We start from the raw sequence: 72,089 nt of genomic DNA, 5'->3' as shown, positions 1-72,089 counted from the left end.
CATTGACATAAAGGTTTAGTGAACATATTCGCAAGTTGCTCGGTGGTCCCTGTTGGAGAAATCTTTCTAGAATATTTTGAAGCTGACAAAACGTTTCTATCGATGCAGTGCGGAGCTTTGCGAGACCCTTCTACTTAGAGTCGAAGACCTTCGAGATCACCAGACTCAAGACTCAAGACTATTCTCATTGAGTTTCTAATCCAGTGACGAAGGCTATCCAGAGCTAAAGTGTTTGGTTGAGGATTCGGTCTTATCAACTGGAGAAGATCTCTTGGCTGGATATGATATAACGGATTCTTTTATTCGAAATCAAGATCGTTTGAAGATCCGATGATTGATGAGATATTCTTGGAAGGTTCTATTCTTGGAAACCAAGATCCTGATTGTATGGGCGAACATGATTGATGGGCTATCGACATGTTCCTTTAATAGCTCGAATGATCTTCTTAATTGATTTTGTCTAACGGGAAGATTGGAAGAACTCCTTTGGTAAGTGCCAACGGGTATGATGGCATAAAGGAGTATAAAAGGAAGTCGTTCCAGTTGTTCTAGTGCGTGCACGATAGAGAAATTCCAGAGTCTGAAGCTCCTTGATTATTAGTCGATTCATATTGAGCGAAATTGTATACACAAAATAGAGTCTATACTTAGTGATACCTTGAGGGAGTGTGGTAGAACTTCTACACCGTGAAATCAATGGAAAGCATTGCTGTAACATCTCTTTGTTTATAGTGGAATCTAGCTAGTAGGCTGTCAGTGCTGAAGAGTGGACGTAGGCTTGAAATAAGCCGAACCACTATAATCCTTGCGTTCATTTTTCTCTTCCCTACTCTCTGTCTTATTTTGATCGTTGTTTGTTGACGAGAAAAATCTTCTCATTTCTATTGTCTGTCTAGTATTGTGCGATTGTCTCGAGAAATTATTTTTTATACCTATTCACCCCCCTCTAGGTACTTATACTAGCCATATCAATTGGTATCAGAGCCTGTGTACTCACTTTATTTGAAGTGTTTTACTTCAGAGTTAAAGATCCATGGCTAGTATGCTAGCTCCAGGGCTGGTGGAAGGTCAAAGCAATACCAGACCTCCTTACTTTGATGGAAATGATTACAACATTTGGAAAAACAAAATGAAAGATCCTCTGGAATTGGACGTTGTAGAAAAAGGAATCACTCCTAAAGCTGCATCTGTCTCAGAAAGAGGGAAAGAAACTGTTGAGACCAGCGGAATGACTCAGGAAGAGATAATCAAGAGACAAGCTCTTGATGCAAAAGCTATTTACTCTTTATATTGTGCCTTGTCACCTACTGAATATAACATGATATCTTCTTGTGTTACAGCAAAAGAAGTCTGGGATAGGTTACATATCACCTATGAAAGAACTGATCGAGTGAAAGAGACCAGAATCAACATCCTTCTCGGTCAATATGAAGCCTTCAAAATGAGACTTGAAGAATCTATAACGATATGTTTAGCCGTTTTACAGAAATTGTAAATGGTCTTGAAAATCAAGGTCAACCAATTTCTGATCCTATGAAGGTAAACAAGCTACTGCGTGGACTCTCCAAGGATTGGAATCCCATAAAGACCTCAATAAGAGAGACACAAAGAATCATGCCACTATATGTCGATGAGCTGGTTGGAACTCTTCAATCTTATGAAGTGGAACGAATAAATGAAGATGAAGATCCAAAAGGTAAGAAATCCATTGCATTAAAATCAAATGATGATTCTGATGTTACAGATTCTGAAGATGATATGGACGAAGAGGAGCTTGCTCTTATGATAAGAAGATTCAGAAAGCTGAACAGAAAATGAAGAAGGTTCAACTCAAAGAAACAAAGCTTTCAAAGACAACAGACCAAGTCTATTGATGATGATGAATCAAACAAAGATGTAGTTTGCTTTGAATGTAAGAAAAAGGGACATATCAGACCCAATTGTCCTCTTCTAAAGAAGAAGAAAGGAAAAGCTGAAAAATCTCGAAAGGCTCTCAAAGCCGAGACCTGGAGTGATACAGAGTGTGAAGAAAGTGATGATGAATATGCCAATTTATGTCTAATGGCGCAATCAGACTCAGACTCAAACTCTGAATTAGACTCAGACAGTGAATTTGAGGTAAGTAATTTTAAAATTCCTGTCAAGGTTTCTAAGTATATTGATGAGCTGTGTTTTAGTCTTAAGACTTCTCTTAAAAGGATTTCCGAAATTAAAAGGAAAACTCTGCTCTAAAACAACGGGAAAACGTTTTGAAAGAAAGAGTTAAATGTTTAGACATGAATGTTTCCACTCTTAAAGAAAGTGAAGATAATCTTTTAAAAGAAAATGCTCTTTTAAAAATTGACCCATCAAATATTTCAAAGAAATTTTCAATAGGGTCCGAGAAACTAGAAAAAATTCTTTCAGCTTAATGACCTTATTTCAATAAGTCGGGTCTAGGTATGACAGCATAAACTATCCCTTTAATTGATTTTCCTTAAGTAAAAGAAAGAATTAAGCAAAGACCCTCAAGAGAGGCTTACAAAAATCATTTCAAGAAGGTTTTTACAAAGCACGTAGGTCGAAATGCTCTTAGATGTTCAAAGTGCAATAGTTCGAATCATTTTGAAAAAGAGTGTCCTATGGTTTGGAAACCTATTAAGAAAGTATGGGCTAATATTGTTTATCTTACTAACACCAATGGACCGAAGAAAATATGGGTACCAAAGAAAGCTTGAGACTCTTTTTTAAATGCAGTCTCCATCAAGAAAAAGGTAAAGTGGTATCGGATAGTGGATGTTCAAGACATATGATAGGAGATTCAAATTGTTTTATAAAGCTCGTTCAAGTAAATGGTGGGAAAGTCTCATTTGAATGAAGCAAAGCAAAGGAAGAATTGTGGGATTTGGGGCTGTGAAAATTGGAAATCTCACAATAAGTAATGTTTCCTAGTGGAAGGACTCAATTATAATTTGCTCGATCGCCAACCAGCTTTGTGTGATCTTGGTTTAAAGATCTACTTTCAAGAGGGAATATGTTCTGGAACCAGTAAAGACTTTACTCAGTCTTTTATGGGTCGAAGACATGGAAATATCTACCTCTTGGATGTGAAACTGGATGAATCGCAATGTTTAATCTCAATTCAAGACGAAGCAAGCTTATGGCACAAAAAGCTTGGTCACATCAATATGAAGCAATTAGCCAAAATCTCAGCAAAGCAGCTTGTTCGTGGTCTACCCAATTTATCATACCAAAAGTTTGATCTATGCACACCATGCATATTGGGAAAGCGGGTAAGAAATTCATTTAAGCCAATAAATCATGTCTCTACTAATCATGTACTGCAGCTGCTGCATATGGATCTCTTCGGACCAACCAGAACCCAGAGCATTGGAGGTAAGAAATATTGTCTAGTAATTGTGGATGACTATTCGATTTACTTGGGTATATTTCCTTGCAAGTAAGTCCGAAACCTTCTCATATTTTGAAAAATTTGCTAAAAAGGTTCAAAATGAAAAGGGATGTGTTATCTCAAGTATAAGAACAGACCATGGAGGTGAATTTGAAAATCAAGATTTTACAAAATTTTGTGATGAATCTGGCTTTCAGCATGTGTTTTCCTCTCCATATACTCCTCAGCAAAATGGAGTTGTGGAAAGAAAGAATAGATCTCTTCAAGAAATGGCTAGAACTCTTTTAATTGAAAGTAAGATCTCTTCACGATTTTGGTGTTTCAATAGCGTGCTATATGATCAATAGAGTCTTTCTAAGACCTATTCTAAAGAAAACCCCTTATGAGTTATTCAAAGGTAAGAAGCCTATTGTTTCATACTTTCATGTATTCGATTGCAAATGCTTTATACTGAAAAATGCAAAAGCTCGAGTTGGTAAATTTGAAGAAAGATCAAACGAAGGCATCTTCCTTGGATATTCTACATCAAGCAAAGCCTACAGTGTCTACAACAAGAATAGTCAATCTGTGGAGGAATCATTGAATGTCAAATTTCAAGACTCTATGCAAAATGAATCCAGTCAAACTCATCATGAAGAATGGAACACCTTGATTCTCCAAAGCTTACAACTCAAGAAGAAACTAAGACTCTGGAAGACCAGCATCAAGTTGTTAGTGAAGATTCAAATAAGAAGGGATAGACTATGATGAGACTTACGCACCAGTAGCAAGGTTAGAAGCAATTCGATTATTACTTGCTTTTGCTTGTTATAAGAATTTCAGGTTATTCCAAATAGACGTCAAAAGTGCCTTCCTAGATGGATTTATCCATGAGGAAGTTTATGTGGAACAACCACCTGGGTTCGAAGACCCAAAGAAGCCAGACTCAGTCTTCAGGCTGAAAAAAGCCTTGTATGTTTTAAAGCAAGCACCTCGAGCTTGGTACGACATACTAAGTAAGTTCTTAATACATAATGGTTTTGTCAAAGGTAAAGTAGATACTACTATATTTATCAAAAAGGAATACAAAAGCTTTTTACTTGTTCAAATATATGTGGATGATATTATTTTTGGATCCTCTAATGAAAGTCTGTGCAAGAAATTCTCTAAGTCTATGCATGATGAGTTTGAAATGAGTATGATGGGAGAGTTAACCTTCTTTCTTGGACTCCAAGTAAAACAATTGAAGGAAGGGACTTTTATTCATCAAGAAAAATATGCTAATGATCTTGTCAAAAGGTTTGGACTGGAAAAGTGCAAAAAGACCGACATACCTATGTCAAGTTCCTTGAAGATAGACAAAGATGAAGAAGGGAAGAAAGTTGATCGGAAGCTGCATACGGGAGTATCATCGGTTCACTTCTTTATCTTCTTGTCTCTAGACCGACATTTTGTTGAGTGTTTGCATCTGTGCTAGGTTTCAAGCAGACCCTAGAGAATCTCATCTAAGTGTTGCGAAGCGTATTATTAAATACGTTGCTTCATCTTCAAGCATCGGTCTTTGGTATCCTAAGAAGGGAGACTTTAATCTTCTTGGATATTCGGACACGAATCTAGCCGGTTGTAGAGTTGATAGAAAGAGCACATCGGGGAACTTGCCGGTTGCTTGGAAGCAGGACAGTGTCTTGGTTTTCAAGGAAACAAAATACCGTGGCTCTCTCTACAACAGAGGCATAGTATGTAGCTCTTGGAAGCTGTTGTTCACAAATTTTGTGGATAAAACAACAGCTACGGGACTTTGGAATTGAAGACTCGTGCACTGAGATTAAATGTGACAACACCAGTGCAATCAATCTCACTAAAAATCCAATCCTTCACTCAAGAGCAAGGCATATAGATATTCGACAACAAGACTCGTGCACTGAGATTATATATATATATATACAGTCAGTTGTTTTATTCGCTTAACTTCAAAACCCTAAAAAGCATTCTCCTCCCAATCTTGTCTCGACTTCTTGTTCATCTTCGAGAAAGTTGTCATTTTTTCTTAGGAAAGCGAGTCAAGGAATCTTTCAACAACAAGCAAAGATGTATTCTTCGAGAAAGTCCTCAAGAATCGCAAGCAGGGGACCACGGAGAATGAGTGAGGGGCCTACTCATTTCGATCTCACCGAGGAAGAGGAGTTACCGAGTCAGCAACAGAGCCCTCATCATTCCCAACCGCATCACTCTCCACCATCTACTCCATAGGGTGTGAGTCAACAACCAGAGGAAGAAATAATTGAGGACATAGACCCTTGAATTCCAACCTAGGATGGGTGTTGCAGCGAAAGTTTGGGGAAAAAGAACGGAGTTGTTCAAATCGAAGGAACATGAGGATCTCTACTTTAAACTGATGAAACGAGGGGTGATAAACCCTAGGAGCGTTGATTTCGACTTTCGGATGCCATAAATGTGAACTTGAGGGAAAAGTTCATCTGCTTCAACTTGAGCAATTTTGCTCCGACACCACAGACGGTTATGCTCAATTGACTGCATATTTCTATTCAAATCTCAGTTTCTTGGATGCGAATAGAATATCTTTCAGTGTTTGAGACCAAGACTTTGTGGTAGATGTGGATACGTTGGGAGATATAATTGGGGTTGAAAGAGGAAGATATGAACCTGTCAAGGTTTCAATTGCTCGTACCACACTGGAGCTCGTTAAAAACAGAAGTACAGAAGGGAGAATTACCTACACAAGGATGCGTGCGATCAACATCTTGCTTCACAAAATTGTGATCAACTGTCTCGAGACCAAAATCAACCTCCAAGGCGCGTGTCTAACTCGAGGCAAAATTGATGTACGCGATCAATTCGGGGAAAAGTTCTCTCTCACTCACACCATTCTCTTCCACATGTACGGAGCAATGGTGAAAGACAAGCCGGTTGCCTTACTCGGGTCTTGTGACAAAGATCTTCAGACACTTGAACATTGAACCTCCACAAATTCTTTGTGTTCGACCGTGCGACAAAATGGTGGTAGGATTGAAAATGGTGACAAAAATGCGTCTGAAAGAACTTGACAAGGCATTGGAGAGGTTTAAAGTGAAAACTCCGATCAAATCTCATCCAGTCTCTTCTGCATCGAAAAGGAAAGGGAAGGAGCCCATGGGTGCTCCATCCAAAAATAAAAGAGCTCTTATCTTAGATGATGAAGAGGATGAACTCACTATTTCTGCTTTGGCGTTGAAAATGCTCGGTCGTTCTGTACCCGAATCACGGAACGACGGGAGAAAGAAAAGAAGCGAGAGGAAAACGAACGAGAGAGAAGAAGAGGGAAAAGAAGAGAACGAGAGAAGAAGAGGAGAAAGAAGAAAAAAAAAGAGGAGAAAGAAGCAAAAGAAAAAGAAGAAGAGGAGAAAGAAGCTGAAGAAGAAGAAGAAGCAGTTAAAGAAAGGTCTGCAGACGAAGCAGGAGAGAAAGGCAATCAAGAAGAAGAAGAGCATGACCAACACTCTTCCCCAACTAAGGCCATAGAAACAGGGGGGAGATGGAGAGCAAGGAAGAACTACACCATATCCTGTCACCAGTGAAGGTGTGAGTCATTCACAAGCAAATCCAGAAGATATTCAGGCTTCTCAAATGCCCGAGGAAGGTCATGATACCTCAACGCCAAAAGCTGCGCGATTATACTGAGATTCCATCGTCTACCTTTACGCCATCCGATAGAGCCAATGCCACTACGCAGACGGACAATACATCAGATTTTCGTCGAATCCTTGATCTTCTTCTAGAAATGCAGGGTCAAATGTATGCTTTGGAGTGCGAACTTCAAGTCTTGAAGAATGCTGGACAAGCTTCTTCTGTTACCCTGTCGGATCAAATGCAAGACCTCGCTCTTCAAATTCAAGCTAATGCTAAAGGGGAAGAGGTGGCTCATCTATGGGAAGACTTAAAGAGGTTGGAAGGCATCGTTCAGTCGATGGGAGATTTTCAGTTTGTGCGCGTTCCCAAGCAGATTTGACTTTTTCTCACCTTTTTTATGATGACAAAAAAGGGGAGAACTGCAAGCTTTGAACTTCTTTGAACTTTGAACTTTGACTTTGAATTGTTTTTTAACTTTAGTTTGTTTGGATATTTGACTTGAGTGTGACTTGGGTGTGGATTTGAATTTGACCGTTGCATTTATATCGCGTGTTATTGTATGGCCTTACTCTCATGAAAGACTAACCTATTTTCTGTGGATGCAGATAAGAGTGCTAGTATGAACAAAATAAAGAAGTTAGGGAAGAGAATAAGAACACAAGATTTATAGTGGTTTGGCTTAATCTAAGCCTACGTCCACTCTCCCACGCTAACAGCCTTCTTGGTTGGATTCCACTATGCAATCAACAAGAGATTACAACTTCGAGTGCAAACACTTAGTAGTAGATCACACTATCTCACTAAGTCACTCTTTTGGTATTTCTCTCACGATTACAAACATTTAAGCTCTCACGAGACAAGTATATGATCGAAAGTCGCTCAGACTTTGGAATTATAAATTCTACGCTCCGTCTCTTACTTGCTCATCGGTCCATGATCTCCTTAAATACTCCTCCACTTCCAAACTACCCGTTGGATAGTATCCCGGAGAATCGTCTTCCAATATACCCATTGGACAACTCTGTATCTAGAAGATTTGGTAGCCGTTGAGTGACAAAGGTAGAATCCCAAATTGATTCCGATCGCCCAATCCAGATAACCGTGCAATTTAAAACAGGTAACTTTTGTATGTTTAGTATTACCACAATGAGTACAGCCTCCTGGATGTTGTGGTTTAGCCTTCAAACCTTTGTTAATCCTCCCTCCACCATACGCGATATTAGGAGGGACCATCTGGAGAGCTTTGGACTCATTGTTGGCCTCGAGAAAATGTGAGATAACATTTTCACCACGCGACACCAGGGCTGCCGCGGTGCTAGATGGTTCAATTGAAGATAACATAACAGCTTGGCGTACATCCTCTCGCCTCACCTTGGCGTACGCTTGCTCCACCGTCGGGAGGGGATGCATCTATAGAACATCAGCCCTGACTTTGTCAAGGCGGTCATCGAGCCCGTCAAGGAAAAGATATACACGGTCTTCTTGCACAAGAACGTTGTAGCGCTCGATATCACGAGGACAAGTCATGGGATTAGGTCGTCGAAAATCAACCTCCCGCCATAAACCCTGAAGATCATTATAATACTTTTCAATCGGGCCGCCTACCTGCTTCAGTCAAGACAAACGTCGCTTTAGATCATACACTTGGGAGACATCGGTGCCATCAAAGAACATAGTAGCCACCGAATCCCATACCGCCTTTGCTGTTGGAAAATAGATAAAATTCCCAATCAACGCCAGGTCCATGGAATTGATGAGCCATCCTTTAACTGTACTGTCGTCAGTCTTCCACTTCCGAAAATTAGGGTCGGTCGGAAGTGGGGGTGGAAAATCCCCATTGATATATCCCAATTTGTCTTTCCCTGAGATATACATCTCGACAACTTGGGACCAAAGGCCATAATTATGGCCATCAAACTTGACTGCAATTGGTGGGGCGGAGTTTTCAGCATGAGAAGGTGAGGTTTGATGGTGAGACAAGATTTGTGTCAACTTGGACGTCAAGGATTCAAGGAGTGCATCAGTAGTGGAAGTACTTCCCAGAGCCTGATGTGGGACTACAGTGCCTTTCGCTGGAGCCGGAGGAACTATCTTGATGGGTGGCTTGTCATCCGCCATGAATCCCAATAAAGGGTGCAGTCAGTGTGGCAATCCGCACGAAACCACCGCGCGACTACGCCACAACAAGGTATTCGGATCGTGATCAGAACACAGAGTCCCTAGATCATTTGCTCTGATACCATGTTGAATAGTAAAACTATTTTTCTCTTACTGTGTTCCATATATTTTACAAGAATATAACCATGCATATATACACCGACGTAACCATCCTAGAATCTCCTACAAATCTGGAGATCTCCTATAAATCACTACAAATAAGGAGATCTCCTACAAATCAAAAGATACATATGTATATATAAAGACCTTAAATAGAAAAACTCTCCTATTGAGGCCCTAATTGACAGCTCATGTTAACAGAAAGGAGTAGTGCAATTTCCATGCTTGCCGTGGTGGCCATTCTGGAGGTGGCGGCGGTGGGTTCTCAAATTTCGGGGACCATGTGTTGGCGCTACACGAGAGCCACGAAGTCCATATGTACCTTATCGAGTTGGACTTCCATGCAAGTGGCTCTATTTGATGGTGGGAGTTATGTCAAATAAATTGGATGACTGGATATGCTTGGCGCTGAAAAAAAGAAGAAGCAAAAATCCATGATGTTGCCCTAGCTGTTGGGAGCATCGCCAGCCCTTCACTTTAGAGTGCTTGAGTCTTTGTTCTTGGGTCTAGTAGCTCTGGTGGAGCTTAAATAGGAAGTTTGTAATATCGAATTTAAGATTCATTTGGAATCGCTTCAAAACTTGTGGATGTTTGATGTTAGTTTAATGGTGTATTTAGTAATTATTCTATTTTAGGAAACAATTTTTGTTAAGAAATGATTTTTGTTTTATTTTTCTTTTTGAATGAATTTCCGAGCATTTAAAGACTTTTGGTAACTATTCACAATTTCTAATCTCGGGCAATCAAAATCAATTTCTTTTAATTTTCAAATAATTTTATTACTTTCTTTTTCTTTTTTTCCTTTTCTCTCATTCTCCTACCTCTAGTCATCTGGTCGGCGACCTCATCAGTGTCGTTGGCCCCCGGCAAGGCCAAGCCACCACGAGGCATGTCGGCTTGAGCCTCATAATGGCTTGACCTCGCCAGGCCAAGGCGAGACCGACCTTGTGTCGATTGGGTAAAGCTTGCCAAACCTACTGATCATCGATGATTGCCGGCGGTAGCGATAGTGGTGGTGGTGGCCAGTGACCTATTGGGAGGAAGAAGAAGAGAGAAGGAAAAGAGTAAAATAAAAAAGGAAAATAGGAAAAAGGAAAAATGAGTTGGCTTGATTACGGAATTACTCCCGAGAACAAAGAAACAACTTTTTTCTACTCATTGATTTGATTCTAAATTTATTCTCAAGAAAATTTGTTGCTAGTCTACAATCTACAAATAATGATTCATTACTCAAAATCTGTCATGCTATTAGAGACTAGTTGGGAAACTCATTTGTCTCACTATGACCAAACCAAACATATGTTATGCAGTCCAATCATGCATAGTCCAAAATAGTCTCATATGAATGCTACCTTGAAAGTTGTGAAAAATTTGAAGAAATGCCTAGGACTAAGGATTCTTTTTTCTTGCAATTGTAACATGGAAATGACAGTTTACTGCAATGTAGATTATGCGATTTGTCCCGTGCATCGACGGTTCATCACTGGTTTTTGCATCAAATTTGTAGAATTGTTGCTTTAGTGGAAGATAAAGAAACAATCCACTATGTCCTTATCATTAGCTGAAGCTGAGTATTGATCCATGGCTAAGACCGTGTGTGAAGTAATTTGGTTACGGGGCCTACTTCTAGATCTCGGAGTGTAGGTCTCAAACTTGTGGCAAATCCCATAGTACATGAGAGGACAAAGCATAGAGGTTATTTGTCGCTTTATTTGAGAAAAGATTCAGGAAGGATTAATCAAGACTAGAGGAATCGGGACTGATATGGCTAGTATAAGTACCTAGAGGGGGGTGAATAGGTATAAAAAATAATTTCTCGAGACAATCGCACAATACTAGACAGACAATAGAAATGAGAAGATTTTTTCGTCAACAAACAACGATCAAAATAAGAGAGAGTAGGGAAGAGAAAATTGAACGCAATGATTATAGTGGTTCGGCTTATTTCAAGCCTACGTCCACTCTTCAACACTGACAGCCCACTGGCTAAATTCCACTATAAACAAAGAGATGTTACAGCAATGCTTTCCCTTGATTTCACGGTGTAGAAGTTCTACCACACTCCCTTAAGGTATCACTAAGTATAGACTCTCTTTTGTGTATACAATTTCGCTCAATATGAATCGACTAATAATCAAGGAGCTTCAGACTCTGGAATTTCTCTATCGTGCACGCACTAGAACAACTGGAACGACTTCCTTTTATACTCCTTTATGCCATCATACCCATTGGCACTTACCAAATGAGTTCTTCCAATCTTCCCGTTGGACAGAATCAATTAAGAAGATCATTTGAGCTATTAAAGGAACATGTTAATAGCCCATCAATCATGTTCGCCCATACAATCAGGATCTTGGTTTCCAAGAATAGAACCTTCCAAGAATATCTCATCAATCATCGGATCTTCAAACGATCTTGATTTCGAATAAAAGAATCCTTTATATCATATCCAGCCAAGAGATCTTCTCCAGTTGATAAGACCGAATCCTCAACCAAACACTTTAGCTCTGGATAGCCTTCGTCACTGGATTAGAAACTGTCAATGAGAATAGTCTTGAGTCTTGAGTCTGGTGATATGAAGGTCTTCAGACTCTAAGTAGAAGGGTCTACAAAGCTCCAGACCAGACTGATAAAAACGTTTTGTTAGCTTCAAAATATTCCATAAAGATTTCTCCAACAATCTCCCCCTTTTTGATGGTGACAAAACTTTCCTCTAGATTTGAACAACTTTGACCTGCAAAACATTACTCAAGGAATATGGATATCTCATAAAGATTAACAACTCAACTAGACTCTGCATCCACTGAAAATAGGTTAGTCTTTCATGAGAGTAAGGCCATACAATAACACTTGATATAAATGCAATAGTCAAATTCAAATCCACACCCAAGTCACACTCAAGTCAAATATCCAAACAAACTAAAGTTAAAAAACAATTCAAAGTCAAAGTTTAAAGTTCAAAGAAGTTCAAAGCTTGCAGTTCTCCCCTTTTTTGTCATCATAAAAGAGGTGAGAAAAAGTCAAATCTGCTTGGGAACGCACACAAGCTGAAAATCTCCCATCGACTGAACAATGCCTTCCAACCTCTTCAAGTCTTCCCGTAGATGAGCCACCTCTTCCCCTTTAGCATTGGCTTGAATTTGAAGAGCGAGGTCTTGCATTTGATCCAACAGGGTAACAGAAGAAGCTTGTCCAGCATTCTTCAAGACTTGAAGTTCGCACTCCAAAGCATACATTTGACCCTACATTTCCAGAAGAAGATCAAGGATTCGACGAAAATCTGATGTATTGTCCGTCTGCGTACTGGCATTGGCTCTATCGGATGGTGTAAAGGCAGACGATGGAATCTCAGTATAATCGCGCAGATTTGGCGTTGAGGTATCATGACCTTCCTAACGCATTTGAGAAGCCTGAATATCTTCTGGATTTGCTAGTGAGTGACTCACACCTTCACTGGTGACAGGATATGGTGTAGTTCTTCCTTGCTCTCCATCTCCCCCTGTTTCTATGGCCTCAATTGGGGAAGAGTGTTGGTCATGCTCTTCTTCTTCTTGATTGCCTTTCTCTCCTGCTTCGTCTGCGGACCTTTCTTTAACTGCTTCTTCTTCTTCTTCAGCTTCTTTCTCTTCTTCTTTTCTTTTGCTTCATTCTCCTCTTTTTCTTTTTCTTCTTTCTCCTCTTCTTCTCTGTTTTCTTCTTTTCCCTCTTCTTCTCTCTGTTCTTTTTCCTCTGCTTCTTTTCCTTTCTCCTGTCGTTCCGTTGATTTGGGTACAGAACGACTGAGCCTTTTCAACGCCAAAGCAGAAATAGTGAGTTCATCCTCTTCATCTTCATCCTCTAAGATAAGAGCTCTTTTATTTTTGGATGGAGCACCCATGGGCTCTTTCCCTTTCCTTTTCGATGCAGAAGAGACTGGATGAGATTTGACCGGAGTTTTCACTTTAAACCTCTCCAATGCCTTGTCAAGTTCTTTCGACGCATTTTTGTCACCATTTTAAATCCTACCACCATTTTGTCGCACGGTCGAACACAAAGAAATTGTGGAGGTTCAATGTTCAAGTGTCTGAAGATCTTTGTCACAAGACCTGAGTAAGGCAACTGGCCCTTGTCTTTCACCATTGCTCGTACATGTGGAAGAGAATGGTGTGAGGGAGAGAGAACTTTTTCCCTGAATTGATCGCGTACATCAATTTTGCCAAAGCAGAAATAGTGAGTTCATCCTCTTCATCTTCATCCTCTAAGATAAGAGCTCTTTTATTTTTGGATGGAGCACCCATGGGCTCCTTCCCTTTCCTTTTCGATGCAGAAGAGACTGGATGAGATTTGACCGGAGTTTTCACTTTAAACCTCTCCAATGCCTTGTCAAGTTCCTTCAGACGCATTTTTGTCACCATTTTCAATCGTACCACCATTTTGTCGCACGGTCGAACACAAAGAATTTGTGGAGGTTCAATGTTCAAGTGTCTGAAGATCTTTGTCACAAGACCTGAGTAAGGCAACTGGCCCTTGTCTTTCACCATTGCTCTGTACATGTGGAAGAGAATGGTGTGAGGGAGAGAGAACTTTTTCCCTGAATTGATCGCGTACATCAATTTTGCCTCAGAGTTAGACACGTCAGTCTTAGAGGTTGATTTTGGTCTGAGACAGTTGATCACAATTTTGTGAAGCAAGATGTTAATCGCACGCAGCCTTGTGTAGGTAATTCTCTCTTCTGTACTTCTGTCTTTAACGAGCTCCAGTGTGGTACGAGCAATTGAAACCTTGGCAGGTTGATATCTTCCTCTTTCAACCCCAATTATATCTCCCAATGTATCCACATCTACCACAAAGTCTTGGTCTCGAACACTGAAGGATATTCTATTCGCATCCAAGAAACTGAGATTTGAATAGAAATATGCAGTCAATTGAGCATAACCATCTGTGGTGTCGGAGCAAAATTGCTCAAGTTGAAGCAGACTGAACTTTTCCCTCAAGTTCACATTTATGGCATCCAAAAAGTTGAAATCAACGCTCCTAGGGTTTATCACCCCTCGTTTCATCAGTTTAAAGTAGAGATCCTCATGTTCCTTCGATTTGAACAACTCCGTTCTTTTTCCCCGAACTTTCGCTGCAACACCCATCCTAGGTTGGAATTCACTAAACAGTTTATCATCATCGTTCCCGTCAGTCGGATTCAATCCCCCGACACGAGGGTCACTTGGAATGTTCGCAAGTGCTTCCTCTGCCTTTCCTTTGGGAGGAATTCCCAAATCCTCCATTTGTCGCAAAAAGACATACTCATTTCCATAACCCTTGTCTTTAAGAAAATCATCTACGTAGTTCAGCGGAGTACTAGTGCTCTTCAAGGCACGATAAAGCTTGTAAATAAAAGAGGGCTTTTGGACTCTTACAGGGTCTATGTCCTCAATTATTTCTTCCTCCGGTTGTTGACTCACACCCTGTGGAGTAGATGGTGGAGAGTGACGCTGTTGGGAATGATGCGGGCTCTGTTGCTGACTCGGTAACTCCTCTTCCTCGATGAGATCGAAATGAGTAGGCCCCTCACTCATTCTCGTGGTCCCCTACTTGCGATTCTTGAGGACTTTCTCGAAGAAGACATCTTTGCTTGTCGTTGAAAGATTCCTCGACTCACTTTCCCAAGAAAAAATGACAACTTTCTCAAAGATGAACAAGAAGTCGAGATAGGATTGGGAGGAGAATGCTTTTTAGGGTTTTGAAGTTAAGCGAATAAAACAACTGACTGTATATATATAACCTAGTTAAAAAAAGGAAAAAGCCAATCGTCGTAAGGAAGGTGAACATTTGTCCCATTTTAAAAACAATAACCGCCTTTTTAAAAGAAAACTGCCATTTCAAATAGAAGTTATCTCTTTTGAAAAGGCAAGATTTCGTTTTTCGCGGAAATTGAAGATAATATAAATCAATTATAACTAAATGAATGATCGTACCTTTCCGAGATTGAATATTAAAATAACTTACAGTCTATAGCCATGAATGTCTGAGTCTGAGAGTCTGAGAGTCTCTAGACTTTAACTTCTTCAAGCTTCAAAATGTTGAGTCTGGAACGAATGATGTCAAATTGATTCTTCTCCAAAGGCTTTGTTAATATGTCCGCCAGTTGGCTCTTTGAATCAACAAATTGAATCAAGATTTCTCCATTTTGAATATGATCTCTAATGAAATGATGTCGAATCTCTATATACTTTGCTCTTGAGTGAAGGATTGGATTTTTAGTGAGATTGATTGCACTGGTGTTGTCACATTTAATCTCAGTGCATGAGTCTTCAATTCCAAAGTCTCGTAGCTATTGTTTTATCCACAAAATTTGTGAACAACAACTTCCAAGAGCTACATACTCTGCCTCTGTTGTAGAGAGAGCCACATTATTTGGTTTCCTTGAAAACCAAGACACCATCCCCGTTTCCAAGCAAGCGGCAAGTTCCGATGTGCTCTTTCTATCAACTCGCAACCGGCTAGATTCGCGTCTGAATATCCAAGAAGATTAAAGTCTCCTTCTTAGGATACCAAAGACCGATGCTTGAAGATGAAGCAACGTATTTAATAATACGCTTCACAACACTTAGATGAGATTCTCTAGGGTCTACTTGAAACCTAGCACAGATGCAAACACTCAACAAAATGTCAGGTCTAGAGACAGTAAGATAAAGAAGTGAACCGATGATACTCCTGTACGGCTTACGATCAACTTTCTTCCTTCTTCATCTTTGTCTATCTTCAAGGAACTTGACATAGGTATGTCAGTCTTTTTGCACTTTTCCAGTCCAAACCTTTTGACAAGATCATTAGCATATTTTTCTTGATGAATAAAAGTCCCTTCCTTCAATTGTTTTACTTGGAGTCCAAGAAAGAAGGTTAACTCTCCCATCATACTCATTTCAAACTCATCATGCATAGACTTAGAGAATTTCTTGCCTGAGACTTTCATTAGAGGATCCAAAAATAATATCATCCACATATATTTGAACAAGTAAAAAGCTTTTGTATTCCTTTTTGATAAATATAGTAGTATCTACTTTACCTTTGACAAAACCATTCGTATTAAGAACTTACTTAGTATGTCGTACCAAGCTCGAGGTGCTTGCTTTAAAACATACAAGGCTTTTTCACTCGAGAGGCGAGTCGGCTTCTTTGGGTCTTCAAACCCAGGTGGTTGTTCCACATAAACTTCCTCATGGATAAATCCATCTAGGAAGGCACTTTTGACCTCTATTTGGAATAACCTGAAATTCTTATAACAAGCAAAAGCAAGTAATAATCGAATTGCTTCTAACCTTGCTACTGGTGCGTAAGTCTCATCATAGTCTATCCCTTCTTCTTGCGTATATCCCTTGGCCACGAGTCTTGCTTTGTTTCTTACGACTTTTCCTTTCTCATTCATCTTGTTCTTGAACACTCATTTAGCTCCAATAACAGTTTTACCTTTTGGTTTAGATGTCAATTCCCAGACATCATTAATGTTGAACTGTCTAAGCTCTTCTTGCATAGCTTCAATCCAGCTTTCATCAGATAAAGCTTCTTCTATGCTTTTTGGTTCTATTTCGGAAATGAGAGCCAAAGCACTAGACTCTTCGCGCTTTTTGGATATGGTGCGAATTCCTTCATTAAGTTCGCCAATAATGAGATCTTTGGGATGGTTGGACTTATGCTTCCAGTTACTGGTTGATTTGTCTGGCTGATGATCACTTCCTTTATTTGAATCTTCACTAACAACTTGATGCTGGTCTTCCAGAGTCTTAGTTTCTTCTTGAGTTGTAAGCTTTGGAGAATCTGGAGCTGGTTCAGATTCTTCATGATGAGTCTGACTGGATTCATTTTGCATAGAGTCTTGAAATTTGACATTCAATGATTCCTCCACAGATTGACTCTTCTTGTTGTAGACTCTGTAGGCTTTGCTTGATGTAGAATATCCAAGGAAGATGCCTTCGTCTAATCTCTCTTCAAATTTACCAACTCGATCTTTTGCATTTTTCAGTATAAAGTATTTGCAACCGAATACATGAAAGTATGAAACAATAGGCTTATTACCTTTGAATAACTCATAAGGGGTTTTCTCTAGAATAGGTCTTAGAAAGACTCTATTGATGATATAGCACATTGTTGAAATTGGCTTCAGCCCAAAATCGTGAAGAGATCTTACTTTCAATTAAAAGAGTTCTAGCCATTTCTTGAAGAGATCTATTTTTTCTTTCCACAACTCCATTTTGCTTAGGAGTATATGGAGAGGAAAACACATGTTAAAAGCCAGATTCATCACAAAATTTTGTAAAATCTTGATTTTCAAATTCACATCCATGGTTTGTTCTTATACTTGAGATAACACATCCCTTTTCATTTTGAACATTTTTAGCAAATTTTTCAAAATATGAGAAGGTTTCGGACTTACTTGCAAGGAAATATACCCAAGTAAATCGGGAATAGTCATCCACAATTACTAGGCAATATTTCTTACCTCCAATGCTCTGGGTTCTGGTTGGTCCGAAGAGATCCATATGCAGCAGCTGCAGTACATGATTAGTAGAGACATGATTTATTGGCTTAAATGAATTTCTTACCCGCTTTCCCAATATGCATGGTGTGCATAGATCAAACTTTTGGTATGATAAATTGGGTAGACCACGAACAAGCTGCTTTGCTGAGATTTTGGCTAATTGCTTCATATTGATGTGACCAAGCTTTTTGTGCCATAAGCTTGCTTCGTCTTGAATTGAGATTAAACATTGCGATTCATCCAGTTTCACATCCAAGAGGTAGATATTTCCATGTCTTCGACCCATAAAAGACTGAGTAAAGTCTTTACTGGTTCCAGAACATATTCCCTCTTGAAAGTAGATCTTTAAACCAGTATCACACAGTTGGCTGATGCTGAGCAAATTATAATTGAGTCCTTCCACTAGGGAAACATTACTTATTGTGAGATTTCCAATTTTCACAGTTCCAAATCCCACAATTCTTCCTTTGCTGCTTCCTTCAAATGAGACTTTCCCACCATTTACTTGAACAAGCTTTATAAAACAATTTGAATCTCCTCTCATATGTCTTGAACATCCACTATCCAGATACCACTTTACCTTTTTCTTGATGGAGACTTGCATTTAAAAAAGAGTCTCAAGCTTTCTTTGGTACCCATATTTTCTTCGGTCCATTGGTGTTAGTAAGATAAACAATATTAGCCCATACTTTCTTAATAGGTTTCCAAACCATAGGACACTCTTTTTCAAAATGATCCGAACTATTGCACTTTGAACATCTAAGAGCATTTCGACCTACAGGCTTTGTAAAAACCTTCTTGAAATGATTTTTGTAAGCCTCTCTTGAGGGTCTTTGCTTAATTCTTTCTTTTACTTAAGGAAAATCAATTAAAGGGATAGTTTATGCTGTCATACCTAGACCCGACTTATTGAAATAAGGTCATTAAGCTGAAAGAATTTTTCTAGTTTCTCGGACCCTATTGAAAATTTCTTTGAAATATTTGATGGGTCAATTTTTAAAAGAGCATTTTCTTTTAAAAGATTATCTTCACTTTCTTTAAGAGTGGAAACATTCATGTCTAAACATTTAACTCTTTCTTTCAAAACGTTTTCCTGTTGTTTTAGAGCAGAGTTTTCCTTATTAAGTTCGGAAATCCTTTTAAGAGAAGTCTTAAGACTAAAACACAGCTCATCAATATACTTAGAAACCTTGACAGGAATTTTAAAATTACTTACCTCAAATTCACTGTCTAAGTCTGATTCAGAGTTTGAGTCTGAGTCTGATTGCACCATCAGACATAAATTGGCATATTCATCATCACTTTCTTCACACTCTGTATCACTCTAGGTCTCGGCTTTGAGAGCCTTTCGAGATTTTTCAGCTTTTCCTTTCTTCTTATTTAGAAGAGGACAATTGGGTCTGATATGTCCCTTTTTCTTACATTCAAAGCAAACTACATCTTTGTTTGATTCATCATCATCAACAGACTTGGTGCGTTGTCTTTGAAAGCTTTGTTTCTTTGAGTTGAACCTTCTTCCTTTTCTGTTCAGCTTTCGAATCTTCTTATCATAAGAGCAAGCTCCTCATCGTCCATATCATCTTCAGAATCTGTAACATCAGAATCATCATTTGATTTTAATGCAATGGATTTCTTACCTTTTGGATCTTTATCTTCATTTATTCGTTCCACTTCATAAGACTGAAGAGTTCCAACCAGCTCATCGACATATAGTGGCATGATTCTTTGCGTCTCTCTTATTGAGGTCTTTATGTAATTCAAATCCTTGGAGAGTCCACGCAGTAGCTTGTTTACCTTCATGGGATCAGAAATTGGTTGACCTTGATTTTCAAGACCATTTATAATTTCTGTAAAATGGCTAAACATGTGAGTTATAGATTCTTCAGGTCTCATTTTGAAGGCTTCATATTGACCGAGAGGGATGTTGATTCTAGTCTCTTTCACTCGATCCGTTCCTTCATAGGTGATATGTAACCTATCCCAGACTTCTTTTGCTATAACACAAGAAGATATTATGTTATATTCAGTAGGTGACAAGGCACAATATAAAGAGTAAATAGCTTTTGCATCAAGAGCTTGTCTCTTGATTATCTCGTCCTGAGTCATTCTGCTGGTCTCAACAGTTTCTTTCCCTCTTTCTGAGACCCATGCAGCTTTAGGAGTGATTCCTTTTTCTACAACGTCCCATTCCAGAGGATCCTTTGATTGAAGAAATGCTTTCATTTTGTTTTTCCAGATGTTGTAATCATTTCCATCAAAGTAAGGAGGTCTGGTATTGCTTTGACCTTCCACCAGCCCTGGAGCTATCATACTAGCCATGGATCTTTAACTCTTAAGTAAAACACTTCAAATAAAGTGAGTACACAGGCTCTGATACCAATTGATATGGCTAGTATAAGTACCTAGAGGGGGGGTGTATAGGGATAAAAAAATAATTTCTGGAGACAATCGCACAATACTAGACAGACAATAGAAATGAGAAGATTTTTCTCGTCAACAAACAACGATCAAAATAAGACAGAGAGTAGGGAAGAGAAAATTGAACGCAAGGATTATAGTGGTTCGGCTTATTTCAAGCCTACGTCCACTCTTCGGCACTGACAGCCCACTAGCTGGATTCCACTATGAACAAAGAGATGTTACAGCAATGCTTTCCCTTGATTTCACGGTGTAGAAGTTCTACCACACTCCCTCAAGGTATTACTAAGTATAGACTCTCTTTTGTGTAAACAATTTCGCTCAATATGAATCAACTAATAATCAAGGAGCTTCAGACTTTGGAATTTCTCTATCGTGCATGCACTAGAACAACTGGAATGACTTCCTTTTATACTCCTTTATGCCATCATACCCGTTGGCACTTACCAAAGGAGTTCTTCCAATCTTCCCGTTGGACAAAATCAATTAAGAAGATCATTCGAGCTATTAAAGGAACATGTCGATAGCCCATCAATCCTGTTCGCCCATACAATCAGGATCTTGGTTTCCAAGAATAAAACCTTCCAAGAATATCTCATCAATCATTGGATCTTCAAACGATCTTGATTTCGAATAAAAGAATCCGTTATATCATATCCAGCCAAGAGATCTTCTCCAGCTGATAAGACCGAATCCTCAACCAAACACTTTAGCTCTGGATAGCCTTTGTCACTGGATTAGAAACTGTCAATGAGAATAGTCTTGAGTCTTGAGTCTAGTGATCTAAAGGTCTTCAAACTCTAAGTAGAAGGGTCTACAAAGCTCCAGACCAGACTGATAGAAACGTTTTGTCAGCTTCAAAATATTCTAGAAAGATTTCTCCAACAGTGGCAACAATATTCTGTATGTTTCATCGGATGATTGCAACACGTTTGGGACTCAAATTCAAGTCCTTCGAGCGACAATGGTGGGGAATATATTAATCAGCATCTTGCAGTTTACTTTTAGGATCACGGACTTATACATGAAACTTCTTGCACTAGGACACCCCAACATAATGGTATCGCTAAAAGGAAGAACCGGCATATCCTCGAGACGGCACGGGCACTCCTCATAGGTGGTCAGGTTCCATCTCATTTTTGGGATGCCGCCGTGGTTACGGCGGTACATTTGATGAATAGAATGCCATCTCGTGGGTTGAATTTTCAGACCCCACTTCAAGCACTTGAATCCTATGTTCCTCTTCCTTCCATCATGACACTACCTCCCAAAGTGTTTGGGTGTGTGGCATACGTCCATCTCCACAAGAACCAATGAACAAAACTTGATTCGTGTGCGGTGAAGTGTGTTTTCTTTGGTTATGGCACTCATCAGAAAGGATACCGTTGTTACAATCTAGCTACCAAGAAAACCCACATCACAATGGATGTCACATTCGTTGAGTCCGAATTATTTTTTCCCACACCCAATTGTACCTTTCAGGGGGAGACTTCTAGTGAAAGGACAAATTGGTGGGAATGTGGTGTGATGGCGGGGTTGCGGCTGATTTTGCTTTAAAAAAGAATGACCCCGCAATGCCAACACCTGGTGACACAAGGACTGGTAACACATAAGCTAAGGTGCAAGTTGACAAGCGGGTTCACATGTTGGCCAGCAATGGTGTGGTCACGGATCATGGTGGGACAATGGAAAATAAGCAGCAGTACACTAAGGAATCTGATCATCAGCTTGATTTGGTGCAAGAGACACACAAACAATCTCAAGAACAACTCCCTCCACTTCAAAATACCCGTTTTTAGTACGACAATTCTCTGAGGATACCCCGAGGTAAGTTCTTCTACCACACAGAATTTGTCCGTTGATACCGATGTAGCTGTTTGTTATAAATTGCGCGTAGACATAATCGTGGCAAGGCTCTAATAGGTACTCTCCAGATGTGGAAGAACGAAGGTCAAAGTATCCGATTACTAATTATGTTTCGACAAAGCAGTTGGCGAGACCTTTAAAGGCATTTGTCTCGAATGTCTCTACAAGTAGAGTTCCTAGTGGAGTACAGGAGGCATTGAGGGATCCCAAGTGGTTTCAAGCAATGCAAGAAGAGATGGAGGCTTTATAGAAAAATAAGACTTGGAGACTTGTCGAGTTACCGAAGGGAAAGAAGGTAGTAGGATGTAATTGGGTCTTCACCATCAAATATAAAGCAGATGGTTTTGTTGAGAGGTACAAGGCACGTCTAGTAGCAAAGGGATATACCTAGACCTATGGCGTGGACTACCAGGAAACATTGTCTCCAGTTGCAAAACTGAACACTGTGCGGGTATTGTTATCACTTGTAGCAAATTTGGACTGGCCCTTACATCAATTTGATGTAAAGAATGCGTTCTTACATGGAGATTTGGAAGAAGAGATCTACATGGAAATCCCACTAGGATATGCGTGTGCTGATAAATCGGAAGTGGTATGTAAACTTGAGCGGTCGTTGTACGAATTAAAGCAATCACCACGGGCTTGGTTTGGTCACTTTAGCTCTGCAATGAAAAGGTATAGGTACACTCAAAAGGTCGACGTCAGGCTACTTCACATTTGTGGGAGGAAACTTGGTTACATGGAGGAGCAAGAAACAAAAGGTCGTAGCTTTATCAAGTGCTAAAGCTGAGTTTCGGGGGATGGCTAAAGGACTATCGAGCTTTTGTGGCTAAAGAAGTTGTTGACAGAACTTGGTTTTCCACCTAAGTTAGGAATGCAATTGGTTTGTGATAATAAGGTCACGATTCAAATTTCCCACAACCCAGTTCAACATGACCGCACTAAACATGTTGAAGTTGATAGGCATTTTATCAAGCAAAATCTGGATGATAGGGTGGTGAGTTTTCATTTATCAAATCGAAGACCGGTTAGCGAGACATACTTACAAAGGCTGTATCGAGTTGAGCTTTCCAAGCTCACTTGTCAAGCGGGTATCAAAGATATTTTCTCACCAGCTTGAGGGGGAGTGTTAACATGATCTGTTAATTAGGGCCTCAATAGGAGAGTTTTTCTATTTAAGGTCTTTATATATACATATGTATCTTTTGATTTGTAGGAGATCTCCTTATTTGTAGTGATTTATAGGAGATCTCCATATTTGTAGGAGATTCTAGGATGGTTACGTCGGTGTATATATGCGTGGTTATATTCTTGTAAAATATATGGAACACAGTAAGAGAAAAATAGTTTTACTGTTCAACACTTTCCAAAGGCCACGGAACGGCCGAAGCATCAACGATGCGCGGACAAAGGCACACCGAAGGGCAGGAAGGAGAGTATGTGAAGGAGGAGCAACTCGGGGCAAGCCGCCGATCCTGTCAACTACCTCATCCTCTTTACTCTTTCGCGGGTCTAAACAGCTGATTCTGCCTCTGCGATCACTAGTTCTCCTCATGGCTTTGATCACACAAGTACAAGAGGCACGAGCGACCTCTTCAGCCCAAGAGACGCGGGAAAAAGCAAAGGACAGGGCTATGAACGCGAGCTGTGGCTGCGACGAATCCCGAGCTTTCAGTTGGAACGCAAACCGTACTTATGCCAAGCGAGCGATGGTGAGTTTATGTGAGACCGGCCCAATAGGCGGGGCTAACCTTTTTCCCCCATAAATGAATATAAGTATTTTTTTTTCTTGTCAAGGTACTAGATAGCTATTTAGTTTTAGGAGTTAATATCACGAAAAGCCTTAAATCGGTATATAATAAATTTATCTCAAACTAATTTTTGACTTTTAAAAACTCCAAACCGGAGCATTTATAATAAATTTTGATAAATGTATCGCAAACTAATTTTTTGGCCACCAAAAATCCTAAATTGAAATATTTGTGACAAATTTACATTCCGTTATTTTTCGTTAAATTAACTTAATACCACAAAAAATTAACAAATACAACTATGATAAATGGAGGATAAAACTCCAAACTGGTACGTCCTGTCACATGTCATATAACTTAATAATTTGATGGTAAAATCATGAATAGATCACTAATTGATCAATTTGGGATTTTTGGTGGTCAAATAATTAGTTTGAGGTAAATTTATCGTAAGTGCATCAGTTTGAGTTTTTTTTTTTAGTATTGATCATTGCTTTTGCGATTTTAGGGATAAATGCACTGAAAATACTAAACATGTCATGAAAGTGTAATTGAATCCAATTTTAATTGTCAAAGTGGTGCAAATGTCGACTTTACTCTTTTTATTGTTTTCTCTCTCACATTGGTGAGGGTAAAATGACATTGTTTTGATTTAAATACAATTTTTTTTTATTTTAAATATTATTTAAATTATATTGACAATAAATGAAATTTATTTAAGAGAAAAAAGGAAGGAAACTAACTGCTGCCCCCACCATCGCCACGAAGAGCTGATGATGGTGGATGATAGCTAGTCAAGAGTCGGTGAGGGTTGCCACCTCACCCAGATGAAAAGAAACCAGGGCTACAATCGCCTCACTTACGAGCACCGTCTCTCAAGCTTGACATTGCGACATTGTTAAAAGTTCAGAACTGACTAACCAACTTGTAAATCTAAACCTAAACAGATTAGAGAAATCTTATCCAATCTCAACAAACGCGATAGCGTAGCGAAACATGCAACTGTAATTAGATTTGTGACACAATCGACGAGAAAAAGAATTAGCGTCCATAGAATCGAAACTTCGAAATTAAATTGACAGGAAAGATCGAACAAGAGGACCAGAAGGCGGACCGGGACAGCAGGTTGGGTTTGACGACGCCTGAGCCGCCAATCAGGACCAATTTGAAGAGGTAATCATGCTCGTCGTTAGCTTTATACCCCGCCATGAATACGAAAAGAACGCCTTTCTCTTTAGTCCAAGTCTTGGAGGTTCGAAAAGAGGAGGAAGAAGAAGGTGGAGACAGCCGGGTTTGGGCTGATTTGAAGTTACCAATGGAAGCAGTATGTTGGCTAGATTTGAGCTGTAATTTGGGACCATTGCTTTTAATTTTTCCTCTGCTTCTCCTAATTTAAAACCAATATATACTATTATATAAAATAAAGCAGATCTCCTTTTAAGGAGTCTCAATAGCCTTTCTCTTCTCTCAAATATCTTTAATTACTTAAATTACAATTTATTTATTTTTTTGTAAATGAACGAATGTGTAAATTTTATTTTAGCCGGCACATTTTTGTTTTAGCATTGAAATTTAGAATTTTCAATCTTATAGTAACTTTCTTAAGGAGATTTTAAATCATGTCATCATTTCACAAGAACCTATGCAGTTTATTGAAATTATGCATCTTAGGAAAGTTTTTTATTTGGTAAAGTGCATCTTAGGAAAGTTCGTTTCACAAAAGCTTAAGATTTGGAAAATATTTTCTCTAAAAATGATCCATTACAAAAATAAAGAAATGAAAAAAAAAAATTTATCGCCCACGAAAATAGTCAATCATAAATTGTTATCAATAATTAAAATATTTTCCTTTAATTAATAGCATATTTTATTTTGAAAAATATTTCTCAAATCTCAAGCTTTCCATGAATCAAATGAACTTTTTTGTTATCGAAAAATTTAATTTTTTTCACATGTATCTATGCCATTTATTTGTAGTCTGCATTTTAATTATCAATCTCTTTTAACTCTTTGATGATTCAAATACTCCGGAGCAACTTCGCAAGGTCAAGTATGTAAGTTTACCCGATATTGACAAATCAAGTACCAATTAAATTTTTCCATGCAGTGCACATGATATTGTAAGATTAGATAAAACTATAAATTTCCTTACCTATGAAATACATGTGAACATGTGAAGCATTAATGATTAATAAATACTCCCAATTAGTCAACATTAGTTTATTGAAAGAGTTTGCAATTTCAAAAAAAAAAAAATCAAATAAATGCTGACGATTTTATATAAGTAACAGTGACTTCCTAAAAAAATTGCACAAGCAATTCGCTGGTCACAATTTTCTCCTACAAATCATTACCAGCAAATTAATGATAATTCAATTCTACCTCTTGTAAACCGAACACCGAATCCTGCAATTAGATGCGAAATTGGGCGATAAACGTTGTTTCCGCTGACCACAACAAATTAGAAGAACAAGCATGTTTCAAAAAGCAAGCAACCTGAAGATCAAAAACCAAGGATTTTTGTCCGCACGAAGCTCTCCAATAAATTTTACAAATTCTGAAGTCTTCAATTAACCATAAACAGCAGATCAATACTGAAGCCACGGCTTCTATCTCAAGAGAAGACGAGGGAGCCAAATGAGGTTCGGCATATACAGCTACTTGCTCACGGTGGAAGACGAGCAGAAGTTCCAGAAGATGGAGCCCATGAACATGAAAAGCACACGGGCTTCAAGAGGGACCACCCTGTGAGCTAACCAATATGTTACAGATTCACAGAATTGTCAATGATGCATATAATTCGAAGAAAGCCAGAAGACCGCCAGAGAAAAAGAACATGAAAATTGTTTCAAATTTTTGTCCACAATGCCAAAAGAGTGCCTCATCGGTGGTATCTGCGTGATAAAAGAAAAGAAGAGCAAAGAAAAACTTGCAGCTCCGACACTTGAAAGCCCAAAAGAAAAAGAAAAACTCCAAACAACCGCCACGAAGCTCATTCCCATTAACTCAGGTCAGCAACACAAATCATTCTAAGTTTCAATGCTGCATTTTGTACCAGATCCACCCAAATATCCAAGTAGTCCAGAATCCTCAAACAATACATCCAGATAGGAGTGGCATGAAGATATAAACTCGAAATTAACAGCATAACCACATCCTCATCATTTTCTCCCGCTTCCAAGCTACGGCACCTTAAGAAACCATGGGAATTTGACATGTGTGAATTTATCAAACCAGGCGTACTGACAAAAAGCCACAATCTGCTCCAACAAGTTTTCGATTTCTACTGTCAGGTAAGATCAAGGAAACCACAGGAACATACCAGAAATTCAATGCACAGACAGGGATCCAGAACCCAAATCCTGCAAAGAAGAGGTACATAGCTAACACATGATTTTACCAGGCATCAGATAAATAAAGACAGCATAGGAGAATGAAGAGCACTTTACCATAAAGAAGTGTGGGAAGAGCATCTTTTTCATACTTTTAGGGAGCTCAGATAACTTCCCTTGCCATAAGTTGTTCCAAGCAAAAGAATTGCAATAACTGAAGGGCCTAGCATGATTTGGTTTAACGATACCTTCAAGAAAAATGAAGTTAGAAGATTAAGCTCTTATGTTTTGGACCAAATATTTAAGGATATTGTACGAGAACTGATTGTACCTTCATCATCAAGTTCTCAACCGTTGACTTAGGCAAATTTCGATCAAGATACTGATACCAGACATATGAACCGGGGCCACAGAAAAGAAATCCTTAAGAAGTCATGCGAGGGGCCCAAAACTAGTCGTGATCTAAAAAAAAGAATGCACGTGATGTCCTGTGTCATAGATTTGGGTCAACATTTTTGCACAAATACTTCGCCAAAGCAAGCACTAAAACTCTAACAGAGGAACAAAAACATTGGACCCTCGTGAAAGGATAAGAGTTACAGACAAAAAGAAGTTTGCACCATCCCAACCTTAAGAATTAACATCTTTTGAAAAGACAACCTACTTCCTAAACGAGAAAAAAATGAACCAAACGAATGGAAACACGCACATCCTTTCCTCTCTCTACAGAAAACAAACTTAGTAGTTCACAGACTTCTCAAACTTCTTGTGTGACATCTTGGATTTTTCACTTCTCTTTTCAATTAAATTAATCGGTATTTCATCGACGTGCCTATAGGGCTGTTTTTAGAACTGATCACTCTCGAGATAACTAGATTATCTGGAAAAACCATTATAGAATTTTAATGCAATAGACTTGAGAATTCGACTAGGAATTGGTTACTCGACCGTGCTCATCTGCCAAGATCATTATGGCACAGTAAAAATCGATTAAAAATCAAAGATAGGTCAGTTTGACTGAGATATGTGGTTACACGTGGGTGATTCCACTAAATTGCAAAATTCTCGTTAATCGACACTAGATTGATTTTTCTATCATTTTGGTACCATGTGTCCGTAATCAAAATCTCGAGGTTTTCACAACAAACAAGAGTCGTCAATGTGTCGAATGGGTTCATTGTAGTTTGAAGAAAATCGACTAAGAGTTATTTGCACTAAAATTTTTTGAAAGCTACGTAGTAACCTAAATCACATTAAAATCGCGCCGGATTAAAATTAACTACGAATTTGAATCCAATTTCAGAAATTGAAAGTCCTGTCGTATCACATGTCATTTTAGGAACGTCAACTCATCTTTCGAAGAATTTCCAAAGAGTTCAAGATTTTGACAGAAAATCGTTTTGGACGATTTGGAAAACGAACGGAAATTCGGATTGGCCGATTTAAAGGGACTTTTGGCATCTAGTGTAATTGAATTTGTGATAGGAAATTTCGTGAGCTTTTCCTCAACAAATCGGATTAACAAATCGGATCTCAATCGGAGAAGTTTGTTCACCCGCCCCCCCAACGCCGACGTCCCCTTTTTCCCTTTCCTCTCTGCCATGTCCCAGTTTCCTGCCCCATCTTTGACTTTTTGTCAAAATTTTCCTTATCTCCCCCACGTTGCCGACAACCCCTTCACTTCTTCCACTCATTGGTCTCCCCTCTTTGATTTTTCTATCTTATCCTCTCTCTCTCTCTCTCTCTCTCTCTCTCTCTCTCTCTCTCTGCTTCTGTTCGTTTTCATTTTTCGCTCACTCGCTGGACGTGGCTTCGGTTGTTCTTCATCTTCATTCGTTAGATTCCAGCCGCCTTAAAGCCACGCGGAGTCGAAGTCTTTTGCCATCCCCACGAGGTCAGCAAAGCAGGCCCAGCCGCGCCAACGAATTCAGCCGCAAGTTCAGCCCTTCTCTCCGCAAAATCAGTCGCTCAAATCAGTCCTTTAGCCAAGGAACCCGAGCAGAAAATCGGAAGCTTTGCAGGCCATTTTTCGGGCCCAATTCGTGCTCGAAAGCCGCCGCCGCTTTGGAGAGGATCGAGCCCTGTCACATCCCCATCGATTTGAATCAACCGGTTCGATAAACAAGTGAGTTTATCTCACTAATTCTCGCTTAGTCGGTTAATTATGTTTAAGGGACTAAACTTGGTTTAGTGGATAATTAGAACGGTTTAGTAAATTAATTAATTATTGATACATGTTAGGTGGTTAGAGTAGTGTAGTTAGAGCCTAGACAAGCTCTAAAATTTATATAGAGTGGTTCGAAAATTTTCCGGGCCCGTTTCAGTATTTAATTAGACTTTTCGAGCCTAAGTGTGAACTTTTAGCATTTAATAATTATTTTTCGAAATTAATTAATTAATTTTTTTTTTTGGAAATTAGACCGGGATATCTGGTAACTGGAATTTTATGCTGATTGTAGTGGTGTGGCTTGTTTATTTAATTGAGCTCTAATTTGTGCTGATTGTGCATGATTTGTATTTTTGGAATTTATTCTTAAATTCATTTAATTTCAGTAATTGAGTGGAAAATAACCGGGCGTCGGTTTACAACGCCAAAAATATTTTAATGGATTTTATAAAATGGTGAGATTTATGAAAAGGAAATTATGGTAATTTGGCTAAGGTTGACCGTGTACCCACACATGATATTTTATTGAGTATGATAAAAATAGAAAAATGGCCTTAGAATATTATATCAGTGGATCTGGCAGCTTTTGATGAGCATAACAAATATATTGGATTAGTAGATCTAGTAGCTTCTAGTGAACATAATAAATATATCGGATCAATGGATCGCGCTTCAGTGAGCATAATAAATATATCCAATCAGTGGATCTCGCTGTTTCTAGTGAGCTATACTATCTATATATCGGCTAGAGTGAGCAGTCCTGGACTATGGTCAAACTCATAGATAATATTGATTGAGATGACCGGAGAATGGTCATGTTGACATGGAATCAACTGAGTCGATTGATCGATGATTTGATTTGATTAAATGATTTGATGTGGTGAATTGATTTGATGAATTATAAATTGTATTGACCTGCAGGAAGGAACTGAGGCCAAGGTAAACCCTCTGACATGTGAATGTGCTTAGGCAACCCTTAAGGCATATTTTCTTTCTAATCGGGTCTTAGGGGAATTGAACTTGCTAAGACGTCGTCTCACCCCGTTCTGGGATAACAATTCCAGGTCCCTAGTTGGCGGTCATGTAGGACCGAAAGCCCTAGAGTTTGGAAGGTGAAGGTGAAGAATCGACAATCCGATCTCGACTAGTGGGTGTTAGGACAATCCCCTTTTGTTAAGTTGACATTTTTGTAAACAAACTAATTTTGTAATTAACCCATTTGTCTATAAAAGACTTGTCTTGGTTTGAAAATTTTATTCTTGCTCTTCTATCCCAATTATTTGTTGTCTGGGATTTTATATCTGCTTCCGCATGCGTATTTAAAATGAAAGGGTCGGCATCGCGTCTTGGGATGTCGCTATTAATCGGCCAAAGAGGGATGGGCACACGGTCGAAGGATTGGGGCGTGACATCTTGTCTAATGTCTCTTCCAATTATACAAGACAACTTAGAACATAGAAAAAAGTCAAATGGGCGAACTCATATTTAGAGATAACAAAAAATGGTACAAGTAGAAGAAACGTGACCACATGGGACATGACCAGGCTTTAGGGTATGATTTATGACATTTCAATCTGAAATCTCAATGGAAGTCGAACCTCCTTCTAATGATTCGTGAGAGATGAAAAATTCACTAATATAGCACAGAACAGCTCCAGCTGTAGCTCAACTAGAAAACTGATTTGACCATAAGTGGAAATCCTTTTCTTTGAATCCATGCATGAGCAGCACATGATTTGCCCATCAACACCGTATGACTCGGAAAACTAAGCAGCAGCACCATAAAGTGGTGAATCTGGCAAGCTCAATTGCACGGCGGATAGTATACCAAAACCCCACTTCACATACTAATCTAACCTCTAGGTATTCAAGTATCAAACATAAAAGCCCCAATGTTCTCAAATAGTTCCGACGAACTGTGCACTAGTATCTTGCATCGAAAGGCCTACATGGCTTCAAAACTCATGAACATGGCACCGACCACTTCCTACACTGTTTCAGATGCAAGATCCAAGCACTCAAGGTTGGTATAGAAATTGCCCCATGGCATGCGACTTATGTAGAAGAAAAGCTTTAAAACCTAAAATGGAAATTACTTGCATGCATTTTCTCCTACAAGCGAAGGCAATAATGATAGCTATTTCTTCCAAAATCACCATAACAACAATTTTCTTTTTCCCAGCAAGCAATGTCAACCAATCAACTATGTGAGAAGACACATCAATATCTTTAAGAAGAGCTTCCTCAGAAGCCGAAGTGAAGCTAAACCATCATAGACTCAGAAGTCAGAACGGGAACCAGAAACAAAACATCGACCACATTCCCTAAACTAATAGTCAAGCAAAAAGTCAATTATGCCTCTGTCAGAACACTGCATATCTTGCTCAGCTCTCAGCATATAATCCAAGCGAATACGGACAACCACACAATCAGTCACACTTGCGACTTGAGCATGCATGCAACATTCAGCTAACCACAAACATTTGTAATCAAACACCGACCTCGCGAACAACATTACTATCCAATCCATATGAGGAATTTTTTGCCGAGCCCTCCCCCTTCCTTCTCAGACGCTCCCTGACCTGAGCTATTGTGTCATCGGCTAGAGCGGGCGAGCCCACTGTCGCCGCTTGCTCAGGAAGGGAACCCGACGAGCCATTCTCCCGGTTGACTCCACAGGATCCAAGGGCTGTGAGCTCCTCCGACGAGGACGCAACGATCCCTCGTTCCCGGGGGACCGTTCCACCCCAGAGCCAGCCATGGCCACAGCCACCACTCAAAGCACCCATTGAGAGATGGCAAAAAATCTGAGGTTGATATTTGCTGGATGGAGGAATGAGCAGAGATCAGTGGCTCTACCTTATCGAAAGGCCGGAACAGATAGCGGCCTGGGAGTCCCATCATGCTCTAGGGATGCATCTGGCTGAGGAAAACAATCGAAAACAATTTCCAAATATCCATGCACAGAACTAGGAAGTGAACTCTTAAATTCAAAGCGGTGAAAACACTTTCTAAAATTACTTCTCTTCAACCGATCACCGAGTCTTAGCGATGGCTGACAAATAGACATAGACGCAGGCCAACCAGGCGAGGCTCAATCTTGATGGCTTTGGTCAAGCTCGACCTTGTTACAATTAGCTCAAGCTTTGCCAGCCTCACCATGACAAGGTCGAGTTAGCCCGAGGCCAACCAGGTTGGCTCTTGCTAGTGGCTTGATATTCAAAAGAAAGGAAAAAAAAATTCAAAATTTTCTTTTGCATGATATTCATGAAATTGAAATCATTTTTCAAATGAGATTCAAACAACAAAAACACTTTCAATTATATATCATCAAACAAAGAAAACTAACCACCTTCTTGAAAAATAATTTCCTTGAAAGGTATTTTTTTTTATCATAAATTTTTTCATAAATTTTGAATTTGAACAAATTCTGAATATTATCTATGTTAATATGTATAGATTGCAAGTCGAAGTACTGCCCTTCTAAGATTTAAATCTCGTTACAAGGTAAAAGGTAAAAGTTATTCCCAACGTCTTAGAATGATTTAAAAACACATTATCTAAGCCTTTTTATGAGTAACAGTGTTAAACACTCTTGATACTTCTTTGGATCTTCAAAACATCTTAGGTATTTTAGTAATTATACCCACCATGTTTTTTTTTTTTTTTTTTAATAATCATAGTTGAACATGGTTGCTTGGTAGATGAAAGATTTCAATCTCCAGTGTTTAATGTAAAAGGTGAGCTCATTTGTTCAAGTGACTTGATAGTTACGATTCCGGATATCATTCAATAGTATATGTATGGCAGTTAAGATAAACTTCAAGATTTATTATATCCGGAACTTGATGCTCGCTCAAGCCAAAATAAAGTATGATATAAAAGGAATATAACTCAGATAAAATTATTCCATAAAGAATGTGAGATAAAGGTGAATAAAATTTCTAATATTCATAACACAAAAATTATTTTTCTCAAATAAACAAATTCTTAAATTAATAAAATTAAAATAATATATTTTTATAAATAATATTTAACTACAATATAAAAATAACACAAGAATAACAACAATTTCGTTTTTCTTCTAATCTTAGTTTTATGGGTTACTACCCTAAAAAAACTCCAAAATGGTAAACATGTGACAAATCTATCTCAAACTAATTTTTTTACCGTAAAAAACCCTAAACTAGTACACATTTGTAATTTTACCACAAACTAATACAATTATAATAAATTTACCTACCGTTAGTTTCAATTAAATTTTACTGTCAAATTGCTAAGTTGGATAATACCCGACAATTGATTAGTGTACTAGTTTGGGATTTTAGGGTGCGTTTGGCTGCACCCAATTTCTGTTCCTAGGAACAAAAATTTCTGTTTTTTTGTTCCTGGGAACAAAAAAGGAACAGAAATGCGTTTGGGTGCGTTTATGTTCCTTTTTTGTTCTTTTGTTCCAGGAACAAAAAGAAACAGAAACAAGAAACACAAAATTTGTGTTTCTTGTTTCTGAAACACAATTGAGGAACAAAAAAGGAACAAAATTGTGTTCCTTTTCTATTTCTTGCTCCCATCGAACACCGCCTCTCTCCCCCTGCGACGAGCTTCTCCTCCTGCGACCTCGTGACGAGCGTCTCCTCCCCGAGCAGAGAAGTCCATCGTCTTCTCCGGCGCCGACAGCGCCCTCGTCTCGACAGCCGCTGCTCCTTCACCAGTAAACGTGGTCACTTTGCTCCTCCTTCACCGATTGCCTTCACTTCGGCGAGAGCCACCCTCGCAGATCTGGGCAATGGCTAGTCGGAGCTCGAGTGTTAGGGCTCGCTCGAGCCAGCGCTCGCCCAGATCTGCAGCAGTGTTGCCCGCCGGATGCGATGGATGCTCGTCTCGCTCGCTCGAGATTTGTACCAGTAGGCTTGCCCAGCGAGCGTCTGCTCGCTTGCTGCTGCTTACGCTCGACTCTGCTCGAGCCAGCAGAATTGGGATCGGCAGAAAATTGAGGTTTTTTTTTGGAGAATTAGCCCTAATCAAATCTGGATATTCGCGAGAGGGGGGAAAATAATTTAATTAAATTATGGTTAGGGTCGTTCGTAAAAAGGGAATCCGACAAAAGCAAAAGAGGCTCCATTGCGAGACTCGTTTGTTTATGACCCGGCCGCATTCTTTTGTTAGCAGAATCTAATTTTTGTTCCCGTCTCTCTCCATGTCCAAAGTTTCGTCAAGCCTTCTTTGGCCGACAACTGAATCCAACTCGATAAAGCTGATCCCAGCTTTAACCTTCAATTTGTTCCACTAATTACCTGTGAGTTTGGAAGAAAATCTAAAAACCTAATTTGTTTATTATTCTGAAAAAGCAAAACCCAACTTTTATAAACGCCAAACATATAAAGCCATGAATTTTATTATCACTTTCTCGCCAAATTATCTTCATCTCCATTGTTCCAAGGTTTTGCGTTTGTGTCTTTCCTCTACTTGCCCTATTGTCTATTATGCTAACTAATGTTGCTAATGTTTTTGCCTCCTGTTGCTCACAGATTGAGACGTCTGAGGAACTTGAAAAGGTCTCTACTGCTGATGAACGCCAATCTTTCATTGCAAAGCTTGATGAGGTTATCCTCTCCCTCCCTCCCTCCCTCCCTCCCTCTCATCCCCAATAGCTTAGACAAATACAACGTAATCTGGTATTTAATTAGTTATTTGGCTATTGTTTTAGGTGCAAGAATGGCTTTACATGGATGGTGAAGATGTTACGGCGGCAGAGTTTCAAGAGCGTCTGAATTTGCTAAAAGCAATTGGTGATCCAATTTTTTCAGGTTCGTTTTATCCTCGGAGGAAATGATGGCTTTTGACCAAGGGAATATCTGGAACAGTTCTCTTTCAGTTGTCATTTTCTTATTTAGCTTGCAATATACGCTTTAACCATGAGATTTTGGTCCTTTTAGATTGAAAGAACTTACAGAACGGCCAGCGGCAGTTGGGCATGCTCAAAGTTACCTGGATTAACTGCAAAAGGTATCTATAAAAATGGTTATTGTGAATTGAAAGTAGATGGCACTCCCATTCGAAATAATTTTATTTCTATTATTTTCTGATTGCCCAATACTAATCTTGAGAACTATTTATTCAAGCCTATACTTATCAATGGCCATTATCTAACTATGATGAGTGACAAGAACGAGCCTGTTTGTCCCTTCAAAAATAGATTGGTTGTCGGCGCTAATATCTACTTTTACCTTCCTGCATACGCTCCTTTTTAGATGATCTCTCTCATTGCTGCCTCCTTGTAATCTGTTTTAAAGTTCTTTCAGTTTTCTATTGTTGTCACCAGGTTCATGGCAATTCTTATGTGTTGGTGCATTTTCCTTGCGGTTTTGGAAATGACAGAGTGATTATGTCCATTTGACTTCTTGCATGCTCATTTTGCATGTAATAACGACAAACTTTTTAGGTTTGGCAGCATTAGTTTGGCAACACTTTTCATTGTGTGTGGACTGTCAATTGACAACATCAGGCATGACGAAATAGCCTTTTATTAGTCTCGAGTTCTATACATTATTGTTTCTTTAATCTCAATCTCTATGACATCTGGTAGATCTATGGATTTGTGGCTGAATATATCAAAGTGATGTGAATCAATGTCCAAGTTATTGTTATTTCTTTTTCTGCCTTTGTGTTAAGCTTCTCAATTCGCGTTTTGTCCTGTATTGCTTGGATTTGGTCTAATATTAGTATTTTCTGTGTCTCTATGAACCCTTGCGGCTCAGCCACATTTTGATCCAATCGGAAGTCGAGGCTTGTTCTTTCTGTTAGTCCACAGGCATGTCAGGTTTGAGTGAACTAATGTTACTGATTTCGGATGCTTTTTTTTTTTTTTGACGATTTCTTTGAGTCTGGCGATGAGTTCGAGTCCTGAAAATCGTTAATATTATTCCCCCAGTCCATGCTTACCACACGTTTGACAATGTGTCTAATCCAGCCTAGGTGTTTGCATTACCGATTCTCGGTTGTTCTTGAACACGTATAGGCAGGTTTCACGTGTTATAAACCTCTTGTTGTTTGTTGGTCTTCATTTGCATCATTAGACAAAATCTAGGCATTCCCCTTTTTCTTTTCTTTTTGTTTCATTTTGTGGTAGGAATGTTGGGGATTATACATTATGCGAGATCCTTCGTATCTTATGGCTATAATGCTTCAATTTTTTCTCTTTAAGTTATGGAGAATTTTTCTTTACTTAAAGTACATCCTCACTCTATCTCAATTGGTTGTCTCCTTCTCAGGTGAACAATACCGGCGTTGGTGGATCCATTATCGACGCCGATGCTTTGAGAACTTCGGTGGATCCATGCAAAGTTTCGCCTTGCCGGTGCCAATCCACGAAGACATATTCTTTTGTAATTTTGTTTTTAAGTATTCACTTATCAAATGTGATGAAGTTGAACAATGAACTATATTACTTCATTATTGTGATGTTATGTATGAAAGGGTCTATGTAGAGATCTATGAGGTATTCTTCTTTTAGGTAGCTTTTATTGTACAAATGTTCAGAATGTTTGTCTTCACCGACCATAAACAAAATTAAATTGATGAGCATTTCATTAGAGTGATAATGCAATATCAAGTTTACACTTCATTGAAAAAAAGGCACGTGAGAAGAATTTGGTACAAAATTTATTTATAAAATTTTCTTCAAAGTATGCACTTATAACCATGTTCAGAATGTTTGACTTTACTCACCATGAACAAAATTAAATTGATGAGCATTTTATGATAATGAGAATTCAAAACCAAGTTTACACTTTATTAAAAAAAAAACAAATGGGAAAATTTTGGGACAAACTTAAAAGATTTTCTTCCAAGTAAGCAAATATGATCAAGTTTTAGAATATTTGTTTTCACTTAATATGAACAAAATTAAATTGATGAGCATTTCATGAGAATGATAATTCAATACTAAGTTTACACTTTATTAAAAAAAAACAATTAAAAAAATTGGAACAGAAATTTCGTACATTACCAAACGTGTTTCTGTTCTTTTTTTATTCCAGAAACAGAAATTTTTTGCAGTTACCAAACTTGTTTCTGTTCCTTTTTATTCCAGAAACATAAATTTTATACGATTACCAAACGCGTTTTTTTGTTCAGAAATTGTTCCCTCGGAACTGAAACACTTTTTCTATTTCTGTTTCTGGAACAATTTTTAAACAAACGTTACCTTACTCTCCGTTTGTTATAGTTATACAATTTTTGTGGTTTTATGCGATATTATCCAATTTAACAGTGGATATATTTATAAAAAAATACTAGTTTTGGGTTTTTGATGGTCGAACTAATTAGTTTGGAGCAAATTTGTCTTAAGTGTTCTAGTTTAAAGTTTTCTGTGGTCGTTTAAGGCATATTTATAACATGTGTACCAGTTTGGAGTTTTTCGTAATCAAAAAATTAATTTGGAGTAAATTTTTCACACGTGTATATGTTTGAAGTTTTTCAGGATATTAACCATATTTTTATTTGTATATTCAAATTTATTTCTATGTTATAATATACATTTAATATATAAATATATATTGAGTATGTATATATATTACATATATTAGATATTTTAATATTTTAGGTATATAAGTATAGTTCACTATTTAAAAAAATTCAATTAGAGAATGATGGAAGGGAAAAAAATAAAAAGAGTGGAAAAAATAAAACAACAAATAAATAAAAATGATATAAACAAGAGTTATTAGAGATTCTTACGATCTCTGTTTGTACGATTTTTAAGTTTATTTATACTAGTATGTCGTTTGTACTAAACAATGTACATAATATGATTATATATATATTCGACTTTAATTCTGCAAATCACAAAACAATAATAGGATATAAAAAAATTCTTGAATTTCATATTCTATACTATCAAATCATATCATATCCTGACTAAGAATCCAAATAGTTAAAGCAGTCTCTAGCATTGAGATTCATTTATCATTTTCAATGATATACATGTGTCATAAGCACCGAACCTCAATGATTTTTCAGCTTGTAACATTTCTCTTTATCTATCATGTTCAAAAGAAGGGAAAAAAAAGGGACCAATGCGGTTTGATCCAATTGAACAAGTAAAACTAACACGAACTTTGAAAAAGCAGGGTTATTCACTCGCGACAATGTCCGGGAACTGGGTCAACATCAAGTACTCCAATACAAATCGTCCACTTCGGAAATATGCTCAAAACCAGACATGTAAGCATGCACCATGAAAATGCCAAAAACCATACTGAAGGATATCCTCTGGGCAAACAAGTATGGCCTAAGTATATATTACATTTGCATATGGAATCCGTACTGCCGGAGTGCTACTGCCGCTATTGATCTAGTAGCGTTTCCTGCATCACCTCCTTCAAACTTTGGACGATATACGATGAGAGCAATAGTGGCTTGGAGAAAAAGCAAAGCACATAATAAGCAAACCAAAATGATAAACAGACTTGATAAAGTTTTGTATCCAATGATCAACTATCGAATTCATCGATGTAAGACAGGACGCGACTAAGCGAAACTGCTAACTGAGGATAGAGACATGACTTGCTAGCACAATATCTATACAAAAGTAAAGAAGCAGTACTCCCATACTTGAGAGAACCATATCCATGTACTCAATTGAAGTGTACCACGGCACGAGGAGAGATTCTTGGGAAACTGAAAACCTTCTTCGAAAATTCCACAAGCATCTCTGAGGTAAAATCCTCTTCTAGGGCGATGTCATAGCAATGTGCTCCATTATTTCGAGTGAGTCCGGTATTCTTTTTAGTGGAGATCACCATTTTCTCCAAAACCAATGCATTCCCAAGTAGAAACTCAATGAACTCGATTACGTATGGTTGGGTCACGTGTGCATAGATCATGACGTTCTTCAGGTGGTGTTTTAGGCAATAGAATGTGCCCTCAATTGAATTCCAGTACCTCCTGCCATCAAATTTACACCTTCGCTTCCACTTTTTTTCCCTGACAAATAGCCAAACAAAGTGCAATGATCAAGCATTGGTAAAACATACACATTTAAATTCCAAAAGAGATCTGCTTCTGATATCCAATATCCATAACTCAGTCTGAAAGTTAATATACTTGACAAAATTTATAGAAAGGGGTCAAAATTAATCTACATAATGAAGAGGTGGCCAGTGTTCTCTATGGAAGTAAACAAAAATTTGTCATTAAAAAATGATATTCCTTATTCATGCAGCACTGTAGGCTAAAGCGCACCAGAATATCATCGGGCACCACACGATAAACATATATGGTGAGTGTCTCTAGAAAATTGCAAGTCTCTAGTAAGTAAGAAATCCCAGGGAGGTGCCATTTAGCTAAATTAAGGGTCGTTGTCACAGACTTCCAGTTGAAAGATGGGCGTGGTTGATTCGTTAGCTTCCATATGCTGAAGACCTGGAGATCGAAAAGAGAGAATCATTGGAGGAACACATCTTTTTAAACACAAAATAGGACATACAATTACTTTATGATGTAATCTAGAAAAGGAAAAGAACAGCATCTGCTCAATAATGCCCGATGTTCTGATTATTAAACTAAATTAGAAACATACAACAACAAACAACAACTATGCCTCCCACGCCTCAAGAGCTACAGTTTACTGCAGATGGTAATTGATGGATTCAATCTCCACTACACTTCTATCACACTAGTTAGACAACTAGAATGCCACACAGTACACAAGCTGCAGTCCTCACTCCTCAAATTTAATCCGAAATTTACCAAGTGTCTATTTCCTTATCACCCACTAGTCTTTTTGCTATTAATTAATATACACCTCCGGTGATATAAGTAAGTTTTGGAAGAATTGACCTAACAAGCACCCATAAAAGTGAAGGCATCGGTCAGTCATTGATACCTCGTAAAGAGTCCAAACAAAACCTTCCTTTAACAAATATACAAGATTACATTGGACTTTTATCAACACAAACATCAAAATGCCAAAATTCCACAAAAATAGCCCACAGACCTAAGCAACAAGATTGAATTTTAGCGGAAAGCATGTCCCAGCAAATGCCAAGTTGTCCGTCAAACACGCATGAGTTGACACAGAGTAAAGACTTTAAAAGACCACAGGAAAAAACCAATAACATCCATCTTTCAAATCAACAAAGGAACATATCAGGATCCTCAACCAGTTGGCTCGACGTTGACATCTCATACTGAACTAATGACATATAAAAGAACAATGCATAATGCTATTCAAACTGGCTGATGACAAATGAGTAGATAATTTTGACAAGAAAGCAGGACAACAGAAAAAGATTGATTCATATTCAACGGCAACATCATATCTTATGCACAATTAGCTGCAGAAGTTGGAAGAAGAAGAACTCAAATACTTGTAAGGAGCCAAAGATGAGAAAAATGCAATGACAAATTTATAACACGTGAGAAAAGGGCCGTGATTAAGCCAATAGTACAGTACAGTGGAAAATCTAAACAAATAAGTTTCGCATTAATTCAACTGGTGCCACACTCAACTAGTGCCACACTTAATCTTGTGCCACACTCAACTCGCCTATATCAAGCTAAAACAACTTAAAAACTTCAAATCATTTAAAAGGATGGAAACCTACCAGTATACTCCCATTGCACAGAGTAAAATATGCAGCATCTTGGAGCTTAGCCAGCAGCATTTTAACCTCAGGATATTCTTGAAACACACCATTAAATCCCCCCCACCTAATATGGAGGCCCATATCAATTACGGAAGATCCACAGGTAATATTCACTCCTTTTGTTGAACCATCCAGTTCAAGTGTCACGACATTTGGACAGGCTATCTTCCTCAACGAATCATTAATAACGATTGCCAATATTTTGATGCCCGATCGAGCAACATCAATTTCTTTCAGGCCACGAGAAGTACTAACATATAATTCTTCGAGCGATGGATGACTTTCGATCTTTAAAACTCGTAGGCCATGACAATTCCGAAGAGATACTTTCTTCAGTGATGGGCTACCCAAAACAAGATTGCACATCACCTCATCGCTTAAATTAACATCCAGAAAAATAACTCTCTGAGCGACTTCAACTGAATCTGTCCAAGCGATTCGACATTACAAACACGCAAACAGAGCTCAACGAGCCTATTATTAAGAAGGGCGCCCGTCATCCTATAATGAGAAGCTGGCGATGCTTTGAGGAAAAAACCACACCCAGCCAGGTGAATATCAAGGGCCTTCACCTTTTTCATCAGTGCGAACAATATGCACTTATCCAATCTATTTGCCACTTCACTATTATATCCTTCAGATTCGGGGTTAATGGAACCACTCGCATGAAAATCAAACTCAATTCGGAGCCTATCGATTTCGCAGCTCTCCTGTAGGGCCAACACATTATCGACGAAATCCAAGAACCCTTGGCGACCACGGAAACCGGGTTCGGGACGGCGACGATAGCAACTGTGAAAATCGCACTCTTCAAAAGACAGACTGCGAAGAGATCTCCATAGGCCACTGAACGGCCTAAGAATCAACGATGTGCGGACGGCGTACCTGAACGGCAGAAAGGAGAGTATGTGGAGGAGGAGCGAGTCAGGCAAGCGGCTGATCCGGTCGACCGCCTCGTCTTCGCTCCTTCGCGGATCAGAACCGCCGCTTCTCTCACTGCAATCATCAGTTCTCTCCATGGCTTCCCTCACACGAGACGCAGGAAGCCCAAGTGAACGGACCGGTGCGATCAACGCCGGCGGAAAGGAAAACCTATGTGACCGCGAGGAATCTTGAGCTTTCAAGGGAAAGCAAGCTCTGAAATTCTACTTATACCTTTCGGAGCAACCGTGAGTTTTTTTAAGGTTGTGGATATAGTTTTCTATTTTGATAGTTTCATGATTTTAGCGTTCGAAAAAGTTTTTTAATGAGAAAATATGTTAAAATTGAGAAAACTAAATGGGGAATTTTATCAATAACTCTTTTGAATTTAATGTTTTTGAGATGAAACATCTATGATAAGCATTAATAATTTAAAAACTTTGTGATCGTATCAATAACTTTTGAAAGATTTGTAATGAAGTAGCACAGACCCACGAGGGGCTGCTCTTATTATTTACATGCATCCAGTGACTTCTCCTATTTAAGGTGAGCACAAATTACTGCTGGATATGTTTATTAATATTTTTTCAATTAGAAAAAGATGGAGAGAAAAACATCTTTTCTTTGTCAAGCATGCATTGCTTGGATTGTTGATTTCATATCATATATCAAAAGTATATTCTTACTTGTTATAACTATTGAACTTTCGCTAAGTTTCAAAAAAGAAATATTCCTTTTTGCAATTTACACATGCTTTTCGAGTATTATGTGGCTGTTGACTAAAATAATCACAAGACATTAATCATGATGAATTCTCTTACTATTTTCTTAAAGTGATATAGCGATATTCATCGAGATTTAACTTGCGTCTTAACTTATCAATGAGGTTAGTGTAATATTCACAAATCAAGATGAGAAATCTCTCATAAGCAAAATTATTTGCTAAATATTTTACAGATATATGTTTCACGACGTGGGAAAATTACCAAAAAGTTTAAGGTCATACTATTTCTACCGTCTTTAACGAATAATCTTAAATTAAGAGTAAGGTCCACATTTAACTTTGTTAATGATATTTGAGAGAATCATATATTAAAATATGTTTTGAGATTATGTCTCCATATTGAGCTCGTTAAATGACTTGTTCAGAATTAATTTTTGTGATCGACCCAGGAAAGCTCAATGGCATCATAAATATTACAGATATTATTTCCATGTTGAAGATGCGGTGAAGATGGGAAGCGATATTAACTTGGACTTTCTATTGGATAATGTTTTGTTTTAAAACCGACGAAAATTATCCTCAGTTTAAGTCGGCCAAGGAGAATAGGAAATTTGAGGAAAGTTGACCGTGGACTTTCCTTTTCCTCGTTGGACTCTTTTTCATGAAGGGTTTTCTTTTCTTTCTTTTATATTATTAGAGATTGGTCGTTCTGTTTGTTTTGCGGACAGAATGATGCGTCGTCGTTGATCAGTGCGACGGACATTCGTGCCGTCTGTCCAAAGAAAGAGAGGAGACTTGAGGCGCCGAAACGAGTGCTTGGCGTGAGTCTCGTGGGTCTCTGTTCGGCAAATTACGTCCAAGAGTCCGAGTGTTTACGGCTAACTAAATCTTGCGTAAGATTTGTTTAATTCTCCGTGAGATTTAAAGATTATTTAGTGAAGAATTGTGAGGCTAAACATTAGGTGCATTATTTGGTGTAATTAGGGCTTACAGAAGTGTTTGCCTGACTCAAGTATGATTGTAATCTCTACGTATCACTTAATCTATTTGATTTATAATAAAATTTGTAGCTACTCTCCTTGTGAACATGGTCATGATGACCGAATTATATAAATTTGATATCCGATTTTTTTTTTATTCTGTCTATTTTATCATTCAATCATTTACATTTCGCAACATCATAAATAATTTTGTCTCTAATAAATAAATAAAAAAGACAAAAGGGTAAGAAATCATCTTTAATCAAAGTGGAGCGAGGCTGCATGGACCCACCACCCTCCTCATCACCTACTCCTCCAACCAAAACCGCCTCCTCCAAGGACTACCACGGCCGCCTCCGTGCTTCTGTCGTCAGTGACTCCTCCATCTCCGCCACCGATTCCATCTCCGCCATGTTTGAGAGGGACGAGCTCTTGGGCTTCATCAGCGACGCCCCTTTGCTTGACACTAAGTTCGACTGGCTCGCTGATGTGGCTTGGACGTTCTTGCATAGGCTAAATTACAAAGGAGATGCCCATATGGCCCTGGTATGCAGAATGAGGGACGAGGAGCGAATAACGGCTTGATTTATCTTCATATTAGCATGGCTTCCTAATTAGTTTGTGACCTCGAGAATTTAGCAAGTGTTGGAAGTTTACGAGAGCTTAACCGGCGGATTAAAACCCAAACTTGATTCAACCGTGCATCAAAGACACCTGGAAGAGAATTAGGGTGTCCGATTTAAATTCTTGCACATCTTCTTACTGAAATAATGAGAATAAAAATAATGAGAATCTGACTAGAGGTCACAGCCTATGTGACAAGCATTCCCCAGACTTTTATGTTTCCCCGGCAATGAAGAAAAAAATGTGAAAGGCAATGTACTGCAAAATTAACATCTTATTATAACAAAACCATTCCGTGTACCATCGCGTCTGGTGATGGAGGTCGGATTTATGTGTTGAGAGACGTTGCTGTGAATTTCTTTATCATCACTGAATGTATCGAGTTCAGTTGTTCAACTTCTCAGGTAACGCGCCGTCACAAGCGCTTACTGTAGAGGAGCTGTTGGCGCTTTACTCGTGTATGACGTCACCAGTACGTTCGACTTTGAGAACGTTGGAAGGTGGTTGAGGGAGTTGAGGGATCACACTGACCCCATCATCGTGGCAATGCTCCTTGGCGACAAGTCCGATCTCCGCCACCTCGTGGCAATCCCACTGGAGGACGGGAAGTCATTCGCCGAGAACGAGTCCCTCTATGTTATGGAGACTTCTGCATTGGACGCGACCAATGTGGAAGTAGCTTTTGCTGAGGTCCTGTCTCAGATTTGTCCGATTGTGAGGAAGAAAGCAGTCGAAGCGGGTGAATACCCAAGTGTTCCTTCTGTTCCCGCTCAGGGACAGGCGATCAATGTCAAAGAAGACGGGCCTGTTTTAAAGAGGATTGGATACTGCTTTGGTTAAGGGCGGTTTCTTTAGCTGCTTGTCGCTATTAGGGAGGGTCTGCTAAGTACTACCTCTGTGTATTATTTTTTTTCTTACGCAAGATGTCCTTGGATATTAAGGGTGCATGACAAAATTTGTGAAATAGAAATGAATTTCTATTCCTCGGACAAGCTTCTGAGCAAAAAAATCCATTTAGTAACGACTTAACATTTTTGTTTCTGAAGCAGAAATTTCTTTGGTAATAGAATAAAAATTTCTTTGGTACTACCTCTGTGTATTATTTTCTTTTTTTTTCTTTTTCTTCCTCAACCGATCACCGAGCCTTAGCAAGCTAGCAAATACACATAGACGCAGGCCAATCCCAGGCGAGGCTCAATCTTGACGGCTTTGGTCGAGCTCGACCTTGTCGCGATTAGCTCGAGCCTTGCCAGCCTCACCATGACAAGGTCAAGTTAGCCCGAGGCCGGCCAAGTTGGCTCTTGCTAGTGGCTTGAGGTCGGGAGGAGGAGGAAGAAGGAAAAAGAAAAAAAAAATTCAAAATTTTCTTTTGCATGATATTCATGAAGTTGAAATCATTTTTCAAATGAGACTCAAACAACAAAAAACACTTTCAATGATATATCATCAAACAAAGAAAACTAACCACCTTCTTGAAAAATAATTTCCTTGAAAGGTATTTTTTATCATAAAATTTTTCATAAATTTTGAATTTGAACAAATTCTGAATATTATCTATGTTAATATGTATAGATTACAAGTCGAAGTACTGCCCTTCTAAGATTTAAATCTCGTTACAAGGTAAAAGGTAAAAGTTATTCACAACGTCTTAGAATGATTTAAAACACATTATCTAAGCCTTTTTATGAGTAACAGTGTTAAACACTCTTGATACTTCTTCGGATCTTCAAAACATCTTAGGTATTTTAGTAATTATACCCACCATGTTTTTTTTTTTTTTTTTTAATAATCATAGTTGAACATGGTTGCTTGGTAGATGAAAAATTTAAATCTCCAGTGTTTAATGTAAAAGGTGAGCTCATTTGTTCAAGTGACTTGATAGTTACGATTCCGGATATCATTCAATAGTATATGTATGGCAGTTAAGATAAAATTCAAGATTTATTATATCTTGTACTTGATGCTCGCTCAAGCCAAGATAAAGTATGATATAAAAGGAATATAACTCAGATAAAATTATTCTATAAAGAATGTGAGATGAAGGTGAATAAAATTTCTAATATTCATAACACAAAAATTATTTTTCTCAAATAAAAAAATTCTTAAATTAATAAAATATAAATAATATTTTTATAAATAATATTTAACTACAATATAAAAATAACACAAGAATAACAACAATTTCTTTTTTTCTTCTAATCTTAGTTTTATGGGTTAATATCCTAAAAAAACTCCAAAATGGTAAACATGTGACAAATTTATCTCAAACTAATTTTTTTTTCCATCAAAAATCTAAACTAGTACAAATTTGATCATTTTACCCAAAACTAATACAATTATAACAAATTTACCTGCTGTTAGTTTCAATTAAATTTTATTGTCAAATTGCTAAATTGGATAATACCTAACAATTGATTAGTGTACTGGTTTGGGATATTACTCTTCGTTTGTTATAGTTATACAATTTTTTGTGGTTTTATGCGATATTATCCAATTTAAGGGTGGATATATTTATCAAAAATATACTAGTTTTGGGTTTTTGACGGTCGAACTAATTAGTTTGGAGCAAATTTGTCACAAGTGTTCTAGTTTAAAGTTTTTTGTGGTTGTTTAAGGCATATTTATCAGTTTTTCGTAATAAAAAAATTAGTTTAGAGTAAATTTTTCACACGTGTATATGTTTGAAGTTTTTCAGGATATTAACCCTATTTTTATTTGTATATTCAAATTTATTTCTATGTTATAATATACATTTAATATATAAATATATATTGAGTATGTATATATATTACATATATTAGATATTTTAATATTTTAGGTATATAAGTATAGTTCACTATTTAATAAAATTTAATTAGAGAATGATAGAAGGAAAAAAATAAAAAGAGAGGAAAAAATAAAAAATAAATAAAAAAAATCATATAAATAAGGCTGTTATTAGAGATTCTTACTATCTCCGTTTGTACAATTTTTAAGTTCATTTATACTAAACAATGTACATAATATAATGATATATATATACGACTTTAATTCTGCAAGTCAAAAAACAATAATCGGATATAAAAAAATTATTGATTCATATTCTATACTATCAAATCATATCATATCCTGGTAGTCTCTAGCATTGAGATTCATTTATCATTTTCAATGATATACATGTGTTGTAACCACCGAACCTCAACGATTTTTCAGCTTGTAACATTTCTCTTTATCTATCATGTTCAAAAGAAGGAAAAAAAAAGGGAACAATGCGGTTTGATCCAATTGAACAAGTAAAACTAACACGAACTTTGAAAAAGCAGGGTTATTCACTCGCTACAATGTCTGGGAACTGGGTCAATATCAGTACTCTAATACAAATCGTCCACTTCGGAAATATGCTCAAACCAAAAATGTAAGCATGCACCATGAAAATGCCAAAAACCATACTGAAGGATATCCTCTGGGCAAACAAGTATGGCCTAAGCATATATCACATTTGCCTATGGAATCCGTACTGCTGGAATGCCACTGCCGCTATTGATCTAGCAGCGTTCCCTGCATCACCTCCTTCAAACTTTGGAGGATATACCATAAGAGCAATAGTGGCTTGGAGAAAAAGCAAAGCACGTAATAAGCGAACCAAAATGATAAACAGACTTGATAAATTTTTGTATCCAATGATCAACTATCGAATTCATTGATGTAAGACAGGACGTGACTAAGCGAAACTGCTACCTGAGGATAGAGACATGACTTGCTAGCACAATATCTGCAGAAAAGTAAAGAAGCAGTACTCCCATACTTGAGAGAACCATATCCATGTGCTCAATTGAAGTGTACTACAGCACGGGGAGAGATTCTTGGGAAACTGAAAACCTTCTTCGAAAATTCCACAAGCATCTCTGAGGTAAAATCCTCTTCTAGGGCTTTGTCACAGCAATGTGATTCCTTATTTCGAGTGAGTCCGGTATTCTTTTTAGTGGAGATCACCATTTTCTCCAAAACCAATGCATTCCCAAGTAAAAACTCAATGAACTCGATTACGTACGGTTGGGTCACGCGTGCATAGATCATGACGTTCTTCAGGTGGTGTTTTAGGCAATAGAATGTGCCCTCAATTGAATTCCAGTACCTCCTGCCATCAAATTTACATGCTCGCTTCCACTTTTTTCCCTGACAAATAGCCAAACAAAGTGCAATGATCAAGCATTGGTAAATCATCACATTTAAATTCCAAAAGAGATCTGCTTCTGATATCCAATATCCGTAACTCAGTCTTAAAGTTAATATACTTGACAAAATTTATAGAAAGGGGTCAAAATTAATCTACATAATGAAGAGGTGGCCACTGTTCTCTATGGAAGTAAACATAAAATTGTCATTAAAAAAAGATAGTCCTTATTCATGCAGCACTGTAGGCTAAAGCGCACCTGAATATCATCGGGCTCTATACGATAAACATACATGGTGAGTGTCTCTAGAAAATTGCAAGTCTCTAGTAAGTAAGAAATCCCAGGGAGGTGCCATTTAGCTAAATTAAGGGTCGTTGTCACAGACTTCCAGTTGAAAGATGGGCGTGGTTGATTCGTTAGTTTCCATATGCTGAAGACCTGGAGATCGAAAAGAGAGAATCATTGGAGGAACACATCCTTTAAACACAAAATAGGACAAACAATTAGTTTATGATGTAATCTAGAAAATGAAAGGAACAGCATCTGCTCAATAATTCCCGATGTTCTGATTATTAAACTAAATTAGAAACATACAACAACAAACAACAACTACGCCTCCTCTAAGTTGGATAGAATACATAAAAATAAACAAAACCGAGCCAGGTATCTTCTTTATTTCATTAATTGCAATAATTGCTTTAGGCCAAATTCTGGCATCCCACGCCTCGAGATCTACAGTTTACTGCAGAGGTAATTGATGGATTCAATCTCCACTACACTTCTATCACACTAGTTAGACAACTAGAATGCCACACAATACACAAGCTGAAGTCCTCACTCCTCAAATTTAATCCGAAATTTACCAAGTGTCTATTTCCTTATCACCCACTAGTCTTTTTGCTATTAATCGATATACACCTCCGGTGATATAAGTAAGTTTTGGAAGAATTGACCTAACAAGCACCCATAACCTAGGCAACAAGATTGAATTTTAGCGGAAAGCATGTCCCAGCAAAATGCTAAGTTGTCCATCAAACACGCATGAGTTGACACAGAGTAAAGACTTTAAAAGACCACAGAAAAAAAAAACCAATAACATCCGTCTTTCAAATCAACAAAAGAACATATTAGGATCTTCAACCAGTTGGCTCGAGATTGACATCTCATACTTAACTAATGAAAAATAAAAGAACAATACATAATGCTTTTCAAACTGGCTGATGGCAAATGAGTAGATAATTTTGACAAGAAAGCAGGACAACAGAAAAAGATTGATTCATATTCAACGGCAACATCATAAATTATGCACAATTAGCTGCAGAAGTTGAATGAAGAAGAACTCAAATACTTGTAAGGAGCCAAAGATGAGAAAAATGCAATGACAAATTTATAACACGTGAGAAAAGGGTTGTGATTAAGCCAATAGTACAGTACAAGTTTTGCATTAATTCAACTGGTGCCACACTCAACCAGTGCCACACTTAATCTTGTGCCACACTCAACTCGCCTATATCAAGCTAAAACAACTTAAAAAACTTCAAATCATTTAAAAAGGATGGAAACCTACCAGTATACTCCAATTGCACAGAGTAAAATATACAGCGTCTTGGAGCTTAGCCAGCAGCATTTTAACCTCAGGATATTTTTGAAACACACCATTAAATCCCCCTCTCCTAATATAGAGGCCCATATCAATTACGGAAGATCCACAGGTAATATTAACTCCTTTTGTTGAACCATCCAGTTCAAGTGTCACGACATTCGGACAGGCTATCTTCCTCAACGAATCATTAATAACGATTGCTAATATTTTGATGCCCGATCGAGCGACATCAATTTCTTTCAGGCCATGAGAAGTACAAACATATAATTCTTCGAGCGATGGATGACTTTCGATCTTTAAAACTCGTAGGCCATGACAATTCTCAAGAGATACTTTCTTCAGTGATGGGCTACCCAAAACAAGATTGCACATCACCTCATCGCTTAAATTAACATCCAAAAAAAAAAATAACTCTCTGAGCTAGTTCAACTGAATCTGTCCAAGCGATTCGACATTACAAACACGCAAACAGAGCCCAACGAGCCTATTATTAAGAAGGGCGCCCGTCATCCTATAATGAGAAAACCGATGTGACCGAGAGGAATCTTGAGCTTTCAAGGGGAAAGCAAACTCTGAAATTCTACTTATACCTTTCGGAGCAACCGTGAGTTTTTTTAAGGTTGTGGATATAGTTTTCTATTTTGACAGTTTCATGATTTTAGCGTTCGAAAAAGTTTTTTAATGAGAAAATATGTTAAACTGAAAAAACTAAATGGGGAAATTTTATCAATAACTCTTTTGCATTTAATTTTTTGAGAGGAAACGTCTATGATAAGCATTAGTAATTTAAAAACTTTTTGATTGTATCAATAACTTTTTGAAAGATTTGAAATGAAGTAGCACAGACCCACGAGGGGCTGCCCTTATTATTTACATGGATCCAGTGACTTCTCCTATTTATGGTGAGCACAAATTACTGCTGGATATTTTTATTAATATTTTTTCAATTAGAAAACGATGGAGAGAAAAACCTCTGTTCTTGGTCAAGCATGCATTACATGGATTGTTGATTTCATATCATATATCAAAAGTATATTCTTACTTGTTATAACTATTGAACTTTCACTAAATTTCAAAAAGGAAATATTCCTTTTTGCAATTCACACATGCTTTTCAAGTATTATGTGGCTGTTGACTAAAATAATCACAAGACATTAATTATGATGAATTCTCTTACTATTTTCTTAAAGTAATATAGCGATTTTTATCGAGTTTTAACCCGTGTCTTAACTTATCAATGAGGTTAGTGTAATATTCACAAACCAAGATGAACAATCTCTCATAAACAAGATTATTTGCTAAATCTTTTATAGATATATGTTTCACGATGTGGGAAAATTACCAAAAAGTTTAAGGCTCATGTTATTTCTTCCATCTTTAACAAATAATCTTAAATTAAAGAAGGCCCACATTTAACTTTGTTAATGATATTTGTGAGAATCATATATTAAAATATGTTTTGAGATTATGTCTCCATATTGAGCTCGTTAAACGAGTTGTTTAGAATTAAATTCTATGATCGACCTAGGACAGCTCAATGGCATCATAAATATTACAGATATTATTTTCATGTTAAAGATGCGGTCAAGATGGGAAGTGATATTAACTTGGACTTTCTATTGGATAATGTTTTGTTTTAAAACCGACGAAAATTATCCTCAGTTTAAGTCGGCCAAGGAGAAAAGGAAATTTGAGGAAAGTTGACCGTGGACTTTCCTTTTCCTCGTTGGACTCTGTTTCATGAAGGGTTTTATTTTCTCTCTTTGATATTATTAGAGATTGGTCGTTCTGTTTGTTTTGCGGACAGAGTGATGCGTCGTCATCGATCAAAGTGCAACGGATATTCGTGCCGTCTGTCCAAAGAAAGAGAGAAGACTTGAGGCGCCGAAACGAGTGCTTGGCGTGAGTCTTGTGGGTCTCTATTCGGCAAATTACGTCCAAGAGTCCGAGTGTTTACGGCTGACTAAATCTTGCGTAAGATTTGTTTAATTCTCCGTGAGATTTAAAGATTATTTAGTGAAGAATTGTGAGACTAAACATCATGTGCATTATTTGGTGTAATTAAGGCTTACGAAAGTGTTTGCCTGACTCCATTATGATTGAAACCTCCACGTATCATTTAATCTATTTGATCTATAATAAAATTTGTAACTACTCTCCTTGTGAACGTGGTCACGGTGAATGAATCATGTAAATTTGATATTTGATTTATTTTTTTATTCTGTCTATTTTATTATTCAATCATTTACATTTCGCAACATTATAAATAATTTTGTCTTTAATAAAAAAAAAAAAAGAACAAAAGGGTAAGGAATCATCTTTAATCAAAGTGGAGCGAGGCTGCATGGACCCACCACCCTCCTCATCACCTACTCCTCCAACCAAAACCGCCTCCTCCAAGGACTACCACGGCCGCCTCCGTGCTACTGCCGTCAGTGACTCCTCCATCTCCGCCATTGATTCCATCTCCACCATGTTTAAGAGGGACGAGCTCTTGGGCATCAGCGATGCCCCTTTGCTTTAGGGGTGTGCAAAATACCCGGAAACCGCCCGAACTGCCCGGAACCGGACCGGAACCGCCCGGAACAGACGGTTCTTGAGGGAACCGGTCCGGTTCCTAGTTCCAATTTATGGGAACCGGTGGGTACCAATTCGGTTCCCGGTTCCATGGACGGATCCACCCGTCCTCCCACCCGGACTGGACCGGAACCTTTTTAATATTAAAAAAAAAAATCACTAAAAGAAACTCTAGATCTCATCTCACTCCTTTTGTCTTCGACTCCTAATCCTATCACCATTTCACTGCGTTTACTTCTCCCGCCGTCCACATCTCCACGTACTTAAATTTGGTTTTTCTTTCCTTGGCTTGCTTTGATGTCATGTAGTCGTTCTATGTTGAAAACCAAAATTATTTCGTGTCAAGATCGGTTCCATGGATCCACCCGGGAACTGGACCGTCGGTACGGTCCGGTTCCCGGGTGGATCCATGCGATAAATGGGTGGATTCCAGTTCCAATTTTTCGAAACCGGTCCTTAGCGGGCGGTTCTCGGTTCTAGGTTGGGAACCGCTCGCCCGAACCATGCACACCCCTACTTTGCTTGACACTAAGTTCGACCGGCTCGCTGATGTGGCTTGGACGTTCTTGCATAGGCCAAATTACAAAGGAGATGCCGATATGGCGCTGGTATGCAGACTGAGGGACAAGGAGCGAATAACGGCTTGATTTATCTTCATATTAGCATGGCTTCCTAATTAGTTTGTGACCTCGAGAATTTAGCAAGTGTTGGAAGTTTACGAGAGCTTAACCGGCGGATTAAAACCCAAACTTGATTCAACCGTGCATCAAAGACACCTGGAAGAGAATTAGGTGTCCGATTTAAATTCTTGCACATCTTCTTACTGAAATAATGAGAATAAAAATAATGAGAATCTGACTAGAGGTCACAGCCTATGTGACAAGCATTCCCCAGACTTTTATGTTTCCCCGGCAATGAAGAAAAAAATGTGAAAGGCAATGTACTGCAAAATTAACATCTTATTATAACAAAACCATTCCGTGTACCATCGCGTCTGGTGATGGAGGTCGGATTTATGTGTTGAGAGACGTTGCTGTGAATTTCTTTATCATCACTGAATGTATCGAGTTCAGTTGTTCAACTTCTCAGGTAACGCGCCGTCACAAGCGCTTACTGTAGAGGAGCTGTTGGCGCTTTACTCGCGTATGACGTCACCAGTACGTTCGACTTTGAGAACGTTGGAAGGTGGTTAAGGGAGTTGAGGGATCACACTGACCCCATCATCGTAACAATGCTCCTTGGCGACAAGTCCGATCTCCGCCACCTCGTGGCAATCCCACTGGAGGACGGGAAGTCATTCGCCGAGAACGAGTCCCTCTATGTTATGGAGACTTCTGCATTGGACACGACCAATGTGGAAGCAGCTTTTGCTGAGGTCCTGTCTCAGATTTGTCCGATTGTGAGGAAGAAAGCAGTCGAAGCGGGTGAATACCCAAGTGTTCCTTCTGTTCCCGCTCAGGGACAGGCGATCAATGTCAAAGAAGACGGGCCTGTTTTAAAGAGGATTGGATACTGCTTTGGTTAAGGGCGGTTTCTTTAGCTGCTTGTCGCTATTAGGGAGGGTATGCTAAGTACTACCTCTGTGTATTATTTTTTTTTCTTACGCAAGATGTCCTTGGATATTATGGGTGCACGACAAAATTTGTGAAATAGAAATAAATTTCTATTCCTCAGACGAGTTTCTAAGCAAAAAAATTTATTTAATAACGACTTAAAATTTTTGTTTCCGGAACAGAAATTTCTTTGATAATAGAATAAAAATTTATATTTCTAAGAATAGAAATTAATTAGATAACAACATAAGAAAACCTCAAATATAAAATAACAGTCCAAATAATAGCAATACATTACAAAAGTTAAAAATATAATCTAATGCAATCTCTGACATATTATGGTCCCTTGCCATTTTATCGGCGATACTTTTCCTAAGCGTATCCATTTAGTTTCCATCCTTGGTCAATGTATTGTTTGCAAGCTCATCCTGCGTAAGTTCAGACAAGTACTGCGGATCTCCATATAGGGAAAAGTTCTTATCCATCTTGTCCCGATCACAGATGTAATTATGAATAGCACAACATGCAATTACAATATGAGCTTGCTTTCGAATTGCAAACGAGGGCATGTGCTTCAAAATGAAAATGTGATTCTTTAATGTCACAAATGATCTTTCAATGACATTCCTTAGAGAAGAATGCCTATAGTTGAACAATTCACTTGCTGTTGTTGGCTGTCTCGTTGTACTTCTTTAATCATTTAAATGATACTGTTCACCTTTAAAATGAGTTAAAAATCCTGGAGTTGTTACATAATTAGAATCCATCACATAGTATTTGCCTATAACAAGGTATTTATATATTGGTCATAATTTGTAACCGTAAATACAATCATAAAGAAAATTACTCTTTAAAAGACAAGCAAATACCTAGTGGTGGTCAAGGAAATTCCAAACGAGGAGTCTACAGTGCTGCCGATAGCACCCGACAATCACTGGCAGAGCCTTCCCAACCAGTATACATAAAAGTAAATTTCATATCAAATGAACAAACACACATCATATTTTGAGTGGTGATTCATTTCCAACCTCTAAATGGGACTTGCTTCGACACAGGTACAGAAGTATGAATATGGGTGCCATCAATAGCACCTATACAGCTATGTTATTTTATCAAAGACTAGTATTATACAAAATTATCAACAAAATAAAATTGATGGTGTAAAGAAATATATGAGAATTCTACCTTGAAGTAACATTTATGGTTACGATCCATTAGAATCTCTTATAGGACAACATCAAAGGAAGGTGGTATGATAACCTATTTTGCTAATTTGAGAACTGCTTGCAATACTTTAGTGAAGTATTTGCGGATAGCTTGTCCTCAATGTTGGAATCTCTCACATAAATCTCTATTTGAGTTCTTGTGACAAAGCATAGATAAGAAAATCATGACTTGTTCATCTACCCCAATATATTAGCTATCTTCCAACCAACATTTTTCCTTTATTAGATCATAAAGTTGAGAAAGACATGTCTCTTCATTCTAAAAGTTTCATATACTCTATTGGAATGCCCATAAAGAACATCTCTTATCCATTGCAGTCTTGACAATAAGCTATCCCTAATAGATTCTCTCGTGTGCATGGACATATCCACTGCAACAATGACCAACCATGCTATTAATATATCAAGATCAAAATCATCAAATTCCTACTCAACTGATTCAACTAATGCTACTTGACCATTATACATGCTACCTTCACCCCCATCCATATTACCTATATTATCACACGAAATAATAACATAAACTCATTATATAAGTATTGACACCTAAATTTTTGCATAAAAAAATGGGTTAATTTTTACCCCCGAAAAAATAAAATAAAATTGCATAACATATACTTTTAGGTGCATTTGATATATTCATTAAATATTTTATATATTCAAACGATATAGCAAGAGGTATATTTCATTGAAAATTGGAAGGTTTCGATAGAATATTTCAAATGAGATATATATTTGGCATTAATCTTCGGGTAATATGCATTTTCGACATAATAAAAGAAACATAAGATCTTTCAATTGTCGATGGGCGTGAACAAAGGAAAGAAAATGAAATAAAATCGTGAAGAATATGCCTTAGCCGCGCGAGATGCAATCGAAAAGAAGAATGAAGTTTTGCTTCTTCCATATGTGGGCTCAATTTTGTGACATCGTGAATTTTCAGATTTTATTTTCAATTAAACAAATCGAGCTTTTCATTGACGTGCCTATATCATTTTTCTCTGAGTTGGCTACTCACGAGATAACTAAACTATATGGGAAAATCATTAAGGAATCTAAATGCAATAGACTTGAGAATTCGACTAGGAATCAATTGCTCGACCATGCTAATCTACAATAGTCATTACGGCATTGTCAGAAATTGATCAGAGACCGGAGATATGTTGATTCGACTGAGATATGTGATCAGAGTGTTGGTGATTTTACCTGATTGCAAAATACTCGTTAATCAGCACTAGACCAATTTTTCTATCGTTTTGGTACCTGGCCCGTATTTGAAACATCGAGATTTTCACGACAACCGAGAGTCGCCAATGGGTCGAAGATGTACTTTATGACTTGAGATAAATCGATCACAGGTCAATTGCACCAAAAATTCCTAAAAATTACTTAGTAGACTAGGTCACGTTAAAAGCACGCTGGAGTGAAATTAACCGCGAATTTAAATCCGATTTCGGAAATTGAAAGTTCTGTGGTGTCATGATCTATTTTAGGAACGTCATCTTATCCTCTGAAGATTTTTCAGAGATTCCGGGATTTTTACGGAAAATTGATTTGGACGTTGCGAAAATTAACATAAATTCAAACGAGCCCAATTGAAGTGAAATTTGGACTTCCAAGCTGAGCCTTTAAGTGTTGGGGATTTACAGAAAATTATTCGGGATTTTTCTTCATCAAAATTGAACCCCAATTTGGAGAATTGGTGAAGAAATTGAGGATTATTTGATTGAAATTCGGAGCTGGTGTTTGGCTCAGCAAATTTGGCTTCAAAATTTGATTATTTGGGGAATTCTAATCAAGAAAATAATTGGGGGACACCATAAACTTGAAGACTTTTGGGCAAGTCATTGATGAGTATAGATATTTTATGTGGACTTTTCTTCCCCTCAATGTCTCGAGCACGCCTCCTCCGTTCCCATCTTCTTCACGGCTTCTCTTCATTTTTTTTTTCCTTTTGTCTCAGTTTCTGCTTTATTTTCATGTGGTCGAAATCGCTCCACCGAAGCCTCAAGGCCACACGTCCGCCCATCATTTTTCTTTCCCTCCATCGTCGAGCGGCAGCAGCTGCTTCCTCGCATGCGGCTTCAATCCACCGAAGCGTGAGCTGCCAGCTCACAACGCCCACATCCCACCGAAGCTTCTTCCATTTTTCTCTCGACCGATCCCTTCGTTCGGCCATGCGTCCGCTTCCCCTCCATCTTTGTTCCTTGGACCTCTACCCAGCAGCGATGTCTGCTGATTTCCACTGAAATCTCCAGTCAACGATCCAGTGGAATTTTTCCCCATCGTTGATTTCTCCAATTCGTTGCCTTTCACGCCATGTCTTCTTCGACCGGTCCAGCGAACATCATGGGCCTAACTTCTTTGTGCTAGCAACCCAAGAAGCCGGCCCATCTCTAGCAAATCTTCAGCCCACGGGATCCACCAAATCAGCAGCTACTTTGGGCTTTCTTGTTTAGCCCGTGAAGTTTAGCGAAATTTCAAGTCCAACAGCCCAAGAAGCCAGCATTTTGGCCCAAGAATTCAACAGTTCGATCCTTCTTGAAGCCCAGCGAATTTGGGCCCAGCCAAGCCCATCAACAGCCCACGATTTTTGAAGTCCACTTGAGGCCCGCGAAGCAGCTCAAGCCCGAAGCCAAGCCCAGCTTTTTGTTGTGGGCTTGCAAGGCTTTTAGGCCCAGCCTAAGTGTTCGTCAACGTTGTTGAAAATTCAAGCTTCGGCCGCCGTTGTGTCGTCATCGCGGTGAACTGGTTTCCGCAATTAACCGGTGAGTTTATGCACTAAACTCTTCTTAGTAGGCTAATGACGTTTAAGGGGTGTTTAGTTTAATTTAATTAGGACTTAGGTGGTTAGTTAGAGTAGATTAGTGATTTAATTAGTTAATTGTGCATGTTAGGCGGTTAGATTAAATTAATCAAGGCCTAGATAGGATGTGCTATTTATCTAGATGGGTTTGGGAATTTTCTAGGTCCATATCAGTATTTAATTTAGTGATTTTGACTTAGGTTAGTATTTTTAGGAATTAAATTGATTTATTTAATTAATTTCCATAATTAATTAATTATTAATCATTTTTCCGGAAATTAGATTGGGATAACCGATGACCGGAATTTCGTGCCGATTGCAATGGGTGATTAATTTCTACAATTGAGTATTAGTTTGTGCAAATTGAATGCTGATTGGAATTTTGAATATTTAATTCCAAAATTTATGAAATTCAATATTTATTTAGAAAATCCCGAGTGTCGGGTTTTGACACCGAAAATGGATTTTAAGTATTATATCAAATAGTGGGGATTTGAAAAGGAGAGATATCACTTTTAAAGTTCGACTAGATTGTGTACCCACACACGATTATTTTATCGTGTATTTATAATACGAAGAAAATAGGCCAAGTTCACCATTTTAATCAAGGCATTTGTGTGCAATGTATGGTGTCCTGGACCAAGATTGATTGGTCATGTGTTGATTAAAGAGAACCCGTTCTAGCATTTAAGCCGGCGTTACTAAATCCCATTTTCAGGTTACCCATGAGTTAGGGTAACGGGTCACAGTAAATTCTGAACCTAAGTTCCTTCGGGATAGCCGTCAATGTGACGTAGCCGTGCTTTATGAGAAAGAGACGATACCTGGCTATGCCAGTAGACAGCTGAACATGGAAGTCGGCGGTGCTTTGAGTGGCTTAACTAACAATTGGAACACATGATTATTTGAGTTTGATGCACCAGATTATGGGACAAAATTGTGTGGCACGGTATGAGACGTATCATAACGATTTGGCCATATAATTAGGACTCTTATGCTTACTTGAGAATTTTAATATGGTGTTTTAGTTAATTGAGCTTAGTTGTTGCTCATGCTTTCATGCTGTCTGAGTTATAAACTGTACTGACCTATAGGGTGAATCTGATACGAAGTAAGTCTCATGGATTATGTGATTGTGTGGTTAGGACGCCTTTGGGCGTATTTCCCTCATAATCGGGATTTATAGCATGGATTTGCTGAGACATTGTCTCATTGGTTATCGTATAACCATTTTCAAGGTTGTCAAGTGGAGGACTTGGAGCCGAGAGGAGATGATCGAAAGAGTAGGTCAGTTAGGACCATTTCTTTTTGGAGAGCTAGTCTTTTGTAGTCTTTTGGTCACAGACTTTGTACATGACTCAGTATGTTTATAAAGGCATGTTTGTTTGTGATTTTGTTGTCCTACTTTTCTATCCTGAGATGATTACTGTCAGGGTGCAATAAAATAAAAAAAGGTCGACGACTAGTCCTGGGAAGTCACAAAATATTATTGACTAGAGAGGGTTGGGCACGCGCTTGGGGTTCAGAGCGTGACAAAATTTTGTTGCATATAAAAAGGGGGCTTTTCTCATATGATGGGGGGTGAATCCAGAAAAAAATTCGAGAGAGAAAAAGAAAAGGGAAAAAGCTTTAGAAGAGAAAGAAAAAATCATCAGATCTTCTGCCAAAAAAAAAAAGGAAAAAGAAAGAAAGGGAGCAAGGAGAAGCGACGTGTTGCAGAGGAAAAATGAAAAAGAAGAAAACAAAAACAGCACTATTCATCTTCTTTTTCTGCTGCTGCTTGATCCAACCTCTCACCCCGATTACCGTCACCAATAGCACCACCACCTTCGCACCACCTTGCCCTCGCCGCTCGCCATCACCCAAACCACCTCTATTGGTCCTTGCGCCTCGGCCCCCCCTCGCCGCGCCTTTGCACGATGCAACCAGCAACCAGCTGCTGCCTTTGTTTGTCGCAATAGCAACACCGCCTTCGCATCACCTCGCTGTCGTTCTTGCCCCTGTGAAGCTGCCGCCGCCCAACACCATCAAGCTCGCGCCGCCGCTTTGCCCACGACCCAATAGCACTGACGTTGCCTCCGTGCCTCACTTGCATCACTGTTTCTGCTGCTACCCATCGCCCCGATCGCTACCACTGGTGCCTTGCCTCCACCTGCTCTCGTTTGCAACTCACCCAATGCCGCAAAAACCCGTTGCTGCCGCGCCTCAGTTTCTGCAGCCTATGCCTTCGCTTCTGCTCTACCTATCGTTACGCCCGACGCTGCTCCTTGCCATCGCTGCACTAACATCGACATCTCCGAACACCACCAAACGCTCCGACGCCCACAGCCAGCCTCCGCCTCTGCCCTCGACGACCAGCCGATGCCTCACCTCCGTTCTTCCGCAGCCCGCGAGCCCCCCTCACCTCACTGAGCCTCTGCCGCATCTCTGTTCTCCACCGTGCCCAACTTGCAACCTACAACTCGACCCACAGCACCCTACTCGTCATCGTCCTCCCTCCGGCGACCTTATGCCTGACGCCCTGCAACACCACTGTAGCCCAACGCCGCCATTGTTGTTTCCCTCCCAGCGTCGCTGCTGCCTTGCCTGACGCTGAGCACTACCTCGCCTACAACCCCCCGCAACACCTGCTCGCTACGCCAGCATCTCCTCACGCCAGCTACCGCTGCTCGATCCTTGCACCTCCGACACCACACCGGACGTCACGGCTCCACCGGTCCCCTCGCCGGAGTTCCCACGCTAGTCACCATCTCCCCGTTGACGCCATTGTCTTCTTGAGTCCCATTAAGTGGTTTTATTTCTATTTTTCATATATTATATTATATTTATGTTTAGTTATTTAAATTGAAACATTGGATGTTAATATTCATTTCATGAATATTGTAAGCATTAATCGCAGGGATTTTGCAACAAAATTATTGTAATGACTCATTTGATCCATAAGACGTCGGATCATTTTTTTTTATTTTTTTTTTTTTGGGCATTTTGATAGTGTTTTAATTGTTAAACCATTATAATTATTAATTTGATCTGTAAGACTTTGGATCCGATTTTTTATTATTTTGAACCTTTTTTATATGTCATGATGTTCAGAGTTAGGGTAATCGTTAGTTTAACCTGTGAGACAATATGTTATTTTTTCGATTATTTTAATCCTTTATTTGTTGAATATCTTGATTGTTTAGATGTAATGTTTATCTGACAATTGCTTGTCTTGGAAAAACACTTAAAAAAAAAAAAAATCAAATCTTGCATCGAATATGTTGGTTTCATAAATTAGGATTGTATTTTTAGATAATTTTTTGGAATAAGTTAGGGTTGGACCTAAATAACATTTTTTTCAAAAATAGGGTCTTAGATCAAATTTGCACATTTTAATAATTCCACTTTAAAAAAAAATAGTTTTCTAAGATAGGATAAAGTTTAAGTCAAATTAATCCCTAAAATAAATTAGAAAATTATTTCATTTTAGATAGTTTAATTATGATTTTTATTAATTCCGAATTTCAATAAAAAAATATAAAAATATTATGTGCATGTCAATTAGTTTGCATGTTAGGTTCAACTAATTAGAATTTTCTTAATAAAGTTAGGTCATGAAGTTAAAATGCACGTTTCAATTTCAAGATAAAAGAAAACCCAAAAATGTTTTGTGTGTTTATTTCTTTTAATGGAAGTCTTTTGATTGTTTAATAGTGACTGAGCATCCATGTGATCACCCTTTTGCATGATAGAGATTTAGGTTAAATAAATTCAAGTTGTCTGCAAAAACATTTTTTAAATTAAAAAGAAATGGTACCGAAATGGCATTAGAGAGATTCAATGTAACTAAGTTCCCGTACCCTTAGTCTCTAGTTTGTATGAGTAAAATAATCATCCCATTATTTTACTTAGGTGTCTAATCGACCTACCGTAAATAGGTTAGTGGCGACTCCTAAATAATAATCATTTCCATTCTAAATATTTGAGCCTTAAATCGCGAATTGGTATGGGCTTGGGAGCCCAAGCTAAGTTTAAAGACTTAGTAGTCCATTAGCCTAAACCTAGGTGGTGTACCCGAAATTTAGGTCGCGACAATAAGGACTTCTATAGTAATCAACAATAGCAATATTGTCATCGTAATTGCAACTTTAAAAAAAAAGTCTTAAATACATAAGTCATAGAATGAAATTAAGCCAAATATAAATCCATAGCATGTTTCTTAACAACTACTTAAAGAGAATCATGAAGTCCATGTCTCATTTCCAGGAAAGAGATGATGAAAGCCTCTCTCCAAGTGGCATTAAGGCATGCTTGATTTATAGCTTTATTGTAAAGATTATGCTTCAAGTCAGGCAAGCCATTAGGATGGTAACAATAGCTCCTATGGAGTAAGGGTCAACAAGAAGCGAGGCCTATGAGGTCACGAGGCCACTTATTAATTGGGCCGTCCTGAATTTGATCATTTCTTAAATGGCTTCGTAGGTGCCCCTAACATCATAAGTGTTACTCTTTCTTCTCTTGGAATTTAGAGTCCTATTCAACTTGTGCTTCTCACAAATTGGGATAGTAGTCGCATTAGATGTAAAGACTCTCTCATCAACATGGTGTTCATTAGATTCCTCCGGATCACCTATCGTAGCACCACCACCATTGTTGCCACTAACACCATTGTCTTCTCCCTCCGACTAAGGGTGAGCATCGTTCGAGGGTCAACCCTAAACCAACCCTGAACCAGCCCAACCCTACCGGTCCTAGTCCGGTTCCTAGGGAGATCGAGTCGATCCTTGGTCCTAGGATTCCTGGACCAGCACTATGTGGGTTGCTCATTGATCCTAGGAGTTTAGGATTAGTCCAACCCGGATCAATCATGATTCTATCTATATTATATATCTAATATATTATTTACAATATTTTTATATAGAGAAAATCCTAAAATAAATGGCGTTAACAATATTAAATAGCTATTTAGTAAGGAGTTCAAGTAATTTTACAATATTTTTTAATAACTTAGATCTTTTAATGTCTTTTTTTTTGTTACCCAGGGAACCCCGTACAGCCGGCAGCTGACGGGTAAACCCTGGACGACAGGTAGAGTCACCACCACCCTTGCCTGCCGAGTAAGTCGTGGGTTCCTTTCCTTCAATGCCCAACCACCTACGCCGCCACCACGGGTGGTAGATCTTTTAATGTCTTTTACGATGTCAAAAGCCATAATTTACAAAGAAGAAATATGTTTTTGTGAGGAGTCCTTACGGCGTTCAAAATGGCATAAATAACTCCTTACGGCATCCTCCTATAATACTCATTTTCTTCTGTCTTATTTGTCTTCTTAGTCTTTAAATTGACAAAATTGAAAGAAATAACTTCTCTACTCGTCACTTGACACTCGCCTCACTCGCTTTGGGTCACTCGTGCTGCTCGCTGCTCGATGCTCGCCTGGCTTGTTACTCCCTACTTAATGCTCAACACTCACCCCACTTGACACTTATCGCTCGCCTCTCTTAGCTAACCTCGCTTGTCACTAAACCCATAGGGTCGATCTGGTCCTCGCTCGCCATTTCAGGGAATACAAAAAATGAAATAAAAAATTATTGGTTGGTTTTGGGTTGACCCTATAATTGGACAAAACCCATTGGGTCAGTCCGATCCTCGATTGCCTTTTTAGATAGCATAAAAAATGAAATAAATAAATTATCGGTTAGTCTCGAGTTGATCATGGAACCGGACCAAACCCACTGGGTCGGTCTGGTCCTCAGTCTCAAGCTCAATAGGGTTGGTCCTCGGTCCCAAGAATTGAGGATCGACACTGTGTGGGTAGATCCTAAGGTTAGGGGTGGGCGGTCTAACCTGCACAAGCTCACCCCTACCTCCGACACCACTAAGTCTTCTGCATATTCTACCGCATACTCCCAAGTAGTATATGTGTCGCGACCTAAATTTTCCAGGGCAATCCTAAAAGTTTAGGTTAATGGATTACTAAGTCCGAAGACTTGGCTCGGACCCTCCCAAGTCCTACCAATCGCGACTTGAAATTAATCTAATTAAACATGCAATTATATTCAATTTGGAGCCGCCACTAACCAATTAGGGCTGGTTAGAAACCCAAGTAAAGTATGGGAGAATACTTTACTATTGCGAACCAGAGATTCAATAAGTCCGGGGACATGGTTACGCTAGATTAGTCTAACGCCCTTTCGGTACCTTTTATTTTAAAAATATTTTGCAGGCAATGTTGATTAATTTGAACATAAGCTACTAACATGCAAATGGTGATCATGCGGGTGCACAATCAGTAAAATAACATTCCATAAAAATGCTAATGAAAATGCATGCCCTAAACATGATTTCTAAATGACAAGACAACTAATTTTTTTTCTTTTTTTCTTTTTTGAAAAAAAATGTTAATTATATGCAATCTTAATCTAAATTTAATATGCATGGATTTTACTTTAATGATATGTGAGATGCAATTCATATGGTATGACTTAAACTTATTACTATATGTATGCAATCTAATTTTTATAATCCTAAATATGCGTATGCTACATGATATGGGATGAATGACATGATATTTCTACATGCATGCTCTTTTATGATTTTTTTTTTTATGATGATTCATTTTTTAATGCATATATGCAACCTATGCTAAATAATGATGATGTGAGATTAATTATGAATTAACCTATTAACTAACCAATGAAATGATTTTTATTTTTTTTTATTTTTTAATGACATAATGTTTTTTATTGAAAAGAAAGTAACTTAATGGTGCAATGATTTTCTTTTAGCATTTTCCTTTTATTAAAAAAAACAATTAAACTATAACTCACATGGCATGCATAACATTTTTTTTGTTCCTCTTTTTGTTTTACTAAATGAAAATTGACTTAATCTAAAACTAATTAGACTAAATGATATTCTAATTTATTTTAAGAATCAATTTAACTTAAACTATACTTTATCCTGAAAGCTATATAAAAAATCAAGACATGCCAACATTATTTAAAATTAGCCCTAACAAAAACCACCCATCTAAAAGTATAATCTAAAAATTATAATCCTATAAATGCAATTCTAATTTACTAACCCTAAAAATACTGTCCTAATTTACTAAACCTAAATGCTCTAATGCAATATTTATTTTTTTTCTTTTTTAATCTTTCCAAACAAGTCATTATTTTAAAAGAATGAAGATAAGAATTAAAATAATCGAAAAAGTAATCCGTTGTCTCACGGATTAAATTAACAATTATTTTAACTTTATAACAATTTAACAATTGAAATGCTATCAAAATTCCTAAAAATTAAAGTAATTAAAAAAATGACCCGACGTCTTACGGGTCAAATTAATAATTACCATAATTTGAGATAAAGTACCTAGTTAATACCTACGAGATTTATAAAAGAAAAGCACATCTCAATATTCTAAATTGAATGATAATAACAAAATAAATAAAATAAAGAAAAGCAAACTACCTAATTTGCTTTTTCTCTTTTCTTTTGTTTTTGTTTTTTTCTCTTTTTTCTTCTAGTCACGTGCTCGTGAGTCTCGGGGTCACTCGGGAGCAAGACGTCGTCGGACGGCGGGGGCTCCGACAAAGGTGAACCGGCGGTGGGCGCGCGGTGAAGAGGTGAATCGGCGGTGGCTCAAATCAGTACAGGAGCGGTTTCGTCGGCGGGCGAACAGGTGGCGCGACGGTGGGCACCGGATCTCGCTGGCGTCGCAGGGGTGGTCACGAACAGAGGTGCTGCAAAGCATCACGGGGCGAGCAGCGCGGGGAAACTTCAGGTGCGGCGCCGATCGGAAATGGGGCCGTCGTGGGATCTGCAGAGGGGTTCCGGCGTCGCTGGGTCGTTGGCGGGGCTTCGGGTGCGAGTCCGGCGTCGCGAGGGGAGTACACGATCGGCGGACGGCGTCAGGTGCGGGTCCGGCGTCGCGGGGAGCGGGCTGCTGCGATGGAGGTCCGCCGGGTGTTGAGTGATCTTTGGAGCGGCGGCGGAGGCGGCGGGTCTGCCGGAATTGGCTAGGCTGCGGGTTGCGAGGCGCGGTCGTCGGGTAGATAGTGGAATGGCTCGACTCGGGCTCGGCTAGAGCAAAGAACAGCGTCGGACTGAGGCAGATCGGCACCGGGTGGTCGCAGCGTGGTGGTCGCTCGGGTCGTTGTGCCGTTCGGGCGGCGTCGCTGCAACACGGGCCGCCGGATCGAGGGCTTTCGTCGGGTTCGGTGTTGAACTCAAGCGTCGCCGGATTGAAGCGAAACGGAGCCGACCGTCGCGGGGAGAGGAGTAAAAATCGGAGCTGGGGGAGGAGGGCGAGACGCAACCAGCGAGAGGGAAGAGGGTGATGAACAAGTAAATGTCCAATCACCTTCTTTCCCTTCTGCTCTCTTTTTCACGTTTCTCCCTTTTTGCTTTTTTTTTTTTTTAACTTTTCTCCCTTTCTCTTCCCTTTCTCTCTGCAGAAGCGAAAGCTTCTCTTGACTTTTCCTTTTTTTGTGTTTTTTTTCTTTCCACCCAAGACCAAAAAGAAAAACCCTTAAACCGAAGCCTCGGCTTTCTTTTATAGAAGAAAAACTTGAAATCGTTGAAGATCCGGCGATATTCACTCAACCTCTTCAACAAAGAAATGGCTCTAAAATCCGGCCGTTGAATTATTTTGAATTCAAAATTTTTTTCAGAATTTCCCTCTACAACCAAATGCTATATTATTATTTTCTAAAAAATAAATTAAATTTTAAAATAGGTGTCAACAGCTGCCCCTCTTTGAAGGAAGCTCGTAGAGGTTTCCTTCAAAGATAAATGACACCTAAATTTAGACCATGCAGAATGAATGCAAAATAAATATGAAATGCATATGCAAATGTTAATTGTAATGACTTTTTTTTTTTTTTTTTTTTTTTTTTTAAGAAATGGACTCAAATAAATGCAATGTCATGCAATAAAGAATGCTATGTAAATGCAATGATTTGGTCAAGAACATATATTTCAATGTGTCTATGCTCAATGAAATGCAAATGCAAAATGAATGCAAAATGAATATGGGATGTATATGCAAATGTTAATGACCTCTTTTTCAAATAAATTTAATTCTTTTTGAAATGCAAGGTCATGCAATAATGCAATGTAAATGCAATGATTTTATCGAGAGCATATATTTCTATGTCTCCATGCTTAATGAAATGCAAAATGCAAAGAAGAACACGTACCTGTCATACTTATCTGGAGATTCAGAAAAGTATTATTAGGTGTGAAATGATTCCTATGAGACCTAACAAACATCTGGAAATCTCTTCAGATAATTGAAAGGCTCAAAGTCTTCAGGGGATCTGGAACTCTCATCAAATCCCAAACACTTGGAAATCACATTCAGATGTTTGAAAATACAAATACTTGGAAGTCACATCAAGCATTTAAATATTCAAATTCTGGAATTCATGCTGGACATTTGAAAACATTTACTAAACATCTGGAAATCACATCGATGTTTTAGAAGGACAAACACTTGGTATCACATCAAGCGTTTAAGGGTTCAAATATCTGGGGTTTTTACTAAACATCCGGAAGTCACATCGACGTTTGGAAAGACAAACACTTGGTATCACATCAAGCGTTTAAGGGTTCAAATATTTGGGGTTTTTACTAAACATCTAGAAGTCACATCAGATGTTTGGAAAGACAAACACTTGGTATCACATCAAGCGTTTAAGGGTTCAAATATCTGGGGTTCACACTAGACATTTGAAAATATTTTACTAAACATCTGGAAGTCACATCGACGTTTGGAAAAACAAACACTTGGTATCACATCAAGCGTTTAAGGGTTCAAATATTTGGAGTTCACACTAGACATTTGAAAATATTTTACAAATTGGTACTTGGAATTCTCATCAAGCACCAAGATGACTGAACAAACTCAGGGTTTCAAAGATGGCTTTATCAAGCTTCTACTGGAAAAATTATCACAAGGACAATTTTCAGTTATAGTGTGAATCTCTTGAACATGCTAAATGAGACGCTTTTGGTGTGAAAGGCTTTTTTACTCGCTCTCATTTAGGAGGGGTTATTTGTCCCGACCATTGATGCGGGAATATATCACTCAATCTTATCATCATCTTGTCGACAAGAGTTCGAATTTTCTTGCAACCGCACGACCTTACCAATTTGAGAGGTCTTTGACAAGGATTGTAATGTGGGTTTGGTCCATGGCTTAGCAAAAGAGACTCTTTGAGTCAAGGCTATTGAAAGAACAATTCTGAATCATCTCCGGGTTTACAAGTCAAGGCCCCGCAAAATGAGAAAGAAATAATCTTGCTCGCACTTCTTCGAGCAATGCTTAAAACATATGAATTCCTATGTTAATTCAAGTGCCCTAATCTGAAGAGACTTTGTAAGGGACGTAACATAGGCTTGGTTCTTGGGTTTGAGAAACGAAAGGATCGTTAGGCTCAAAGATGTGTGTAAAGGGTGAGAGTTGGTGATCATCCTGGACATTACCACCAGTTTTCTTCGCCACGGATTGTCTTCTTGACAGATTTCTTTATTGGCTCAAGAGTTTATCACTAATGCCAATGATTATTCAACTGGAGATCTTTTCTCAAAATCAATTTCTTTGATGATGGGCACACCGCTTTTATGTCCCCCCAATTCATCAGTCATTTTCCTCTTCTTTTCACAGGCATTGGCCTTGCTTTTACTAGGCACACTGCTTTTTCATGCCCCTTATTTTTTTGCACTTATTTTCTTTGGACTCACACAGTCTTCTTTCATCAGCATTTTAGACCATGCTATTCGAATGATTGTCTTTCATTTTGCCCCAGGTGTGGGGGATGATCACCAACTAGGTTTGACATGAAATGAATTCATAGGCTCAAGTGGGCTATGCAAAGGATATAAGTGTGTAGATAGTGAAAGAAACGCTCTTCGTCATCCTAAAGCACTTAAATTACCACATGAATTTAATGTAATAGCATGACTTGAAGATTGATGCAAGTGAGAGCAAGAAAATTTCTATCCATTTCACTCTCCTTTAATGTCAACTTACCTCCATTTGCCCCGATGTGGGGTGGTCCTTGACAGGGGTAGTATGAAAGAAATTCTTCAAGTATTTGGGCTCAAAAGGGTTAAACAATGGATTATCTGTAGTGTTTGGGACAGACAAACGAACTGCCTCTTGTCATTTCAACTGCCGTACTTCTTGCAAGAAAACTCTTCATCTTGAAACACAAAATGTTTCTATACTCACCTCACAATGTATAGACAGGGGACTGTGTATGGGATTAGGCTTGCCTTTCACGCCTCATTTAGCATCATTTAGCATGTTCAAGTAACTCAACATCCTTCACTGAATTATCCATTTTGATAAATTTCAAGTGGAATTGATGAATTGTTCAATATCATGTGAAAGCATTCTATAATGATAAAAAATGCCATGCTCTATTCTTGCACATCAAAAGATAAAGTCAAAGATGTTAGTGTGTCGTGTCTTGCCCCTCTTTGCAAGGGAGCTCATAGAGATTCCTTAAATGCGCAGAGCTGCACTGAAACATAAAGCAAATAATTAAATGAAACAAACATGGTAAATTAGATGCATGCTGGAAAATTATTTTATTTTGAAATTTTTTTTTTCAAGGGAACATGAAGAAGCCCAGCCTTCAGAATTAGCTCCTTGCCGTTTTCTTTTTGGTAGGATTTCATCACAGGGCTAGTTTGGTATACTTCAACATGCCCTTAAAACACGAAAATCTCCATGTATTTTATTGGATGAAAAACAAATTACATTACTGAAATGAGGGAAATCCTAGAATTGAAAATGCAAATATGCAAATACGGAAAGCGATAAAGACTCCTGCGTAGAGGAGTGTCCTACTCTCGAGCTTTGTCGATGGCAAACAATTCAGTCATTCCTTCGAATGCGTCATCAGAGCTCTCAATCTTTGGAGGTGCGGGATCATCTATGCCACCCCATCCATCTAGGATGATATCCCGTGGGTCGAAATAGGAGCTGGGAGGAGCCGAATACTTTACATAGCACCGAATTTGCCACTTGGTTGCCCTGTGGTGTCCATCACTTCTTTATCTCTCAAATCGACCACGGGAGTATGTTGTGGTAACACCACTTCAACTTGCGGAGCTTGTGGGGCAATGTTTGCTTGGAGAGAGTCGATTTGCTTAGAGAGCTGCTCAAGAACATTCAGGACTTGCTTCATCTCGATTCAAGAGCAACACGAGCTTGTTCAGCAACACGTGTTTGTTCAGTGTTGCCAGCCATTGTTGTCCTAGAACGAGTACGGATTGGTGATCTTGGATTAGCCGCCTGTCAATGTAAAATAATACAGTAAGTATCATAACAAATGAGATTGGTCCATGACAACGGTCAATCGCTTATTTTATTAAGTGAAATCAAATTCCAAAGACATCAACTTAAAATGCTAACATAACTCCCTAGGAAATTAAATTCCTAAAACATCAATCTAAGAAATTGAAATAACATCATAAAGCTTGAATTAAACTCTTAAATCTAGCGACTCTTTTCTATATACAATTGGGAGATCACAGTCTTTCGAAGCTTCTTGTTCTGTCGAACCAACTCAGAAATACGAGCTTCTTTTCCTTTCCACCGTTTCTTCAAGATTTTCAATTTGTGCTTTACGAGTGGGCTTCATGGTCACTTCAGGTATCACGGGAAGTAGAGCTTGAGGGATCTCGTGATGATGGATATAATAATCCGAGGCATGAAAAATCTTCTCATTTCCTTTCAATCTTCTAGGCACCACTATTTTTTCTGGATGGCATTCGTTCCATGCATTTTCAAGATGCTCGATCTCATCGAGGTATTTGTGATCCTTGTGCACGAAGCGGGCTTGAAAAAAGATCCACTCGGAGAGGAGGTGGGATATCTTGAAGCACTCGATCGGCGGGCCACTCTATAAGGATAGTAAGATGTTGCACCAGTAATTCCCATCAGTGGAATTGGATTATCTGTCTTGTGAGAGAAACGAGCCACGCTAACATGGAACCATTTAGCATACCATAGGAAGCCCTTGAGATCTGGATCTTTAAGAAAAGTCACCCAATCGGAAAATGATTTTCCGGTATATTTTTTTTCTAAGATTGAAAATCTTTTTATTGGGTGATCAATTTCACCTTGATGCATGAAATGACCAAACTCCTTCATGTGAGAAAGAAACCAAATCTGTAAAAGCTCAGGAGAGGCATTCATGATTTTTTCTCCATTTTGTTTAAAACGGTTGAGGGACAAAAATGTCTCAGCCAAAATCATGTTTATAAAGTTCATGCCAGCGCATGCTTGTCTGACCACCCATGCAATCGAGAGATCAATAGCATTTTTTCGATGATGAAATATTATAAGTCCAAAGAATGCTAAGATGAATATCCTACCCTTTTGGCGCATTGAAGACTGATTTAAAAAATGATTAGCCAAAAAGGAGAAAGGGCATGCATTACAATTAGCTTTCAAAACTTTCTTAACCTCATCAGTTTTAATTCTTAGAAATTGAGATAAAATTGATGTGGGTTCCATACCAAGAGGTGGCCTAACAAGTTCAGTCTCAAGGGGCATTCCTATGATGACGATATATTCTTCCAATGTTGGAGTTAGCTCATTCTTACCGAAAATAAATGTAGCCGTCTCGGGACACCAAAAGTGTGATATAGCTTGCAAAACACCACTATGGACTCCGATATCCAAAAGGGGGATGAGCCGTCCCAGTATCGACTCCACATATTCTTGACCTTCTTTATTTTAAATTGTTCCACCACCCTATGAGCTCAATTTTGGGAGTTGGAACGAATTGAACATCGGATCTCCCCATTGCATATAAAATAAGACCGACGACGAAACCTAATGTCATGGACCAACGAAATTGCAAGTAAGTAAATTGCAATAGCAAGAATTTAAACAACTTACTTTTACTGGGAAGAGATGACAATCACATAGACACACGCATGAGA

General features: G+C 38.4%; 3 protein-coding genes and 1 pseudogene across 3 annotated transcripts; 2 read left to right on the top strand and 2 right to left on the bottom strand.

Moving 5' to 3' along the window:
* Positions 1–26,475: 26,475 nt before the first annotated feature.
* On the bottom strand, positions 26,476–32,106 carry LOC120289776 (annotated as a pseudogene).
* Positions 32,107–40,902: 8,796 nt separating this feature from the next.
* On the bottom strand, positions 40,903–41,987 carry LOC120289775 (putative F-box/LRR-repeat protein At3g18150). The gene is made up of 2 exons (XM_039305117.1): positions 41,507–41,987; positions 40,903–41,393 (listed from the first exon to the last, which is right to left on the bottom strand). The coding sequence occupies exons 1-2, from the start codon at positions 41,985–41,987 to the stop codon at positions 40,903–40,905; spliced, it is 972 nt and encodes a 323-aa protein (XP_039161051.1).
* A 1,888-nt stretch (positions 41,988–43,875) lies between these two features.
* Positions 43,876–45,057, top strand: LOC104427298 (ras-related protein Rab11D-like). Its single transcript, XM_010040409.2, has 2 exons — positions 43,876–44,139; positions 44,626–45,057. Exons 1-2 carry the CDS (start codon positions 43,876–43,878, stop codon positions 45,055–45,057), a joined length of 696 nt encoding a protein of 231 aa, XP_010038711.2.
* A 7,997-nt stretch (positions 45,058–53,054) lies between these two features.
* LOC104427297 (ras-related protein Rab11D-like) lies at positions 53,055–54,076 on the top strand. The gene is made up of 2 exons (XM_010040408.2): positions 53,055–53,159; positions 53,645–54,076. The coding sequence occupies exons 1-2, from the start codon at positions 53,055–53,057 to the stop codon at positions 54,074–54,076; spliced, it is 537 nt and encodes a 178-aa protein (XP_010038710.2).
* The last annotated feature ends 18,013 nt before the right edge of the window (positions 54,077–72,089 follow it).

This window comes from Eucalyptus grandis, chromosome 11 (genome assembly GCF_016545825.1).
Source record: "Eucalyptus grandis isolate ANBG69807.140 chromosome 11, ASM1654582v1, whole genome shotgun sequence".
NCBI lineage: Eukaryota > Viridiplantae > Streptophyta > Magnoliopsida > Myrtales > Myrtaceae > Eucalyptus > Eucalyptus grandis.
Note: the sequence above shows the minus strand (reverse complement) of the source record. Positions and strands in the feature narration are given on the sequence as shown.

Bases quoted from the DNA above. Each gene is read 5' to 3' on its own strand.
- LOC120289775 (XM_039305117.1), bottom strand. From the start codon at position 41,987: ATGGAGAGAACTGATGATTGCAGTGAGAGAAGCGGCGGTTCTGATCCG. The intron at 41,394-41,506 runs GTTTTTTCCTCA...TCGCTTGGACAG, and splicing joins TATTCACCTGGCTGGGTGTG to ATTCAGTTGAAGTCGCTCAG.
- LOC104427298 (XM_010040409.2), top strand. From the start codon at position 43,876: ATGGACCCACCACCCTCCTCATCACCTACTCCTCCAACCAAAACCGCC. The intron at 44,140-44,625 runs GTATGCAGAATG...CTTCTCAGGTAA, and splicing joins GAGATGCCCATATGGCCCTG to CGCGCCGTCACAAGCGCTTA.
- LOC104427297 (XM_010040408.2), top strand. From the start codon at position 53,055: ATGCACACCCCTACTTTGCTTGACACTAAGTTCGACCGGCTCGCTGAT. The intron at 53,160-53,644 runs GTATGCAGACTG...CTTCTCAGGTAA, and splicing joins GAGATGCCGATATGGCGCTG to CGCGCCGTCACAAGCGCTTA.